This window comes from Papaver somniferum, chromosome 5 (genome assembly GCF_003573695.1).
Source record: "Papaver somniferum cultivar HN1 chromosome 5, ASM357369v1, whole genome shotgun sequence".
In the NCBI taxonomy this organism is placed as follows: domain Eukaryota; kingdom Viridiplantae; phylum Streptophyta; class Magnoliopsida; order Ranunculales; family Papaveraceae; genus Papaver; species Papaver somniferum.
In genome coordinates, this window is record NC_039362.1 from 148,360,804 (window position 1) to 148,432,892 (window position 72,089).

General features: G+C 37.1%; 1 protein-coding gene and 1 pseudogene across 2 annotated transcripts; both read right to left on the minus strand.

Annotated features, from left to right (window-relative positions):
- Window positions 1-24,989: 24,989 nt before the first annotated feature.
- On the minus strand, window positions 24,990-28,298 carry LOC113283145 (F-box/kelch-repeat protein OR23-like). 2 transcript variants are annotated; one of them, XM_026532310.1, is made up of 3 exons: window positions 27,235-28,298; window positions 25,741-25,815; window positions 25,364-25,504 (listed from the first exon to the last, which is right to left on the minus strand). In XM_026532310.1, exons 1-2 carry the CDS (start codon window positions 28,218-28,220, stop codon window positions 25,767-25,769), a joined length of 1,035 nt encoding a protein of 344 aa, XP_026388095.1. In that variant the 5' UTR covers window positions 28,221-28,298; the 3' UTR covers window positions 25,364-25,504; window positions 25,741-25,766. The 2 variants fall into 2 exon arrangements, with proteins under 2 accessions (XP_026388094.1, XP_026388095.1); XM_026532309.1 differs by lacking the exon at window positions 25,741-25,815 and having other exon boundaries at window positions 24,990-25,504; window positions 27,235-28,296.
- A 493-nt stretch (window positions 28,299-28,791) lies between these two features.
- LOC113279844 lies at window positions 28,792-37,836 on the minus strand (annotated as a pseudogene).
- Between the last annotated feature and the right edge of the window lie 34,253 nt (window positions 37,837-72,089).

Genomic DNA, 72,089 nt, shown 5'->3' on the forward strand with positions numbered 1-72,089 from the left:
CAAGCAACAGCAACAGCAGCAACTTGGCAGGGCTAACAACAGCAGCAGACTCTGAAAACTTCAAAAATATGACAGCCAGCTCCCCGGCAGCGGCGCCAAAAACTTGTTGTGATGATTAGATGCACACAAAACACTTGCAAGTATACAAGGTCAAGATTTGTAATAAAAGAGTGAGTAGGGGTTTGTCCACAGGGAGAGGAGCATATGAGAAGTTTTCCTAGCTAAGGTGTGTATGAGCTAAGGGCAGGCAAGGTTCAGGAAAAACAAGAACAAGGTAAAGCAATAGAGAAACAGGCTAAGAACCACAGCAGGGAAAGATAACAGACAAGGAACCAAGCTGGAAGGTAAAGCACAAAGAAACAGCCAAGAAAAGCAGCAAATAACCAAGGCTTGGCAGCCAAGGGCAAGGGCAGGATTGTGCACTGACTTCAGTGCACAAGCTACAAGGCAAGAAAATAAAAGCAAGAAAAGTAACTGAAATACAACACACAGGACTGAAAAATAAAAGTTAAGAGGGAATGGTGGGTAAGCCAAGGCATATGATCCACCTTGTGTCCTAATCAAGTGACATGGTCTAGGTTATGTTCATTCCTAAGCATACAACTAGAAATGAAAGAACACCAACTTGCTCACTAGTCTACCCCTAGCATTGGCTGTCTTTTGACAGTACAGCCAATCACAGGCTCTATGAGCATTGGCCTCTCTCAAATACACATTCACAACACAGCAACAGGAAGTAACCAACTAGCTCATTCACACTTGACAGTGCACAAGGCTTCACTGAGCCTTGGCCTGAAGATGATTAGCTCATGCTAACCATGAAGTGACAACATGCATACACTAACATAGATAATTCATACATAACTAGCACATATCAGATAATTCAACACATAAGCAACTTGCACTGTTAACTGAGAAGAACACTGAAAAATAAAATTTGAACCAATTCTCTACTGGCTAGTCCAGAGAGGTAAAATAGTGTCTCTCTAATGCTTCCCCCAACACCAATTTATACCCATTACACAAAATTAGGTTTTCCCCCAATTTTCCCCAAAGTCAGTAGAACTAGGGTTTGGTGAAATTGATTTACCTACTGTTGATGAGATACTCGCTCCATCTCGTCGACCCAATCTTCTCCTGCTTCTTCTCGTTCCTCTCGAGCTCCAATTGATGCTTTAATCATCATTTATATCACCAATTTCTCACCTAGGGTTTCAGGCAGAGAGATGAGAAATTGAGGTTGTAAATGATGATTAAAGAGATGGTACGTGATGGGTTTAGGTAGAATAGAGTTGGGGAGAAATTAGTGGAGTGATTTGGGGGCGTCAGGGAGAGGTGGTGATGATGGTGGTGCGGCAGGTGAAGAAGGTGGTTCTGCAGCAGGGTAATGGCGGAGAAGAAAGGGTTCGATGGTTTGGGAGAGAAGGGTGTTTGGTTAGGTGGATGGGTTCGGTCGCTAGGGTGTGAGGCGGCTTCATCCAATCTTGATGTTCTGTGACGCTGAGTCACTGGATGCGAAGCTGGTAGATAGATCGGACGGTGATGTGAAGTGAAGATTGTAGAGACCGTCAGATTTTTTGATACAACGAAGTTAACGGCTCTAGATGGGGTTAGGTGTTGTAGTGTAAGGCGGAGATATCAAACGTTGATGAACAGCAAGGGAGCGACCGTTGGATTCAACTACCATCTAATCTGAAGGCTTGGAATTTCAGTGCTGTGGTGCTTGGCAGAGACTTCAGATTTTGATGCTCTATGAAGGAGCGACCATCGGATGCTTCTGGGAACTGATCTGACGGCTGAGAACGGAGGCGCTTTTGTGTGTAGAAAATGAGGTTGTGCGCACCATTCTTCGCGGCTTCCTTGCGTAATTTCTCCTGGCTTTTCACTACTTTTCTGCTCTTTTCGCTCCGCGACTCATCCGAACTTTATTTATTACCTAAAAATGCAAAATTAATTAATAAAAATATTTATTCTCGAAAACAATGAAAATACAGAATATGGGATAAAATGTAGAATTAATGCATAAAAGATGAGTTAAAATGCCAACAAAAAGGGATAAATATATACAATATTTGGCACTCATCACCTAGTAATAGAAAATGCTATACTTATCTATCCAACATAGGATTTTGAACGCTACCCACTTTAACTTGTCCATTGAACAATTTGTAAGTAGTTTTGTGGTTTATTTTATGTAATCCATGTTGTTTTTTCTTCCTATTAAACACCACTAACAATGTAAGTTTTTGTGTTGTTTTGTAACATGAAGTCGCGAAAGTGCATTACTTGGGGGAAAAGGGGGAAGCATTCGCATTTGATGTAAGATATCACTTCATGGCATCCAAGATTCCGGAGTATTCCCTGGAGATGATGGTGGGTGAATCGGACTCGGATTCCTCCGACAAAGATTGATGGTTTTAGTAGTTTCTGTGTAGGTTTTGTGGATAGATCTCTGAAAAGACGAGGGTACCCAAATATACCTCAATCTATAACTTTTTCACCTATAAGTCCTTTCTCCGAAAGTGATTGTCTATGGACTGAGTCGAGACCATACAACTAATCGGTTCACACTTCGTGTGATCGTCTATGGATACGATATAGATACAATACGACAACAAGATAACTTGTGTGACTGACTATGGATACAAGATCGAGACAATACAACAACGAAGTATGTTTACTTGATAAAAGGTTTGTACATAACCAAACACAATAGGATTGATATCAAGTAAATAGGAATTAACGTTTGTGTATTTTACTTCTAATATTAATAAAACAATTATAATTGCGGAAATATAAAAGTAAAAGACACAACAAGATTTTGTTAACGAGGAAACCGCAAATGCAGAAAAACCCCGGAACCTTTTCCAGAATTGAATACTCTCAGGATTAAGCCGCTATACAAAATCTAAATCAACTTCGTATAGTTGAGACCAAGCAACTAAACCTATAATTTACCTACTTCTGTCTGTATCCCTGCGCCTCCAACTTGCAATAAGTCACGCACTTGGAATAATTCCTCTGGTTCGTATTCTAAACACTAAAGGAATAAAAAATATATTCGGTAACAACTCTTTTCAACCAAGTGATATGAGTTCGACAAAAGGCTCTTCCGTTTATCCCAAGAAACTCCTTTGTCAGGTCCTTAGATCTATCTAATAACAATAACCAAAATAATTGTCAAGATTTTGCAATCAGTACTTTGATTCACAAAGAATTGTATTGATGCCGATCTAATCAACTAATGAATCCAATCTATCACAGAGATAAAACGATTATAGTTGGATCCTTTTCCAGCCGAAACAAGTATTGTGCACACCAAAGATTATAAACCCAAATATCTTCTTTGTCTTCAAATCTTCTTAGATCTTCAATAAACACCTGCACACAATCAACTTGAATATCTTGTAATCAATCACACACAGAACGGAGTCTGTTAACAATAGATTATCACAAGACGTCTTTAGATCTACAAACAGTCTAAATATCCCCGTCGAAACTTCGATCTAGTTTTAGTGAATCTTATATCAGAAGAGAAGATTCTCAAGGATAAACAAACTAGGTGCAATCAAAGTTCAACAACCATTAGTCAATCAATCAATCGAAAACTAATAATAAAATGCAATTATCTAATTTTCCACCAACGGTACTAATAGAGCTTCTCAATCCCAAAGAATTATTTAAACCGAGCGGCCGTAAGAGATTTCGCCTAGTTAGGTTACTTTCCTCTCCGAATAGGCGGCTCCACCAGTAATAACACAACTAGGTAGTTTTGCTGGCTCTGAGGATTAGTTAGCTTGAAATGCAAACTTCAATATTTATATACCAAGGAAGTTTGGACACCAAGGAATTTCCAAAACCGAAAATATTCTCAAGATATGCAATATATTTCCAAATTCGGTTTCCATATTTCCTGGAAATGCTTTATCCAAATAATGATCGAAATCTCAGTAGAAAATCTCCAATTAGTAAATGCATATTACCAATTTTTATTTTCTAAAGATATGTATTTTAATTGATGGAAATTAAAAGCATATAAAACTAAAAACCTTAATTAAAAGATTCTCAATTTATTTCGATCAGGGATTCTCCTTTAGATATTAAGGAATATCTTTGATCAATAAAAGATAAGCGTTACTGCACATGTTCAAAGTATGTCGACATCTTTAATTAGTAAATCCTTTTTCATATTTACTATCTTGGAACCGATTTTCCACACTTCCAAAACGAGTTTATAATTGGTTCATCTGACTTCCAAGAACTATGTGATTGATTATCCTATCAAATCACCATACATGGGTTTCACGGTTCTACCAAAACAAGTTTCGGTTCTACCTTCATGTGGGTACTAGAATTAGTCACGCTAGTTACCAAAACTTGGTTGACTAGGTACTAGGATCGGTTCCCACATATATATGGTATCTAACTTGTATTTGGTGCACATGTCCATAGGATCGGTTCCCAATAACTAAAAACGTGTTGCACATGTTCATAGGATCGTTCCCAATAACTAGAAACTTGATGCACCTCTTACAAGGATCGATTCCCCTTTTGTGATTGGTTGCACCTCTTACTAGGATCGGTCCCCCAATGTCTAGAGTTGGTCATACCAATTACAGCAAATCGATCATACTATCTCAGATGATTACTTAATATCGGTTTCACTAATAAAAGTCATACCAATACATAAGTCAGACCTAGTGAATAGTTTTACCAAGAACATAAGAAAGTCATGAGCGGTTATACTAAACACACATATTGGTAATCCAAATATTTGCAATGAATAACAAATACCAATAAGCCTATCGATTTCCCTTTCGATTCACAAAACAAGTTTATGAATGTACTTCATTTAAACGAATGTAAAACATTGTTTCCTAGGACGAAATATTCACCTCATACCCATACATAAACACAATAGAATCCAAATGATTATGTCGATGTCTTATATACGAAGTTCAAAAGATAAACGTTATACTTCGTATTGTATTCCTTAATACTACGTCTAACTAGAGTATAATAATTCACAGCTTCGCAGTTATGTTTTCAATATGCATGACTTGAAAGATACGTTAGGGAATGAAACAGTTCAAGTCAAATATTACTAACCTCAAGTGGAAGGATGATGTCGTCGTTGTATCTCCTTACTTCTTCACATTCTTCAAGTCTTCACGTAATACTTGTAATGTATCATATCCTAATACTTTCAACCTATACGAAGTTGACTCTAGTAAATAACAAAGCAAATCCTTAAATGAGTTTTGGTTCACTAAAGTATGAAAACCAAACTTGACATACCAACGCTTGGTGGGTTAAACCAAGCTATGCTCTAACAATATCCCCCTTTGTCAATTTTAGTGACAAAAACTCTTACATCATATGGATAAACAAATTACAAGAATTTATTACACATACGCTTGATTCCCAAATTCAAAAACACAATAACCTGTATACATTCAATTCATAAATGTCATTGTTGACATTATAATAACAGATCTAATACTCCCCCTAAAGGTAAGATAGGTAGATTTTCAATCCGCACGTCTTTGTTATTCCATCATCATATTATATGTTACTCCCCCTTAGTCTATGCTTTACTATTTTCGTTAGATATAATGTTTAAGAACCAATGTCATTTCCCTTAGTGATACCAAATAAATATAAATTAATATCAATATGACTTGTTTACTCCATATATTTTCCCCCTTTTGTCACAAAATGACAAAGGTACGAGCAAATAAAAGAACAAACCGAAAGGATCTTATAAATCTTACAAAGAGACTTGCAACACCTATAAGAGTTAAGCACGAAGGTTCCACACACCATTTTTGATAACCAATGTCAAAACCGAAACTACAAAGTACTTTTTGGTATGTTACCAAGGAAACAATTTCCCGAAGCAATTTTCCCTAATAGTTTAGCAGCCCAAAAATTGACTAAGCACCTTAGTTCCTTTGTTAAACCGATTGCACAAATACAATCACTTGTTCGATAAGACCAAAATAAAGATCAGAATTACCTTTATTTTTCTCATCAGGCTCTAGTTATTCTCATCAATAACTTATACCTTTCACTTTTAAACAATCAAGTACTAGGTTAGTTAACTAACATTTCTTGTTAAGGCATTCGATTAGACTTGAATAACTGAAACCTCCACTTTGATAAGTCTAACTAAGATCAGAATTAACTTAGTTTCTCTTATCCGAAATTGAATTGGACTAAACAATTCATCCCGAAAACCTTTTCTTTTGTTAAGCCATAAACAATTCATACAAACCAAATAAATAAACTTGCATAATTATTTACCTCAACCGGAAGCAATTGAAACAACATAGACATTAAAGCACCGCAATTGCACCGTAAATTTTGTAAGCCTAAACAATTGATACCAAAAAATAAAGCAAGATAAAAATAGTTTTTCTTAACCGGAAACAATTGAATCACACACACATCCATACACAAACAATGGAATAATCATCAATTGTATCGAAATTTTGTTAAGAAAAAGCAATAAATATATGTAATAAAATCATGCTTTTCTTAAACAGGAAAATGATTAACTAACAAATTCGTTACCTCAAATTTCGCATCCTCTTCTCCAACAATGTTTGCATCTTCTCAGGGAGAATTGATCCCAAAATATCACTATGTTGTCATCCTCTTGCAATACAAAAGAACAAAAACAACCAACCTTTACCAGAGAAAGGTTGAAAACCGGTTTTAACTTATGCAATGCAAAAGTTGAAACTCTGAAACACGTATTCTTTTATGCTAAACCAAACGATTCAACATATTGTGACTTTTTCACATATTGTTTCATCAGAACCCCTCATGATCCTTTGATAAAGCCTACCAACATGGGCTAGAACTTAATCATGCTAAACCAAAAATTCACCCAAACCATAAGTGTTCACATCATATGAAATCAAATATTAAGGTCATGAAAACCGAAATAAAATATCCCATAAACATACATATTAATAAGAAAAACATTCAAGCACGGGCTATGTAATCGAAAACTATCACAAGAAAAATTATTAACTAATAATTTTATTCATAATAAGATAGTTTTATTCATAATATACCAAATACAATTATTTAAAGAAATCAAAAATTGATGTCTATTTTCTCTCTCAAAGACCAATTATTCTCATTTGTTTGCTCATCAGAATCTTCTTCAGAGTCTTGTTCTTGTTCACTTTTTAGAAACTCATTATTGATCGCTAGGATTCCTTCAAGAGTTTCCGTGTTATCTCTATAGGCAAAGGCCAACTGTTTTTGAATACAGTCTAATTGTCTCCCAAGACATAAAATGTGGAAAATTAGATCTACGTTGCTGTAGATTTGATCATATGAGATACCAGATCCATTTTGAGTTCTACTCATCCGCTTGATAATTCCTTGAGAGACAGTTTTAGTAACTTTCTCATCTCCAAAGTTGTTCCCCATTGTGTTTTCACACAACTTGGTGATCAGACATGGATATCCAAGATTTCTATGGAATGATGTGGTATTGATGGATTCAATGATTTTAATCATTTAACTGATAATTATTCCACAAATATCAATTCTTTTTTTGCCTTCTAGAAGATAGTATATAAATTCAGCAAATTCTTTACTCCATTGTGAAGAATCTTTTGTACAGGCAAAGAGGGTAGCCACAACAAGTTTACTGAAAATCCTCAAGTAAAAGGGTACATCTTTGGTTATCATCTTTCCCCTTTTCCATTCAACAATTTTACCAGTGATAAGTTTTGAAATGCTATCGTGCTCAATTTCCGAACCGGTAATCATATGATTCCCTTTCACTTTGTGATTTATGATTTGTGATATCATCTTTGTGTCGACATGATGAACAGTACTTCCAATCAAAGTATTAAAAGTAAGGTTTTCATGATTAACATTGTGAATATTAGAATAAAAAATTCTTACTATATCAGGTGAATATTTTTCAAACCCGAACATATTTCCCCAGATTCGGTCTTGAACAAACTTCACATAATTGGTTTCTGAAACATCTGGATCGAATCTCTTCTCAGCAGTGAACCTTACTCCCTTTAAAGCTTGATATCTTCCAAAGCATGTACTATCAACAAAGATTGTACGATCATGTTTGTCTTTGATCAAGTGAGGATACTTGATTTTCTCAATATCTCCAGAAGGAATAAATGGATTTAGAACCATTTTGTCTGTTCAGAGTTTTCTTCCCTTGATTTTCTTTTTCCCATATTTGCAAAAATATGTAAAACCCTAGTTACGGTTTCGATCAACCTTCCCAAATATGTTTGTATACATAGCAAGATATTATATTTTATAGGAAGAATACATATCAAAAACCGGAAATAATTAGCTTTAGGAAATTCTACCAAAATCGGAAACCAAGATTTGTGGGGAAGCAATTCTGATTTTATATCTATGTCTTTCTTTTGGAAAATCAGTTTTTCATGGTCTGGATCTTTATTACATATTGATTCAATGCTTCTATCCAAAAATTTGTTTACTCTATTATTACCAAGGTTTGATAACAACATTTGAAATTCACTCAAGAATTTTCTACTAGAGTACGCAGAGATAAATTTGAACAAAATATGATATTTTTTAAAAATACCATTAGAATCATAAACCCTGTAATATTTCAAAAGATCACTTGTTTCATTAAAACAGTTGTGAGGTGTATGAAGCAATTCATTGTTAATAGAATTATTAACCTAAAGCTCATTCCTCGTAGGATTACACATTTTCCAAAATCGCATTCTAGATAGCGATACATTGACAGTATTTGTTCTGAAAATTTACATATATATCTATATATATACTTTGGTAGTTCATCCAAAATATATTTAAGATTCCATATTTTTCAAGAACACAATACCCATGGTTCATATAGTAATGAAAACTTTTGAGAGGAATCTTATGCATTTTCAAGATACATCATGTCTCATATAGAATTGTATCATTGTCATATTCAGTAACAAACACAATGATATACAACTCTATCAGATCCAAAGAATTATGTAAGTCACCCAAGACATACTTAAACATAATTCCAATTCCTAATACATTTAGGAATAAGAGTATTACGTACTTCATTCGTGTTTTCCACCATGATTTTTTGAAGTAGTCAAATCCTGTCGTTACATTAACTGAATCAATGATTAGATTGATTTTCTTATAGGTTAGATCGCACCAAATACAGATTTTTAGATCTTTTCGTGTTTCCCTACTCGGATACCAATTGAAAAGACGAGGATACCCAAATATACCTCAATCTAAAACTTTTCCACCTATCAGTCATTTCTCTGAAAGTGATTGTCTACGGACTGAGTCGAGACAATACAACTAATCGGTTCACACTTCGTGTGATTGTCTATGGATACGAGATCGAGACAATACGATAACAAGATAACTTGTGTGATTGACTATGGATACAAGATCGAGACAATACAACAACGAAGTATGTTTACTTGATAAAAGGTTCAGACTTAACCAAACACAATAGAATTGCTATCAAGTAAATAGGAATTAACGTTTGTGTATTTTACTTCTAATTATAATAAAACAATTATAATTGCGGTAATAAAAAAGTAAAAGACACAGCAAGATTTTGTTAACGAGGAATCCGCAAATGCAGAAAAACCCCGGGACCTTGTCCAGAATTGAATACTCTCATGATTAAGCTGCTATACAAAATCTAAACCAACTTCGTATAGTTGAGACCAAGCAACTAAATCTATAGTTCACCTAGTTCCGTCTGTATCCCTGCGCCTCCAACTTGCAATAAGTCACGCACTTGTAACAATTCCTTTTGTTCGTATTCTAAATAGTAAAGGAACAACAAATCTGTTCGGTAATAACTATATGAGTTCAACAAAAGGATCTTCCGTTTATCCCAATAAACTTCTTTGTCAGGTCCTTAGATCTATCCAATAACAATTACCAAATTAATTGTCAAGATTTTGCAATCAATACTTTGAATCACAAAGAATTGTATTGATGTCGATCTACTCAACTAATCAATCTAATCTATCACAAAAATAAACTGATTATTGTTGGATCCTTTTCCAGCCGAAATAAGTATTGTTCACACCAAAGATTATGAACCAAAATATCTTCTTTGTCTTCAAATATTCTTAGATCTTCAATAAACACCTGCACACAATCAACTTGAATCTCTTGTGATCAATCACACACAGAATGGAGTCTGTTAACAACGGATTATCACAAGACGTCTTTATATCTACAAACAGTCTAAAGATCCCCATCGAAACTTCGATCTAGTTTGAGTGAATCTTATATCAGAAAGAAGATTCTCAAGCATAAACAAACTAGGTGCAATCAAAGTTCAACAATCTTTAGTCAATCAAATCAATCAAAAACTAATAATAAACTGCAATTATCTAGTTTCCCACCAACGGTACTAATAGAGCTTCTCAATCCCAAAGAAGTCTTTAAACCAAGCGGCCGTAAGAGATTTCACCTAGTTAAGTTACTTTCCTCTCCGAATAAGCGGCTCCACCAGTAACAACACAACTAGGTAGTTTTGCTGGCTCTTAGGATTAGTTATCCTTAATGTAAACCTAAATATTTATAGACCAAGGAAGTTTGGACACCAAGGAATTTCCAAAACTGAAAATATTCTCAAGATATGCAATATATTTCCAAATTCGGTTTCCATAATTCCTGGAAATGCTTTATCCAAATAATGACCGAAATCTCTGTAGAAAAATCTCCAATTAGTAAATGCATATTACCAATTTTTATTTTCTAAATATATGTATTTTAATTGCTGGAAATTAAAAGCATATAAAACTAAAAACTTTAATTAAAAGATTCTCAATTTATTTCGATCTGGGATTCTCCTTTAGCTATTAAGAAATATCTTTAAACAATAAAAGATAAGTGTTACTGCACATGTTCAAAGTATGTCGACATCTTTAATTAGTAAATCCTTTTTCATATTTACTATCTTGGAACCGATTTTCCACACTTCCAAAATGAGTTTAGAATTGGTTCATCTGACTTCCAAGAACTATGTGATTGATTATCCTATCAAATCACCATACGTGGGTTTCACGGTTCTACCTCCATGTGGGTACTAGAGTTTGGTGCACATGTCCATAGAATCGGTTCCCACATATATATGGTATCTAACTTGTATTTGGTGCACATGTCCATAGAATCGATTCCTAATAGTTAAAAACGTGTTGCACATGTTTATAGGATCAGTTCCCAATAACTAGAAACTTGTTGCATCTCTTACAAGGATCGATTCCCCTTTTGTGATCGGTTGCACCTCTTACTAAGATCGATCCCCCAATGTCTAGAGTTGGTCATACCAATTACAACAAATCGATCATACCATTTCAGGTGATTACTTAAGATCGGTTTCACTAATAAAAGTCATACCAATACATAAGTCAGGCCTTGTGAATAGTTTTACCAAGAATATAAGCAAGTCATGAGCGGTTATACTAAACACACATATTGGTAATCCAAGTATTTGAAATGAATAACAGATACCAATAAGCCTAGAGATTTCCTTTTCGATTCACAAAACAAGTTTATGAATGTACTTCCTTTAAACGAATGTAAAACATTGTTTCCTAGGACGAAATCTTCACCTCATACCCATACATAATCACAGTAGCATTCAAACGATTATGTTCGATGTCTTATATACAAAGTTCAAAAGATAAGCGTTATACTTCGTATTGTATTCCTTAATACTACGTCTAACTAGAGTATAATCATTCACAGCTTGGCAGTTATGTTTTCAATATGCACGACTTGAAAGATACGTTAGAAAATGTGAAAAAGCGAGGGTCTAACAACCACACCCAATATTTCTCTTAGCAATTTGTATGGAAAAACTCCAATATACTTTATAGAGAATCAACTAGACAGTCAGACTCAATCTAGATAAAAAGTATATCAAGGAGTTTATATCTCAATCTATCGATTTGATATATAATCAAGAAAATAGAAATATGCGAGTCTTTATCAAATACTAGAGAGATAACTTGGATGGTACCAAACACCAATATCCAAGTGTCAATCAATTTAAATCAACAACCAAAAGGTCGGATATTTTAATTGATTGAACAACGCACAACCTGTGATATTTCAATTATATAACAAAATATAATGCGGAAAAGAAATAACACAAATACCAGAATTTTGTTAACGAGGAAACCGCAAATGCAGAGAAACCCAGGGACCTAGTCCTGATTGAACACAAATTGTATTAAGACGCTACAGACACTAGCATACTCCAAACTAACTTCGGTCTCGACTGTAGTTGAACCCCAAGAAATCTCACACTGATCCAAGGTACAGTTATGCTCCTACGTCTCTGATCCCAGCAGGATACTACATACTTGATTCCCTTAGCTGATATCACTTACAACTAAGAGTTGCTACGACCCAAAGTCTAAGACTTTAATAAACAAATTTTTATCACACAGAAAAGTCTAGGGTAATAGATAAATCCGTCTCCCACGAATATACATACGAGTTTTGTTCCGTCTTTTGATAAATCAAGGTGAACATGAACCAATTGAATTGATAATCCGGACTTATATTCCCGAAGAACAGCCTAGTATTATCAATCACCTCACAATAGTCTTAATCGACGTAGCGAAAAAATATATTGTGGAATCACAAACGATGAGACGAAGATGTTTGTGATTACTTTTTATCTTGCCTATCGGATATAGAAATCTCAAACCAATTATTACAATTGTACTCGTACGATAGAAACAGCAAGATCAGATCACACAACTACGATAAAGTAGTATCGGTCTGGCTTCACAATCCCAATGAAGTCGTTAACCTGGTTTAGAAGAAGAAACCAAAGGTTAAAGGAGAATGAACTCTAGCTTAGAACAACTAGTATCACACAGAATGTGTGGGGATTAGGTTTCCCAGTTGCTAGAGTTCTCCCTTATATAGTCTTTCAAATCATGGTTTGCAATTAATGTTATCTTGGTAACAAAGCATTCAATATTCACCGTTAGATGAAAACCTGATTAGATTCAAGCTAATATTTATCAACTGTTAGATCGAAAACATAGCTTGTTATACATAAATGAAATGCACGTCTCTAGGCTTGTGTAACCGTACCCAAACTTGTACATTAGTTGGCTCAACAATAGTTAACCAAATGGTTAGCCATATGATCACTTTCATATCAGCCATATTCGTCTTCACCATAACTAGTTCAAATGACTCAACTGAACTAGTTAGAGAGTTGTTCAATTGTAAGGAAATCTTATGTACTACACAAGACACAATTGAAACAAAAACGATTTGATTCACTTGAATCGGTTCATGAACTATGTATCCACGGTTTGCAATTGCATTCCTTAGTTAATATGAATAAGTTCACAAACATCGTTTTTAGATATAACCTACTCAAGTTCGCGGACTGGGTTCGCGGACTTAAGTTCCCGGATGGAGTTCACAAACTCCAGCAGAAATTCTCGGGTTTCAGAACTTCGCCAGTTCGCGGACTGGGTTCGCGGACTTAGCTCACGCACTACTCTGGTTAACTTGATCAACAAAGTTCGCAAACTTCGGTTCAAGGAATAAGGACTTATACATATATGTGTTTCCACAACAATGCTTATATCCTCTAATGGTTATATAATATAAACTCTCATTTCAATCATTGAAACATTCTCAAAGGATGTTATATAATTATTATTCACAAACCATTTTTCGTCAGAGCAATTTTCAAAGTGATTGAAACATAACATGACTTTCGTCACTAGGTAAAGATGAACTTGGCTAAAGGGAAATCTTACCAACACATATTTCGATAAATAGATAGGCGAGATAAAATCGGCTCGAAATACCAAATGTGTATAATCTACGTCTATATAGAAAAATGACTTTTGTCTCAAGATAGGAGATAAATAGACTTTTGAGCGCTAGATAAGTTCAAGTCTCCACATACCTTTTAGTCGATGAAGATCCACCAGTTTTTTGAGTAGTCCTTCGTCTTGTATGATGATTTTCATGGAGTTCTTGAGTTCAACTATACTTTCTATCCCATCCCGAGACCTTAGCTATAGTAGACTAGAAATCAAGACTTATAGGTTTGATCACTAACATTGACAAACATGCTTGAGATAGCAACGCATGCGAGTTCGACCGAGCAATGCTCTAACAGAATGAAACAGTTCAAGTAAAATATTACTAACCTCAAGTGGAAGGATGATGTCGTCGTTGTATCTCCTTACTTCTTCGCATTATTCAAGTCTTCACGTAATACTTGTGATGTCTCATATCCTAATACTTTCAAGCTAACCTATACGAAGTCGACTCTAGTAAATAATCAAGCGACTCTTTAGATGAGTTTTGGTTCACTAAAATATGACAACTAAACTTGACATACCAACGCTTGGTGGGTTCAACCTATCTATGCTCTAACAATCTCTATGTAAACCCTCACGAGAATATAACTTGTCCACTAGGGTCGCCTAGGGGTTCAAAGGCTTGATGCACTTGCTAAGTGCATCCATTATTCCTACGACAAGGAGTTAGATTTTATGTTTCAACCAATGTAGTAACAAAAATTGCATGAATAAAGTAAATTACAACTTTCAAAATTTTGTTTTCTTTTGGGTATACCCCAAAGGTCGGCAAGGTATTAAGATAATTACAATGTCGACTATACATTAGCCGGCAAGGTGAGAAATTAAAACAGTGCCGACGAGGAGTTAGCCGGCATGGTAAGAAATGAACGACCCTGCCGACTAGTGAAGCATTTACAACAGTCTCATGTGTGTCAAAAACAATACAGTCGGCATTGTTAAGCATGTCGGCCAATGTTAGTCGGCATGGTTTTCATTCGTCGACCTTGCCGACTTTTCATACTTTCAGAACTGGGTCTAATTTTGAGTATGATTTTATACAACAGCTTTGCAATCCCCTTTTTAGAAGTGTTTGGGTAGTGTGCTTTCATTTCCGTTGCAAAAAATATTCTCAAAAAAAAAAAAATCATCAAAAATCTTCCCACATGAGTTCAATCAAAAACAAAATTTCATAACTTAAATTCATAATTTGAGAAGTTTTAAATTCATACTTTGAGAAATTTTAATCTACTCAATTAATCAATCTAAACTCAATTAATTAACCTCATCAGATTTTTTTAACGTTAATTAAACAAAGGTAGATTAGACATTTAGAAAATACATGGGTTAAGGGGTGTCTTGTTTTACTTCAAAATGACCCAGATTTTGTCTCATTAGATATACCCCAATTAATCTTGGTATACCCCAATCTCAGGAGGATAATAATCCGTTGTTGATAAAAGAAAAGAAAAAAAAAACAATTTTAGTTATTTTTATTTTATTTTGTTGGGTATAGGAAAAAACAACAGAAACAAATGAGAAAAACAACTAGCTTTCTCCTCCAACAGGAAAGGGAAATGCAGCAAGGTAACAAATTTTCAGTCCATTTCTCTTGGACGTTGTTAACAATTGCAAATGCAGCTAAAAAGTGAGCACTTGAGCTAGCTCTTTTGGGTATGAAGTTGAATTGTACCATATTGAAACTTTGGGTTGCTGCATTAATGTCGTGTACCAACTTTCAAATTCTCCATGGAGAGAAATGGGACTACCAATTAGAATTTTGACCATATCGTATGACAATCCCTTTCAATAATAGCTCCCAGCGAGTGTGCTAATTCTGTTGCTAATAAAAACCCGTCAGATTCGACAACTACTGGAACACCAGACATACGCAATCTAGTACTAGTTGCACAACACAATCCAAAGTTATTTCTAGCAACAACAGCACATGCATAATAGCCTCGACGAAGAGCTGCATCAACATTCATCTTCACTGTTTGAGGAGGAGTAGGCGACCATGAGATATCATGTGCATTTCTGGACCGTGATAGGAGAAATTCTGCGGACTCAACCTCCAACTCGTCGCAGTGATTATAGTAAAGATTAAACCAAAATAAATCTTGATTGAGTACCTCATGAACATTCACTGACTTTCTTCCGAAGATCCATGCATTTCTTGCATTAAAAATTTCCCAGCATCAGGGCACCCATGGCAAAAGTATAGTGATTGTCTTGCATGTTCAGCCATTGTTCAACAAGACTTCTGAAACTTATATAGGTTTGATCTTGAAGTCTTAAACCCATAGGAGAGGCGAACCAAATAGTTTGATTAAGATAGCAGTGTATAAAAAGGTGATCTACACTTTCAGCAGAACTGTTGCACAAGCTACATTCTATTGGGCACTCATTCGACATATCTGCCAATCCTGTGAAGAACAACAATCCCATTGTGAATAGCCTTATCAAGAACATTTTGATTTTAGGTGTCACTCTCTTGACAGCCCAAAACTTCTTTCAGGGGAAATTAATTTCAATTGAGCTTGAGGATTCTCTATGATAATCGGCAAGCAATTTCTGGAAGGATTGATGAGTGTAATTGTCGTGATTAGTGAACATCGGTATTAACTTGTCAGAAGCTTCATGGTTGATGTAAGTGTTAAGAATATGCTCAGTTGTGAAAGGATCAAACAAGTGTCGAGTTAAGTCGATCTTCCAAGTCCCAGTATTGAAGTCTATTAGCTGACTCATTTTTGTTATATGTGGTGAGCTCTCATTTTCATAGGTGGGTATGAAACCTGGTAGGGAACGGATCCAGGGATCACTCCAAATATTGATATTTACTTCATTTCCAACAAGCCACACACAACTCATATTCATCTGACTTCTACTTTCAAGCATAGCCGACTAGGTAGTTTAGAATTCTTTAGGTTTGTTTGCAAACAAAAACCACCCTTCTCTCAAATACTTAGCCCTCAAAAGTTTACACCACAAAGAATCATGATCATTTAGATATCTCCAGGTAAGTTTTGCTACTAGAGCAAGATTGAGATTTGTTAAAGACCTTAACCCAGACCTCCTTTTTCTTTAAGGGGGTTAAACCATTCCCATATGAGAAAGTGCATCTTTCTTTTGTCCCTTGAATGTCCCAACCAAAAGTCCCTTATTATTTGATTAAGCTTGTTCAATATTGCCTTTGGAATGATAGGTGTAGCCATGTAAAAGACCGGAATGAGAGCTAGAACAGATTGTATAAGTGTTGTTCTTCCTGTCGCACTGAGAGAGTATATTTTTCATCCTGTGAACTTATTAATAAACTTTTCAGTAAGAAAATTAAAGTTTAAAACCTTATTTCCTTGTTGTAATATCTTGAAGCCCGAATATTTTTGTTCATTGTTCATTCTGCTCAACCCTAGGATTTCAGTGATATCATTCCTTTCTTCCTCTGACATACTCTTACTGAAGTAAATGGGGAATTTGGCCTAATTTACCTGCTGACCAGACACCTTATAATATTGCTGCAGTATATTTGTGATCGGGGTGTTGGAATCTGTGTTTCCAAATCGTCTACGAAAAGAATATGAGTCACACTAGGGGATCTTCTATTCAACCTGTATCCACTCTATATACTGACTCGCTTCATTCTGTTAATGATATTAGAATGAGTGTGAGAACAAATGATGAACAGGTAGGGTGATAGAGGGAAAACTGGCCTAATTCTTCGTCCTCTCAAGAAGAATCCTTAAGCTTGCCCATTGAATATAATCGAAAAAGATGCAGTTTTCACACAGCTCATAATAAGTTCATGGGATCTATATGTTATACCAAAATATTGTAGAGCTTGGCTAAGAAAGCACCAATTGACTCTATCATATGCTTTGCTCATGCCCAATTTGAGGGGAAAAGAACCTTTGGAAGAGTCTGAGGTGGTCAAGGAATGTATCAGCTCCTTAGCAACAATAATATTATCTAGTATTCGTCTACGCGGTACAAACGCGGACTGGGTATTTCAATGAGGTTATCAAGAAATGGTATGAGCATGTTTGTGATAATTTTTGTCACAACCTTGTAAAGTACATTGCACAAGGAAATGGGTTTATAATCAGCAGCAGTAGAGAAACATTTTTTTCTTGGGAATTAAGGAAAGAAGAGTATGGTTTAGGCCTGAAGGAATTGAGGTGTATCTAAAGCAATCTTGAATGAGTTGAACCACATCAGGACCGACCACTTCCCAATATTTCTTGTAGACGAGTACCGGAAAACCATTGGGACTTGGGGATTTTGAGAACCCATCTTTTTTTATCATATCAAAAACTTTTTCCGCTGAAGGAATAACACAAATAGACATGCAATCATCTTGAGAAATTTTATTAGAAGAAACAATAGGCATTATGTTATGCTCAACATTATCATCTCTAGAGAACATGTTGTGGAAGTAGGAAATGCGATTTTCTTTTATTTGTTCATGGTCAGAAATCCAATCATTATTAGAGTTTCTCAGAGCGTATATTCTATTTTTATTTCTCCTATTAAGGACAGATACATGAAATACCTGGATATTTTTGTCAAATTTGGAACCCATTTATACTTATTTATTTGTTGCTCAAACATCTTATTTCTTTTCCCAAGACTAGCAATATTTTGACAAATTGCTTTGTCATCTTCCGTTGTATCAGTTAGATGTGTTGTGGATTGAAGATTATCACATAGTTTCTGTTTTTAATTACCAATTTCTCTCTTTGTGTCACAAAAAGACTCTTTGCTCCATTTTTGAAGACCTTTTCCCAAAGAATTTAGTCTATCAAGCATGTTACCTTCAGTATTCTCCAACTTACTCTGGATAATCCCTTTGAATTATGGATGGTCAGTCCAATAAAATCCAAATTTGTAGGTTGGTTTTCTTTTCGGCGGCTTTCTCATTGTGTTGAGGAGGATATGGGCATGATCACTGTCAATTCTGGGCAGATGAAGCACAACAACATCGGGAAATAAAATCCTCCATCCAGAGTTACATATTGTTTTGTCAAGCCTTTCAAAAATTAGAGTAGATTGAGTAGCATTGTTTGACCAAGTGAAGGCTGGCCCTGCAAAACCAATATCAATTACATCTCTTTCTCTTATGAAGTTCCTGAACTCGTCGCAGCTTACGTCTGTAGAAGAATAACCATCATGTTTTTCATAGGCATGCTTGAGAACATTTAGATCCTCAATCATACACCAGGGATTAGTGGTAGAGGCAATAATGTTACAGATTCTACTCCAAAATGCATCTTTAAGGGGCTGCACCGAGGGGTCATACACGGATAAAAGTTCCCTATAAGGTGTACAAATTTTAGCTTCAATGACACAGTGTATCAGGTTCTGGGATTTTGATATCACTCTTAAGTCCATATTGTCTTGCCAAAGCACCGCAATACCACCACCCCTGTCATGGGCAGCAACAAACTCAAAATACCTGAATTTGAGAGAATTACACACTCTTCGACTATTTTTTCATTCAATCTTGTTTCTGAAAGAAAAATAATCGACAGGTTGCAGCTGCGAAGGAATGAGTTTAATGTAAGAACTGTCGTCTTATTCCCTAATCCACGACAGTTCCATGATTGTACTAACATTGGGCTTGCGACTTTTCCGGGCAAGCTACAGCCTCGACATTAGAGTGATGTAAATGTTTTAGAGGAGGATCACAATCCATTGGATCAACATTTCTTTTGCTTCCAAAGTGCTGATTTTCTTCAAGCATCAGTAGGATGGGTGGTTCTAGACATTCTTTTCTAATGATGCAGTTTCTTCGAAATATCCTGATCATTTGGTGTGAGATGGAGAGGAGATTGAGATGTATCTTCTTTGGTTAGTTCTTGAATAGATTTTTTATCAGAGTTCTAGTGAACTGATTTTCTTTGGTAGATATGGTCATATTGCAGTATACATGGGATTCATCAAGAAACCTGACTATGAGAAGTGGTCTTTGGTTGTGGGATAACTTTATGGTTCAGGGTGTTGCCGGTCTGGTGAGTTGTTTTTTAAATGTGGGTGGAGGGTAGACCTTTCTGGGACTTGGGTTGAGATAGAGTAGTAATGGTTGAATTACTTTGAATATCTTTTTCAGAATTAAGGTTGGAGTTTTTCTCGGGTATAGCCAGAGAAGAAGTCTCCAAGGATTGGGAGTTACAGCCATTGATTATGGGAGATATGGCGGCTTGATTAGCGATGGTGGATTTTGTGATTAAGTTTGAGGTAGTGCTAGCCGTTACAGGGTTGAGAGGTGAATTTTGGGAGTGATTATAGGAGATAGTTAATGATTGAGATTGACTCACCGGAATTGCGGGCGAGATGATTGGGGACGTTTAAATTCTGATGATGCTGGGGTTATTGTTGGTTTCAACAACTTTTGTATTTTCTCTAGTGACTCCATGAGCTTTTCTGATGAAAATAGAAGATGAACCCGGTTTTGTTTTGAAGCTTGCATTCATCTATTCAGTGAATCGAGCAGTGTTCATGTCTTGCATCATCTCCATGAAGGATTACGGAGAATCAAACCCCTTTTCTTCACACTCTTTTGAAATAGTAGGGCATTATCTCATAATATGGCCAAATATGCCGCAAAAGAAACATACGCTGAGGTGATCTCTCATACCTGAATTGAGTGGTGCACTTCTTTTTAGATGGGAGAGTGATCACACACCTCCGTAAGAACGAAATGTTCGTTAATAGCCCATGGGGACCTAGTGATAATTGTGTTGAAAGAACATCCCAACTCAAACTTGATTTTGTACATTGCTGGTCCAAAAGCATTAATTTTCTGATGGCCTCCATGATCTTTGAAGAAGGTTGTTCAGGATGTTGAGCCCATATTCACGTCTGTTGATAGTTGTGATTATGAGGGAGTACTTGTGCTCATTATCAGAATCATTGAGGTCTCTAGGGATCTTAAAAGATTGATCAACATCTGTGAAGAGAGATGCCATTCTGATTGCCAAACTCTCGCACTCTGAATCAGGGTGAGTGGAAGAGGAATAAGCCATAAGGAAGAAGAGGGGAAGAAAAACAGCTGGGAGACGCAAATGAAAGAAAAGGAAAAAGGAGAGATAAAGGGAAGAAAATGATCGTCCTTCTGACGAGAAACAAATTATCCTAGAGATGAGAGAGAAAATCGTCATATTAATGAGAGAAACAAATAATCGGAATGACTTTTCCTAGTTTCATCACCCGTTATTTGAGATTGTGACGGACAAAAAAAATGACACACTAAAATGTCCAGAGAATTATTCTCCCAAAGAAAATCTAATGACCTTTGACGGTTGTTCTAGCATTTGGATGGTGATGTTAAATGGGTTCATTTCGTGATTTCTCCCGAAATAAATATGGCATTTTAGACCCTAATCTTATTAGAAAATTTTGAATTCTGATTTTCCCATCAGGTTAAAGACCTCTTGTGAGGACGACAATGTATAAATCATTTTTATGCACCACCACTTACAAATAGAACCACCGTCAAAACAATTACAATGAAGGTGATAGACGCATTTATGTGTCTATTTTGTTCTCAATATTCTGTATTGTTAGACTCGATAAAGTATTTATTGTGTTATTTTGTGTTTTTGTAGATGTTTTTAGAGAAATAAGCCTTTGCGGTGAAATTGGCTCAAAAAATGGTGTTTTACACCCCGGAGAAAATTACTAAAGGCACCCCAGAAATGCACCGGAAACGCCCCAGAAATGTGCTTGAGGAACCCAGGAAAATTATTATTTCCACCCCAATTGTTATTCACACCCCAGCTCTGGTTAAGGGGCACCCTCCTTCTCAAATTCAAAAATAAATTTTGGCGGGAAATTTTCTTTATACACTGGTAGATTTTCCAATCGATTTTCGAAGGTGTTATAAGGAGATCAAATCTCTGAAACTTAATGGGTATATGTGATATGGATATAAGAAGATATTGTGGTGGTTGGGATCGATCAAATTTGGCCAGATAATTGATTCTCGATTAAAGCAGGAAAGAAGAGATATTGGTTAAACTTGGAAAGAAAATTACGTAAAGATGTTGCATGGGTTGTGGAAGTTAAGTGAAGATATTCTCCTAGGTTGCATATCAACATATTGTGGAAATTATCAAGACAATTAACGCATGCAGAGAAAGAAAATAAGAAATTATTCCCAAGAATAATTTTCCTTTACTGTGAAGATTTTGAGGAATTAATTGCGAGATTTGATGCGCCTGGAATGTATAAATAGGAGATACATGAGTCCTAGAAGGGTGATCAAGAGTTTGGGGAAGGTTTGGGACGCAGAGGAGTGATGAAGAAGGATTAACAGCAATTCCCACCTGCTGCTGCTGCTGCCATTAGAGGACCTTGAAGAACACGAAGAACATACTGCACAGAGCAGTCTTATTTTCCGCAGCGTTAACAGCAGCAGCTAAGTATCGTTGTTTTACAACAGTCGTCTACTATCGTTGATTTCTGGACGCCTTTTGCGGGTCGTAGTTTCACTGTTTTATATTTATCACTCTTTTAATCATATTTTGAGCATCAAGTATGTATTTTGAGAACATGATTCTTATGAGTAGCTAAACCCCATATTTTGAGCATCAAGTATGTATTTTGAGAACATGATTCAGCCATGTGGTTATTTAAATAATTCTTAATTCACTTTTTGCACCGATTTTAATTGATTTATGATTTCAATTAATTACTTGTGATTTTGTTTGATGGAACATGCTTAGTCCTAGGGATTCTTGATGTGCCATGCTTACAAGTAATATTTTATGGAATCTAATTTGGCAAAGATAGAGTTAATATTTGTTTTATTTTGAGCTATAATCGCCTAGAATTAATTTCTGAGCCACTTGAATATGAAACACATTGGAATCCTGAGTCCTGATTCCTCTTGATCTTGTGACATATTTTCTGTATATATCTTTATTTTTAAATCTTTACAAGTCCGAGCAACGAATCCTTATTTACTACCACTTTCAAAACTATAACAGAAGGCAAAATTCAAAATTGTGTATGGAGAGATAAGTAAGGAGGACATGTAGGTAATTTGGTTAACATATTTAACTGTGAGTCATCACTTAACTCTCCTTTTAACGGAAGTGTGACCAGTTTGTTAATAATCACAGTAGGATGGTTTTGTGAATCGGGTCCTAATATCTCCCCCCCCTTTAATGAGAGCAAGAGCAATCAAAATTTCAAGAGTTAGGTAACAGCAGCCGTTGGATCTCCTTTAATTTAAAATCTAGACCGTAAGATGATCGAATATTCTCTAAAGATTCCCGTCATAGGTGTTTTTTTGGTTACTCGACAAAAATACCCCTACCAAAATAAGCTTCTTCCCAAGTTTATTTCGATTGTTTTTTCTTCTTCTTAATTGCGTATGTGAGTTCTCTCTGAAATTGTAAACCTTCGGTCTCAACAAAGTAAATGAATTCGAGTTCGCCAAAAACCCGATCTTCCCTATTCCACCTAAAATTTCGAATTACAAATCAAGAAAGGATTTGGGTTTTTCCCCAGATGTCTAATCTGAATTTCATTTGTAGGTTAGAAACTCAAATCTATAATTTTCATAATGTCTCATTTTCAGTTTTAGTTAATTTTACGTAGTTAGATGTAATTATGTTGAAACAACAATTTGATTTTACTATGAAACTTATCACTCCTACCTTCTCCAAATAATTGATCTTCAGTTTTCACTATGGAAGTAGTGCAGCTTATGTGTTTGAGAAATTCAGCCAGATACATTTCTCTTTAAAGTCTTTGTAGAAATGCCTATGAAGTTTTTGTGAAAATGCCCAGAAAAGCAATGAGACAGATGTCCACCCTCTTTTACTGATCAGTGACGTGAATTGATAGTTAGAAATGATTGTTAGACAAGTGATTTACTGATATTGTCGACCTAAGGAGTAAAGATTTAGTTTAATTATGTTGTTTTCATGGACTTATTAAATTTTCAGTTAACTTATATGACAGATTTTGATTTACTTTCTTTGTTTCATTTGTAGATGAGTTCAATGCAAGGTCAAGTTTCGGGTATTCATCCATGTTGGGGTCCAAGAATAATTGAGCTAGCTCAACTAGGACACCTAAAGAGATGCAGGTAACATTATTATGGGCTCAAGAGCGTGATGTAGTTGGGTTTATACTGTGTAAGCAATTTTTTTTGTTTTATTTTACTGGCTTGATAAGTTTAAATGTAGTAAATTACTACATTTTTAAGCATGTTTGAATTTAGACCTGCATATATGCCGAAGGATCAGATACTCCGCTTATCTACTAACATAGTAACTTATGAATACAAAGAATTGTGGTCAAGACTTGGATTTGGAGTGCTTTTCTCCTTTGATCTCATATCAGCTTATCTACTAGCATGGATATGTAAAAAACTCTCCTTTTCGTGGTGTCAAGTATTTGGGAACTAATGTTTCTGATTGTGAGATGCTCACAAGTGAAAGTGTAAAATGAATGAAATGCGTTACATCTGTATCTAACTAACCTACATCAACTTAAAGTGTCCACCTCATTCGAGTTGATTGAAAAAAGCCGATCAAAAATTAATTCGAGTTGATTGTTTTTCTATTCTTTTTTTTTATGACGTCTTGCTGAACAGCCCTTCTTCATTTTAGATCACTACTAATTTTTTGTAACATTACTAAACTGTGTTTCTCATGTATGAGAAACAATATTTTTGTGAGTATTATAGTTCTACCAAGAAGGAAGATAAATGTAAACAAGCCATGGTTTGCCGACGTGCAACGCATGTGCATTCTACTTGTTTCCTTCCCTGCACCTAAAACCTAGTTCCGCCACCGCCACTAGGACTCCACTGGGTAATTTTGAATCTCCCTGGGAGAGAGGCCATCTATATATACCTCTAGAAGGTCGCAGGTTCGACACTTGCATAGCCACTGAAACATAAATTTTAGCCGATATACTAGAAACTCTCTTGTCGTAACCTCTGACTACTAGTAAAGCCCTCTTTACTGCAAATTCCGTAACTTCAGTTTGGATTATAAAAAAACCCAAGTCTGAGAGATTCCTCATAGGTCTAAATAACTTAACGAAATGTGATTAGGCACTGCAGAATTAGATGTTAGAGATTTGATGATTCTAAATAGGGAAATGAAACGGTTAAACATAAATGAACAGGTATCATATAGAATATTTATGTATATACTAGTATTATACTGACAGGATCCATTTAACATATTTTGTACATTGATAACAATAGGAAGATGAACACACGGTTAATGGGAGCTACACAATAAACAAATCTAGATTAACTGCTGATTAAGACCAAAGGTTTATGACTGCTGTATATACTGGCAGCTAAATGAGTGAGGTGTGGTAGGTGCTAGAGTTGGATTTCACACATTACTGCTGTATTAAAGTCCAAGGGGGATTGGAAAGGTGTCTTCGTTGTCAGAGATCTCCAGGCTCTCCTCTTAGGGCTGTAAGTTTGAATGAAAAGCGTAGCACATTTCTTGTGGTAACGCTGCCTTCTGTTTACTGCGGGTACCATTGACTTCAATGAGGACATAACATGCAGTTCTCCATCTAATGCAACAAATCCAAATCCCAAAGATGAGTCAATCCGGGATTTCCTTGGTACGCTCGACTCTTTCACCCATCTATTTGCAGAACTATCATATCTGCAAGAAAATAATTCCCAAAATTATGATTTGCCAGATAATTCTGCAGCATGAAACTTAATATTGCAACAATAAACAATATTGTGGGATATAGCTAAGGTCCTTCCAGCATTTAACCAACATGCCGAATATTCATATGCCAAATGAAATCGCTTCATGTCTTAACTACGGTTTCATACAGGTTACAGAAAATGCAAAACTAAAATTTGAATACAAAAAGGAGCAAACAGATGCACCTTATGAACCATGGTAGAGATGGGAATCATGTTATATTGTAAAAGTACTCAGCAGAACTGGATGATGGCATGATGCTGGTGTTATGGGACAAAACAATGAAAATAATTGACCATCAGAAAACCTTCTTGCTTATTATGAAAAATAAGAATATGAATGAAGGCAATTGAAGTAATCTATGATACAGAAAAAACTACAAAGAGAATATTTCTTCTCCACCTCTTAAGGCGCACAACATCAGCGGCACCACATGCAAATTACAAAGAGAATCCTGGTATTTGAGTCCAGGTCGTTAAATCCAGAGAAACCGTGTCTTAGATACATGTAATTAACAAATTCGGAGGGGACACTAGAACAGAGCAGAAAGAAACACAACATGAACAGAAATGGATAAGAAAGAAACACAACATGAACAGGGGACAATATAAAAAGCTGGAAATGGATAAGAACAAAACATGAAAAGAAAGAAACAGGGACAAACTAATTTCCTGAAACAAATAGTGTTGTATCATGACCTGAATGAAAGTAAGGATAGATAGAGTTCGAAACATAAGCTGGGCACGCAAGCTAACGTTCGGCTAAACCACGAGAGGTATCGGGTATTTTAGAGCATCCCACTAGTCCTCAAGATCCGAGCATGGAGAAATAGATTATTATTGTGATTGGCCACAAGGAGACTCGATCCTCAACACAGTATCAAACCAGAAAATTCTTGTTTTTATTCACCTTTTTTCATATCTATAAACTTAAATGCAGAAATAGATTAAAATACAAGGAGAGTTTGACTCGTCCACTTCCACCAATCATAGATACAAGAAAACAGAAATACATTATAAGGCAGCACAATAAAATCAATTTACAGAGAATTAATGTTAGTACAATATCACAAGGTCCACAACCTACCTTAGCAGGAAACAAATAAATATATCTCGAAAGCATACAAGTTCTACACTAACTAAACTAACCCCTATATTCTAAATAATTTAGACCGTTCAAGATGCATAATCCAAATGTAGTTTACAGAGAACAAGAAATCCTACAACCTGATAGGTCCACTGATGCTTAATTTTGTGGCTGTCAGCATTACCGAGTCACGGCAGCCGAGTCTAGATCACAGGCTTAAGTTCAAAAGTAAGCGCCGATTGGCAACTAGAGAACAACAATGAGTGGTTCCCATACCTCTAACCAATACCTAGATATTACCTCTTGGAACTCGATTTTTCTGCAATAAGATGTGTTCCAATATACCTAGTTTCTATATATGATACTTCTATTTCTCAAAATATACATCCGCCACAAAATAATGATACATTTATTAGATAATCAAGACATCAATCATAGCAACAAAGTAAGCCAAACACACTTTTATCAAGAAAATAGAATCCATAACTGTAATAGCAACACACAAATTTAAATCTAGTAAAGTTCAATGTCAACAAGAGTATTAATCAAAATCATCCACACATGGTTTATAAGTTGCAACTTACAAGAATTACCTGAAAATGTCATATCCATCAAGCATATATACCACTGGCATATCCCTATTTCCACCATCATCCAGGACAACAACACTTCCAAGTTTCCTCCTCTCCCCTTCTCCCCACATATCCCCAATCTCCTTCCATTTCCCACCATTCTTCAATTCTAAGATTACTCCATCTCTATAATATTCATCCACATGAAAAACTCCAGATACAGTTCTAGATTCACCATATCCACCCGTAACCCAAAACTCCATTTCTTCCCCCTTTCCCACCAAAAAACCAACACATCCAGCACGAAATCTAGGTAATCCATCTAAAGCAATCCACTCATCTTTCTCAACACTATAACACTCGACTGAATTCAACCTACTCCCAGCAGCATTAAACATAGGATGTCTTGAACCACCACCAGCAACCAGAATTTGACCACACTTAGGGTTCCCAATACAAGCAAAACTACCTCTCGGAGAAATCATAGGTGCTAATTTCTCCCACGTATTAAAATTGTTGCAAACATCTAAACGAAACACAGAAGAAGACGGTGTTGGTGTATCCATCGGATACGATCTAGTATCAAATACTGATCCACCAAGTACATATATATGATGCCCTAACGAGATTGAAATGAAATTCGAAAGACCATATGCATGAGGATTACAAGGCATAGGAGGAAGAGGACACCAAGACCGATTCTGAAAATCAAAGAGATATGGAGGAGAAATTGAAGGATCTTGTGGGAAAATACAAAGAAGATTTGATGATTTGAAATGATTGTTGCGAAGTGTGATTATGGTTTTTTTTGACGAGAGGAAATGTTTCCATGATTTTGAAACTGGTTTTAAACGAGAATGATGAGAGTAAGGTACGAATGATATGATTAAGGTTGAAATATCATTTGGTAAACCTGGAATTAGGGTTTGCATTGAATAGTTTGAATTTACAGTCGATGATGATGAAGAAGAATTAGTGGATGACGATGATGATGATGAAGAAGACATACTCAGTTCCAGAGAGAGAGAGAGAGAGAGTAAACCCCAGATTTTCAACGCAACATTATTTTAGGACCAAATGTAAAAATGAACATTTCCATTTTATACGGGACCAATACTACCCCAGTTCACTTAAAAGTCCTATCCGAATTCTAGATGCCTTTTAGATACAGCAATGTGGTGCGCCATTTCAGGAACGGGGAGGATTTCTTGGCATGCTTGCCAAGATGGTTCTGCATTTTACATACATGGTTGTTATAATAAAGTGCGAAATGACTGTTTATTTTTTTCCCGAGTCTGGTACAAAATGATGCCTAACTCAAATAGCCCAGTCAGATATCGAGTCAGACATCAAAAGAAAATGAAAAAACAAACGATCACGAATCAGACACAAACAAACCTGGTGTTCCTTTCACTTCTCTCATGTAATTATTACTCAACCTACCTTAGCCACTTATTTCCTAAAACAAAGATTAGTTGGTTAAACTTGGATCCAAACGGATAGCCAAACATATAAGCAACGAAAAATATATATATATAACCAAGTAAATTATGTTCCAATTTACAACAGAAACCACCGTCGGCTAATTTGAGCCAACCGTCGATCTAACAGATTATATACGACGATTTTTTACAGAACAGGATCTTCTCTGCAATGAACTTCCTGATTCCCTTTTCGTTTATAAATACAACCACAAATTCTATTACTCACAGAAACTAGAAAAGCAATCTAATGGTCACAAGAATGAGGGCTTCTTCTGATAGCATACATGATTTCAACTGTTGAACTTGTTCTGGCATCCAAGTACAGAAGAAGCTGCCTCCGTATTGTACATCAACAGGTTAGTTGACATTCACCTAGTGAAATACCTTGGGGAATCTGGAAAAGATGAACAATGTCAATTATTCAGAATTTGTATGCAATGATATGAATTGACATGAAAGGTTCAAATCATAGCTACAACGTACTACAAACTGCAATTTGAACCATTGAGGGATGGTAGCAAGTCCAAACATTCCCTGTACTAAGAAAAAACCAAAGAACCAACATAAATAACTAGAGCCAGGCATCACTACGAAAGCTGAATTACGTTCAAACCACTTGACATCAACAGATACATATTAACAATTATTGGTTCATATCAGCCATAAAAGCATGCTAGGACTTTAAAACAATCAGTTTTGCAAAAAGAGGAGCAAAAGCAAATGCATTTTACGATCATTTAAATGCTGAGACAGCAATACAGATAAGCCACAATTACATAAGAATTAGCTTGGTATGAACAAAAGCACATGTCAACGAAAAGCAAATGAAAGATTTTGGTTATTGGGAAGTATAAGCATTTCTTCGCAGAAGGACTATTTTTTTGGATTTGTGTACATGGAAATAAACAAGTATCTACATCCACGCGCAACAAAATGCATTTGCCAACAGAAACAAAATCAGTTGCTGACATCAAACTTGGCAGGATATTCAGTTAGATTAGTTTACCTCATCGAGATAAGTCCAGATAAAAAGGCTCAAAGCAAAGCATGGTCCCTTCTTATACCCATCTCACGTATCCCTTGTAAGTGATGGGCTATCTTCTGAATGAATTGTACTCCGTCATCACGTGAATTAATCATATGCTCAAGAAAACTCCGATCTGCTTCAAGTGCTTTTAACCTCTCATTCAGTTCTGACACTTCATGTAAAACAGGAACTAGATCAGTTTCCTTATTCTTTGAAGAGTCTACTCCATCAAGCTTATGACCTTCTCCTGCACCACCGATCTGTTCTTGGTCACTTGTATCATGAGTCTTGTTTTCAGAGTATTCACTGTTAGGCACTTCCTCCTGAACGCCATTATCCACACACTCTGTAATGTATAACCGTTCACTTTCAGATTCTATCAAACACTCCTTGGAAATCTTTCTCCTCGTGCGTACTATCTGCCTTTTGCTTATTGATGTCTTCGTAATCCTTATCTGGTGGAAAGTTAGATTCACATTTTTCCCTATAAATTTCAAGCTCAGCTTCCAAATCTTGCATCTCTTTCTCTCTCCTGGCAAGAAGATCATGTGCCTTTTGGATTGCTTCAACGTCATATTCAGATTGTTCTTCCATCATTCTTAGATACTGCAACGCTTCCATATGCAAGGTAGCTTTCTCCTCTTGTAACCTAGTGATCATGGCCATTGCTTGATTTGCAGCAATTTCTGAAGCATTACTTTCTTCTTCCAACTCCTTGTATAAAGCATTCATCGATTTTCTATCATACTCAACTTGCCGTTTTAATCTATCAACAACAGACTCGCCTTCAATTTCGCTAACAATACTTCCATCTAAAGACAAGTTAGACTCATTTCTTTCCAGTGTGATCCTCTTCTGAAGGATCTGCATTCCAATTTCACTAGATGCTTCAGAATTTTTAAACTCTTCTGCATTCCCAAGAATCCTAGGGTTCGTCATATAATATTTGGTATATCAATCCCACGAGCTGCAGATAATTGCGATAGCAACAGTTTCAGCTCATCAGTAACTTTGACAGAGCCCTTTGGAGTAAGTTGTTCTGCAAAACTGCTGGATACTTGGCTTCCCTTATTACTGAGAGCTAGCTTGTATGCATCACTTAAATCAATCAATTTAGTCGTCTTTGTAGAAGTTTCACTCATAAGTTCACCCTGTTGGGTGCAATAAATAAAATAAAGAAAAAATCAAATAAGCAAAAATTATTGATACTTATCTCCTTTATAATGGAATTGATCGATTGACGAAATGAACGAGCTTCTCATATCTCCACAACAACAACAAGGCAAAACTTTGGAAAAACAGAGTGAGTCACGTGTTCAACACGTTGCCTTAAGACATTAGCGCCCGGCTACACTCAAGAGTGATGCTATAGCCCTCACAGGACGGATATCTTCAGGATAAAACACCCTACTACACCTACTACTAGCATATGTAGTAGATGCTCAACTTGAGCTTGACAACTCCGAAAAAACCATTAAGGAAAATCGCGAACTCTTAAGAAACGCTATAAAATATTTTCTCTTAGGGGTCCCTCTAAAATATAGAGCAACCCCTTTCCCTTCGATTTTACAAAAATAGTGAATTTGTTTATATAATTGACAAATACAACTTAAGAAGAAAAACTCCCGATGTGGGACTAAAAGGTTTATATAGTTTCTTAAAACTACTAAAAATTGGAAACTCCACGATGTGGGACTAAAAAGTTTCATTCACAAAATAAAACAATAAATTATAATTTTTTATTAAAACTTTAAAAAATTATTTTTTTATTAATCGTTTTCCAACAATCCCCCACATGAATGAAAACTCAATAAAACATGAAAACACAGATAGATCTTGGTAAATCAACATCCCAACCTCACGATCCAAACAGACTGATCGTGCAAGTGTTGAAATCATACTAGTCATTTCTACGTCCTCTCCCTCACACAAAAGTGTGTTGACCCCAGGGTCATACTATGGATTGCATAAATCATAATAGTATTGAGAGCTTTCATCTTTAGTTCTCACATGGTGAGACTATAGGTATCTTTCACCAAAGTGAAAAAGCATGAACTAGTGAACCCTTAGTGACCTTTAGGTCCTAAGTTCCAGTAATACCAAAACCATCAAAACGAAAATCACATAAAAAACGCAGGAAATACCATTTTAGGCAGAGGTGTCCATGAGGTCTTGAACCTTTGCTTAGTGAGATATTACCGGAATTAATTGCTAGAGACAGTGAACTATGTCTTGAACTGCTAGCATTTGATGTAATTCGTGATAACAACCACGGGTGATATCTCCAAGATTGCTGCCAAGCTCGTGCCGTTTTGTCCAATTTGGCCCTGGACATATCTTGTTTCTCAGAATGCTCTAGAGAATCAAAGCTCATATTCTCATAGGAAGCGGCCCACTTCCTCATTCAGATAGGTGAGTTTCCATAAAGAGTGTTACTGTTACACCCCACTTCAATCTTAAATTGAAACTATATAACTCATTAAGACTTCTTAAAAGTCATCCTTCACATGCAGTCACACTATCACGTCTACACCATAGGGAAGGGACAGAGAATAAGATTCTCTGATAGTGTTTACCTTTACCCACCACAAATTAGTTGTCTCATTCGAAACCTTGATCTTGGGATATCCAGTCATCAAGGTTGAGTATCCTTCATGGCAAGTTTAATTTATGAGCTTAAGCCCCTTCCCCCTCGATGCATTTCTAACTATCTCTTGGGATAAACCTTTCGTCAGAGATTGCGCGATATTCTCCTTGGACTTTATCCAATCAATGGAAATAACGCCGATTGAGATTAGTTATTTTCAGCTTTAGTTATCATATCTTGGCTAACACAATGTATAGATATAGCTGGCACAGGCCTATGCCAGAGAGGAATGTCTTCTAAAAAACATCTTAGGCACTCGGCCCCCTGTCATGCTTTATCTAACTCAATACTCTCAGATTCCATAATGAATTGAGCAATATATGTTTGTTTGTAAATCTTCCAAAAACAAACCCTGATGCTAGAGTGAAACATATCCACTCGTAGACTTAGACTCCTCTGAGTCAACTATCCAGTTTACATCACAAAGTCCCTCAAGGACAGCAAGATACCTTTGATAACTCAAATAAAAGGTAATAGAGTATTTTAGGTACCATAATACTCTACTCAGTGCATCTGAATGCTATTGCTCTGGACTATAATTATATCTACTTAACTTACTCACAATATAGGCAATGTCTGGACTCTTACAGTTCATTAAATTCATCGGACATCCTATAACTCTTGAGTATTCAAGTTAAGATACTCCATTACCCTTTTTTCTTGAGTCTACAAGAATAATCGTACGGAGAACAAGAAGGCTTACAATCGCACTGATTGTATCTCTTAAGCACAAATTCAAAATAATGAGAATGACTAAGACTACATATGTTGGATTATTTTCTAATCCTCATCCCTAAGATTACATCAAGAGGGCCTAAGTCTTTCAAGTCAACGTTCTCATTCAGCGCATGTTTTTAGTGGAATTAATCACATCTATGTTTGTATCAAGTATAAGCATATCATCAACATACAAGCATACAATCACACAGGCATCCTTAACCAGTTACTTGTAAATGTACTTGTCAGATTCATTAACTTAAATCCACTACACATTATCACATGATCAAATTTTCCATGTCACTGTTTACGTGCTTATTTTATAAACCATACAAAATTTTGTTCAACTTACAAAGTTTGTCATCATAACCTTTCACTACAAAGTCCTCAGGTTGGTCTATGTAAATTTCTTTATCTAATTCACGATTTTAGAAAAGTTGTCTTAACATCCATCTGATGTATCTCTAATTTGTTTATGACAGCAATAACAATTAGCATCTCAACGAAGTAAATCTCGTCACATGTGAATAAGAATCAAGGAAATATACACCTTCTTTTAGTTTATAGCCTTTAGCTACCAACTTAGCCTAATATTTTTCTACAGTTCCATATACCTAATGTTTCCTCTTAAAGACTCATTTACATCTCATGGTCTTACTCTCTGGAGGTAAACTATAAACCTCCCAAGTCAGGTTCCGACGGACTGAGTCCATTTCACTAAATGAAGCTTCTTACCAGAATGGGGTTTCAGTAGATATCAAGGCTTCTTTACAAGTCCAGGGCTTAGACTAAGCTAGGCATGTTATGAAGTCGGCTTCATAAGAAGTCTCAAGTCTAATTGTTTTACTTCTCTTAGGCTCAACCTTAACTTCATCTTCCTTTAAGATAAGTTCTGACTATTTGAAAATAAATCTAGGGGATCAACAACACATCTCTAATGAGGTACAGGTTTAAGAATAAACATGTTCAAAGAACTCAGCATCCCTAGATTATGTAATAGTATTCACAACAAAGTCAAAAATCACACCAAAGTATGAAAAATCAGAACACAACCAAAATCTATATGTAGAAGTACTCAGCATACCTTATATGAAGACACAATCACATTTTTGGTTTCTATCTAGTTCTTTAGGAAGAGGAATGACAATCTTAGTCAAACACCCCCACACTTTGACATATTCATAAGAAGGTCATCGACCTTTCCATAAATCATATGGAGTTTCATTTGATCCTTAAGGGTACTATATTCAGGATATACTAGTTAAGAGGACTTCCTCCTCCCACAAGACCGCAGGTAATCCTGAACTAATCAGCATGGTAATTATGATCTCCTTAAGGATACAATTAATATGTTCAAGGCTTCTAATTGGTTATCAACTTCAAGTTTATACATCTTAAGGCTTCTAAGGCATCATCCTTATCCCTAAGCAATTATACAAGATAGTACCTCGTACAATCATCTACGGAAGTTATAAACCATCTTTTACCATAGTGGTTTTGGATTGAACTCATATCAACTAGGCCTAACTGAATTAATTCTAAGGGATTAGAATTACTATGAACATTTATGCTAAAAGATTTTATAGCATATTCATTTCACTTTTGTGTTCAAGATCCAAACTAAATTTGGGTACGAAGCCTATGCTAGGCAGTTTATACATTGACTTATAATTTTACGGTTCCAAGTCTACCATGCAAAACATTCAAAGACACACAAAAGAAAGCACAAGAATCAACTATGTTCACTTCATCAGATTTTCCTTCAAACTTATATAGACCCTAAGTCCTATAACTGTTGCCTAAAAAATCAATACCCTTAGTTATAACAAGTTTTCCACATTTAATTAAGATCTTCAATCTTTTACCATCTTCAAGAGAACAAGATACAATATTATTTCATATGCTCGGAACATGAAAACTACATTCAGTGTGAGAATATTACAGATATGAACTTATGCTCGACCTTTCCCTTTTATGCAACCTCTGTCGCAGATGAGTTACTCATATAGAGTTTCTCGACATCCCTTATCCTCTGATAAGAGGTGAACAGGTCTTTGTTTCAACAAACATACTTAGTGGCTCCAGAGTCCACCCACCAGTCTCTCACATTGGTTATTAAAATAACTTCCGACATCATGGTTCATTTTTTTTCAACTAAATTAGTATTAACTTTCTACTTATTAAGGTTTTATGTTGTCTACACTTTACTGCCGTATGTCCAGGAATTTTACAAACATAACAATCACCCTTAGTTAAAGTAATGCCGGATTCAGTTTTACGAAACATACCTTTATTATGAAGACTATGCTTAGAGTTGTGTTTGATGTTCTCGCCTTTGTCAGCTTTGGAAGACTTGTGTTCATCCACATGCGCCTGGTAGCCATGTTCCTTTTCAATTTCATGTCACAAACTTCGTTTATACTCTGACCACGGACACGGTAATTTCCCAATCACCTAATACACCATATCTCACAAACCTTAGTTCAGATAAAATATGAGTTTTGAAGATAATATCTAGATTTATAAACTTCGTTTAAACCACCATATCAAAAAACTCATGGTTACCCCATAAAAACTACTTTAGTTAACACCAAAATTCTGCCCGTCAGAATTTTTCAGGAACGTTTCTCAGTTTTGTAAAATATCAAAAAAAAAATACTTTTACAACTCCAAAATTTCTGAAATTTTACGTGGGTAACTATCAGGATGTCTACTACTTTGTGTCAAAAGGGTTCATCGAAATTCCTTCTAGGTTAAGAGATAAACTCGAAACTCTACAACTGACCAAAACTTCGTTTTTGTTTTTCACTCCACAATTAACATCCATGATTCACAAACCAACTAATGTCTTAAGATTGTTGGGTGCAATAAATAAAATAAAGAAAAAATCAAATAAGCAAAAGTTATTGATACTTATCTCCTTTATAATGGAATTGATCGATTGACGAAACGAACGAGCTTCTCATATCTCCACAACAGCAACAAGGAAAAACTTTGGAAAAACAGAGTGAGTCACGTGTTCAACACGTTGCCCTTAAGACATTAGCGCCCGGCTACACTCAAGAGTGATGCTATAGCCCTCACAGGACGGATATCTCCAGGATAAAACACCCTACTACACCTAGCGAACTCTTAAGAAATGCTATAAAATATTTTTTCTTAGGGGTCTCTCTAAAATATAGAGCAACCCCTTTCCCTTCGATTTTACAAAAATAGTGAATTTGTTTATGTAATTGACAAATACAACTTAAGAAGAAAAACTCCCGATGTGGGACTAAAAGGTTTATATAGTTTCTTAAAACTACTAAAAATTGGAAATTCCACGATGTGGGACTAAAAAGTTTCATTCACAAAATAAAACAATAAATTATAATTTTTTATTAAAATTTTAAAAAATTATTTTTTTATTAATCGTTTTCAAACACACCCTGGTTCAACTCTGGTCCAACTTCTGTGATCAATGCGCGCTCTAATTGACAAGGTTCCTCACCTTCACTAGTTTCCTTAACAACTACTGCAAAATAACATGTCACAGAAAGTAAATATGAAAGAAAATTTAGACAGTGAAAGAAAAAAGAGTAATTGAACCTACAAGTTTTTTCCGAAACTTCAACAACAGCTTCACATGAATCAGGTGGTGAGGGAACATCATGTAATGGTTCAGATAGCACGGAAGGATTTGATTTCTGTTCTTGGTGCCAGTTAAGTTCTTCCAACCCATGTCCAATGTCGATTGCAGATGACTGGGGTTTAACATCATCGAGTTGAACGTCAGAAAATAAAATCAAATGCTCTGGCATGGAGTCTTGGTGAATCAGCTTTTCTGTAGAGTCTTGATGGATCAGCTTCTCCTTGACCAAATCATTAGGTACATTTCTTGGTGACTTTTCAGGATTACCTGTATACAAATCAGGTTCGACAAACTTCCCAACAAATTCTTTCTCAAGGCCATGTTTTTCAGAAACCAAGCCATTTCCATAATTATGATGTTGATCTTCGTCGGAAAATGGGACTTCGGACTCAGAATCAGATGTTAACTTAACCTCAGTATATCCCAAAGCATCAGAAAATGGAGCTTCAGTTTCAGAATCAGATGTTATCTTTACCTCAGTATATCCTACAGTAGTCAAAGGATCAAAACTTCGGTTTCTCCCTCCAGACCAATTCACTGACTTAGGTGTTGTTAACCTCTTCTTATTTTTCAATCCATTTATACTGAGTGAACGGTTTGTTCTTATCGAACGTGGGAAAGGATCACCGAGTTCACCAACATCAGGCTCTATAGATTTCATCTGGAGAAATCCTTGTGTATACAATCTAGAATTAAATAACTCAGTGCAACAAGTACATTGCCTTTCATTTGAGGAATGAATTACCTTAGTCTCATCGTCAGTAAGATCAGTTCCCAATTTACCAACCAAGAGCCGGAACGTCTCAGGATTAGATTTTCTCTCCGTAGCAAATGAAAACAGACAACTCTCACATAGCCCATGAACATCAGCGATTTTATTATGAATATGACAAAAGACCAATGAAGAAACCTCTAATTGATGTGTGCTGCAAATTAGATCTTTATAAAATCCAGGTTTCTCATCCCCAACGACATGATCCAACCTCGAACACAACAAACATGGGGTTTGTAACTTGAACGAACGAGCAAATTTGGTTATGATATATGAAAGTAGAGCATTAATGTATAGTAGACCAATCAAGAACCACTCAAGAACGGCAGATGTTAAACAAGCTTTAATTCCTGGAGGGTTCACCCGTAATTCGTGAGATTTGCTCATCTTTGTATCCATGGTATTAGAATCAATCCACGCGATTAAGCAAGTATGCTGATGCTAGAAATATATTCCAATTCTCCCAGTATGATATCAAAATTTGAATCCAGAAGTCAATGCTGCATAACAAGTAGTTCAAGAGGAGGAAAGGAAAATCTCATTAGCAACATAGACCATGTATGTACACCTTTCATCATCCACCACGTGTACAGAAAGAGACACGTGGAAGGCATGCAAAACAAGATATCAAAACATGATAACAAGCATCTCATCAGAAGAGGCCACCGGTCAGCAGATCTGACGGTCAGGGACAGAGGATCACAGAGGTATGATGGCTTAGAGGAGCACCAGATAATACCCCTTGGGTGTTAATACACTCAATCCCGAGGAAGATCCCAGATCAACGGCTGAGAGGAAGTTTGACTGACACAGATGTGACCAGACAAAGAGACACTTGTCTGACACGAGCAGACATCCATCTACCCGCGTTAAATATCAAAGAGATAAACACGTGTCAATCAGCTCGTGGAAGAGGCGAGGATAACCCCTCGTATTCAAGCTCAGGCCGCAGCATATGCCGAAGACCTCTGCGTAATGGGCACAAAGCACAAGAAGATAAGATTACAACGACACCTCAGAAGTAGGACCCACGTTCCAACCCTATAAATACCCCTCTCCACTAAGAGAGAAGGGGTCGACCAATCCAGAGCAATTATAGGAGAATATAGGAGAGAGAAATAGGAAGAGTAAGTAGTCCCCCTATTTCCGCAGACCTATGTATACTCTAAAGTCATTCAACTATCTTTGTAATCATTCAATACATAGTGAAACACCAGCCTCGTGGATGTAGGCCTTAGTGCCGAACCACGTAAATCTTTGTCTTATTTACATTTCAGCACCTTACATTCAGCGTTGAACTTCATGTGATTTACATTTATACTTGATTCTCTGTTTATTCCTTTATACGAACATTATTTATGATAATATTCGACTAGACAATGACAAGCTCGAAGGCTTCGAGTCGATGAATCGATATAATCATCCCATTTACACATGCGGCGTACAATTCTAGAATTAGAATGTATGTGAATATTGTTTGTGAACACGTGGATGGCATCGTGATTTATGTGTTCACAGACCACAAGTAAAGTTCTGAAACACAACTCAAATGAAGCAAAAAGGGAATCCATCTTCCTCAAAGAGCCAGCAAATACTTCAAAGGCCTAAATTAAATAGATTATTATGAGCCAAAAAATGATAAAAACAACCTAGGAACATACATACAGCTGATAAATAAATTTGTCCTGAGTCTCTTGAATTGAATACAACCCAATATAGGTTTACTACTGTATGAGGAAGAATATATCATTTCAGATATTGAAACAGAAGATGAATCTCAAAAACAAGTTTTAATAAAAGTGAACGAAGATAATTCCCAGAGACTTGTGATACGGAATGATTATGAGTGTTCGTGGAAGATCCTTCGCGACTAGCCAACACGTCATAATAAAAGGAGTCACCCGACTTATATAGGGGCAACATGAGAACCGCCTCGAAGGCTCCAACCGTAGTCAACAGATGAAACTCGTCAAACTGATACTTAGCAAGGAGCTCATAAGTTATATCATCGTCAGGGTCATAGAAGTGATCCTCAAAAGCTTGAAGCTCATGTTTTTCCTTGAACATCTCAAGATCAATATGCTTGAAAGTGACCTTCTTCTTACCAACTGAAATGTTGTGTATCACGGGGACAGTTTCTTCTTCGTCTGCGGAATCAGTGGTAGGACTCAATTCCGAAGCTTTCCTTTTAGAACGAAGATTTTTAGACGGATCAGCTCTTGACATAGTACCCTTGGAGTACTTCCCTTTGAAAGAAACCGTGGGAGGATGCGGCAAAGATTTCTGCGGAGGCACTGAAGGAGGAGCCATGGAACAAAGAGGAGGAACATCCAAGGCTTCATTACGATGAGGAGGAGCCCGCGTACTCCTAGAGTCATCACGAGGGGGAGCCTGCGCACTCCTAGAATCTTCACGAGGACGAGAAGGGGCACGATTAACAGCATACCTAGACCCAGAAGGACCCTTCGGCACATCCCCTTTCTTAGTAGGCGCAACCTTCTCACCAGAGGAAGATGAAACCCTAGGACCCCGAGGATCCGATTGCGAAGACTTGTAAGGACCTTCCCCAAGTGGAGATCTGTCAGAATCTCGACGCGGAGGGGATCTTTGCGGACTAGACAGCGGGGTTTGGTAAGGAGCATGCGTACGATCAGACATATCTACAAAGAAACACTAAAACAGTTTAGAGAAGAATACGAGGAGATCACTAAAGATCAAAAAACCCATAGTTGATGGTTCATCCGGATAAACATTAAAAACCCTAAGAACTAAAATAACCATAAATACTCCATCCAACTCCAGGGATAATACTTAGATACAGATTCACAGACTTTGTAACAAAGAACAGGGGCAAGCATATATGCTTCAACATGTGTGTTCTTCATCACAAATCCAAGAATACAGCAGCAGGAAACAAACGGGTAGATACATGGATAAATCAATGATGAGCAGCTAATGAAGAACCCTATACATGTATAAGAAGAGGACGACAAGCACCAACCACAGTCGAAGAAAGGAGGATCGCAGATATCAAAAAATTGAATGCTAGTTGTCTGCGATACAGGGGCAACAAAAATCGAGAGCGAAAGAGAGAGAAAATTGAATGCTGTTATTTTCCTCACAGGAATGACGATAATAAATGACTAAAGAACAATAATAGAAAACAAGAAGAGGATGAACACTGACAAGAAGAGGATAAAAGTTTTTTTTCACATTCTCTTTCCTATTTATGAAGCTAGAGAAGACAATAACTGTCCCTCGTACCAAGGAGCAGTTATGGGGAAAGTTAATGCAAGGTGGGAAACGTGTAGGACGACCTTTCTTCTTCTAAATTGCAAAATGCGCCCAAGTCAGAAGAAGAGGGAAAAATTGTATGTACACCTTTCATCATCCACCACGTGTACAGAAAGAGACACGTGGAAGGCATGCAAAACAAGATATCAAAACATGATAACAAGCATCTCATCAGAAGAGGCCACCGGTCAGCAGATCTGACGGTCAGGGACAGAGGATCACAGAGGTATGATGGCTTAGAGGAGCACCAGATAATACACCTTGGGTGTTAATACACCCAATCCCGAGGAAGATCCCAGATCAACGGCTGAGAGGAAGTTTGACTGACACATATGTGACCAGACAAAGAGACACTTGTCTGACACGAGCATACATCCATCTACCCGCATTAAATACCAAAGAGATAAACACGTGTCAATCATCTCGTGGAGGAGGCGAGGATAAACCCTCGTATTCAAGCTCAGGCCGCAGCATATGCCGAAGACCTCTGCGTAATGGGCACAAAGCACAAGAAGATAAGATTACAACGGCACCTCAGAAGTAGGACCCACGTTCCAACCCTATAAATACCCCTCTCCACTAAGAGAGAAGGGGTCGACCAATCCAGAGCAATTATAGGAGAATATAGGAGAGAGAAATAGGAAGAGTAAGTAGTCCCCCTATTTCCGCAGACCTATGTATACTCTAAAGTCATTCGACTATATTTGTAATCATTCAATACATAGTGAAACACCAGCCCCGTGGATGTAGGCCTTAGTGCCGAACCACGTAAATCTTTGTCTTATTTACATTTCATCACCTTACATTCAGCGTTGAATTTCATGTGCTTTACATTTATACTTGATTCTCTGTTTATTCCTTTATACGAACATTATTTATGATAATATTCGACTAAACAATGACAAGCTCGAAGGCTTCGAGTCGATGAATCGATATAATCATCCCCTTTACACATGCGGCGTACAATTCTAGAATTAGAATGTATGCGAATATTGTTTGTGAACACGTGGATGGCTTCGTGATTTATGTGTTCACAGACCACAAGTAAAGTTCTGAAACACAACTCAAATGAAGCAAAAAGGGAATCCATCTTCCTCAAAGAGCCAGCAAATACTTCAAAGGCCTAAATTAAATAGATTATTATGAGCCAAAAAATGATAAAAACAACCTAGGAACATACATACAGCTGATAAATAAATTTGTCCTGAGTCTCTTGAATTGAATACAACCCAATATAGGTTTACTACTGTATGAGGAAGAATATATCATTTCAGATATTGAAACAGAAGATGAATCTCAAAAACAAGTTTTATATTAGGAATTGAGGAATTCCAAATTAAATTCTAGAAGAGACCCAGAATTCAGCTCATAAAGATCAATTATTAACAAGAAACAATTTTGTTATGATGTTATTTAAATTCAATGATTGAGATTGAGAACGAGATCAATATAGATGAAAAATACAAAAATAAATAAATATAAGAACATAAAAATACTGACCTGATTATCTGAGAATCACAGCGAAAAGGAAAACTGAATTGAAGTTGATTTCTGAATTATATAGATGGATTTTGATTTCCACCAACAACTGAACTGAAAAACCACAAATATAGCAGATTTAGTAATAAAATGACAAAACAACACAAGAAAAAGCTCGAAAGCTGTTGACTATATCTGTCATCTTTGATCCTTAAAAAGGTAAAACCGGCCCAATTTAAAAAAGTCGGCGACAACTGCATTACCAACCAAAAATGACCGAAAGTTGAATTAAAGACAACACTAATTTTCAACTTGTAAGACGCTCCCATATGGTGGCTAAATACATCTAGACTTTCCAATCTTCGTTTACCAGAGTCAAAGTAGATATCGATAGGTTTAAAAGGGAGGATGCACTAACATGGTTATGTAATCTTGGCACTAATTTTTTGATCATTACCTTAATCTCAGCAACTTGATGTTTGAAGGAGACTGTATAAATGTTACCACTTCTATCAGCAATGCTAGCTCAGTAGTTCACTGGTTGAACCGGAGTTATGTAGATGAAATAAAGTAGATGTTGTCATGTTTTCCTTATGTAAGTATTATTCATGTAAAAAGATCGGCTAATAATGTGGCACATGTAATAGCCAACAAAGCTAGAACTACCAAGACTTCCTTTGATTTTGATAGTAATATCCCCGAAGAAATAGCAGATCTTGTAAGGGGTGAAAGGAAGTGAACTATGAAGTTATGTAATATTTTGGTTTAATAAAATGGTTTCTTGCATCAAAAGAAAAACTTGGCACTAATTTTTTTATAAAACCCCTTTTACCATGAAGTTGAAGATAATCTTTTGATGGTACGGTCTTTAGGAAATGAGCACAATCGATTGTACCGTTTTTACATCCTATAAAAAATGAGCACAATTAGAAATGTACAAACCCACCGTCTACTATATTTTAGATCGTTCGTTGAAAATCAGGTAAAAATTAAAATTGGTAGATGGTGAGGTTTGGCATCTCGAATGTACAATATTTATAGGAACGTAGATCTTTGTAAGAGAATATATCACTCTTGTAACTGGTATGAGCTACCCTTGTTAGCTCACTTTGTACCTGATTATCACTGCTTTAGTTTGTTTTAGTTTTAATTTAATTTTTCCCTTTGTCGTCAAAAAAACAACATATCCCTAAAATATTAGCTCCAAGTTCATTGTCATTTGGATTTATTAAATATTAGTGCCGAAATTATAAGATATAGTGTGAGAATAATCATGTCAACGGAAATAGGGTTTGACAGAATAGAAAAAGTGAGCAATCGAAAAAATGGTCAATCTGGATACGGTTTGGTTGCAATCCGACAATAGGATTAAATCATGAGGAGCAAAGACCCTAAACAATTGCAAGTTTTTTGTAGGGTTTGTTTCGGTTTACTTCTTCCTATTTTGATGTTTTAATTTATGATTATGTGTATGATGAATCAATTGATCGATAACGTATGGCAATGAAACAATTCATTTTAGTTTATAAAAAGAGACCCTAGACGATGAGATAACAACTCGTTCTATGTTCGTCTTTTTCATTACAAAATAATCCTCCGGACTTTTTGTTTTTAATGTATAATGTAGGCATGAACTAGCGGTTTTTGATATTATAGTTTATTTTAAACTTTGTATTTCAATATGGGTGTTTGTTTTTTCTGTTCATATTTGTGTATGATTTGGTTACATTGAAGAAATTGTATTGGTTCAGTATATTATTTTGAACAACTTGTTAATAGTGTTGAATTTATTATTTGTTTCTATAAGGTTTTGCAGTACTAATGTTGAACTTATTCATGTAATGTTACAGCGTTTGGCAAATTTTGATGACGAAATTTTTTATATTCAATATGACGAAGAACGATTCACGAATAACCGGTTGGTGGGTTAGTTATATTTCATTACGTCAATAAAAACGAATTGTTATGAACGGAGCACTTTGACTTTCGATAGCTTTTTGTTTTTTGGGTTATTTCACTTTACTACATTTCTTTTTTTTTAATGTTTTATTTGATGATTATACATATGATGATATTGTTTTTCTATCTCATTATGATGTTATGAATTTTTTTCGTTTTTATGTATAACAAAAGACATAAATTAGTTTTTTGTAATCAATGTTTATTTTAGGCTTTGTATTTCAAAAAAAAAAAATCACATTTGTGTATGATTTAGTTAGAGAATATGATTTATTTATTTTCGTTTTATTAATATTGTTATTTTAATTGGATAAAGAGTATTATTACATTAACTAGTTGGAAGTGTTGATACATGAAAAATAATTCTCATTAACTAGGTTGGGTACCCCAAAGAGGAGGTAAACCCTATAAAGAAACATGGGGACTTGGGGACTAAAGCCCAAGTCCACCAAGGAAGTATTTATGAGGTGAAAAAGACAATGAAGGGATTAGCAAGAAAGAAGGAGGTGTTAGGATACTAACAACTGGTAAGAACCCTAACAGGACTTAAGAGTGAATCTGAAAATAGTGGTGCCTCCTTCTCTCTTCTCTAATTTTTCATGACTAAAGAAGGTACAAAAGGGTCAGTTAAATACCCCTCACAAAAACCTAAAGTCAGATCTAGCCTCGGGGACACATCACAACACTGATATCCCACTTAATAATAACTAAAACGGCTACTTAAGATAATTAATTACTGGATTATCAACTAATCAACCGTACAGAACATGTATGTAACTCTTATGCTATTCGAACCCATTATTAACAATTGGGGCACTGATGAGTGCCAAATAATGTATATATTTATCCCTTTTTGTTGGCATTTAACTCATCTTTTGTGCAGTAATTCTACATTTTATCCCATATTCTGTATTTTCATTGTTTTCAAGAATAAATATTTTTCTTACTTAATTTTGCATTTTTAGGTAATAAATAAAGTCTGGATGACTTGCGGAGCAGAAAAGAGCTGAAGAGTAGTGAAAATCCGGAAGAAATTACGCAAGGAAGCCGCAAAGAATGGAGCGCACGTCCAAAAAGCTAGGAATGGGCTCAAGAAGGAAGAATTGTTCTTAAAGAAGATATGGGCTTGGCATACCCAAGGCCCAAAACCCTTACCCAAACCCATTTTCTATAACCAAAACCGCCTCCATCTTCAGCCGTCGGATTGGATCCATCTCATCATCCGATGGTCGCTCCTTCATCGCGCATCAAAATCTGAAGCTCCTATCAAACACCACAGCGCATAAATTCCAAGCCTTCAGATTAGGTTGTAGTTGAATCCGACGATCGCTTCTAGGCCTGCTCATCAAACCCAGATACTTCCGCTTAACACTACAACACCTAACTCCATCTGGCGCCGTTAGTTTCGTTGTATATCTGCATCCAACGGTCGCTGCCAGCATCTTCACTTTTATCCGTTAGATCAATCTTCATCTCCACACCCCACGGCTAAGCATCGCAAGACATCGAAATCTGATGAGCCCGCCTCACACTCGAACAACCTAACCCTATACCCATCAAACCAAACAGACCTTACCCAAATTCTCATCTTCCTCCTTCGAGCAGTCGAGCTCTGCTCCTGCCATGTCCGCCACCTTACCCTGCCCCGCTCAACCACCACCTCAACCACCACCATCTCCTCTCAAATCAACCAAACACCATAACCCATCTCCACTACCATCATTACAACCTATCTAGCCACCTAATTTCCCATTTTTATACACGTTTTTCTCAAAACCCTAACGTATGAAAAATTGGTAAATTAGGTGAGTTAGGAGAGCAATTGGAGGCGTGGGAAGCATCAGAAGACCGTAAGGAAGCATGGGTGAGAGTTATCAAGAGTTTGCAGTGATTAGGTAAACCTAATTTCTATTTCTTATAAACCCTAATTTCATAATTTGGGGATAATTGAGGGAACATGATTGTACGTCTAATTGAAGCATGGGTTGGTTGATTGGGTTGTTATCAGAAGGTTAGGTGAACCAATTTTGGGTTTAATTGTATTTTTTTTCACAAACCCTAGTCTACTGTCAATTTGGGGATTTTTTGGGTAGAACCCTAATTGTGCTTGTAACTATAAATATGGGTTGTGGGTGTTGTTGTAAAAGTTATGCCTGGAATAGCCGGCGTCCAGAACCTAGTTCTGTTAAATGTTCATTTTGCTGTTCACTGTTTATCCATTTTAATGTTTTGATTTTCTCCATTTTATGTCACTGTGATGTTGTTATGTGTTGTTCCTGTTATGAACTCCACTGTTGTGTTATGTTTGTTCTTTGCTGTCACTCCCATATTTCTGTTATGTTTATGTAATGTTTGTATGTTCTGTTTATGTTATGTTCTGTAATGTTCTTGTTATGTATGTTCTAAACCTCAAATGCTAGGACTAGATGAAACCATGAATCAATAAGATAGTCTTCATAATGTGCAGCTCTTGTCCAATGTTGTTAAGCCCTTAGACTAGTTGTACTTTAATCAGACAATTAGTACTTTGGTAACTATTTTAGCTGTGAGTAGAATATCCCCTAGGTTAATGGTAGATTCAACATCCTAGTGTTCTTTCATCACTCATGTTTTTATAACTGTTTTGTGTGAATGTTAGGCTAAAGCCTTTTGAAGCATTGGATTGATTGAGCAGTGGGGAGAAACTAGTGCTCACTAGTGACTGTGAGCAAACTGGTTCTCTTCCCACTCTAATAGTATGCCTAGGCTCACCCTCACCATCTCACCTTCACCATCACCCCTGCCCTTGGCTTAGGCCTTGGTATGTAACTGTTTCCAGTCACTGTCATCACCTAGTAGTTTCTTTGATGTTTTTTTTTTTTTTAGTTTACTTGTTCATTGTCTCACATTTTGTCACTTTCATTGTCACCTTATCTTTTACTTTGTTCCACTCTGTTTTGCTTTTGTTTTCTGTTTAGTCTCATTGTTTAGTTTCACTTCCATTCTGTTTAGTTTCATTGTTTTGCTTTTGTTTAGTTTCACTTTGTTCCATTCTGTTTAGTTTCATTGATCTGTTTACTTTTGTTCTGTTTAGTTCATTTTGTTCATAGTTACTGTTTACTTTTGATTCTGTTCACTGTCCAAATTCAATTCTATTTTCTGTCACAAAAGCCCACTGTAAATTCTTAAGGTTATAGCCAAAGGCTAAAAGCCCAAGTCACTTCAGGCCCAGTCCAGTTCATTGTTTAAGGCCTAAGGCCCAGTTCACTGTTACCAAGCCCAGTACACATCAAAAGAACTCAAGCCCAAATTCAAAACCAAAGCCTAGTTCACTACCAAGCCCAGTTCACAAGTGAACTGTTAAGCCCAGTCCACAGTTCTCTCCAAAAGCCTAGTGTACTGATAGGCTAAAGCTAAAGCCCAGTTCATCCCCAAAGAACTCAAAGGCCCAAAGCACAATCATAACCTATTGGTTACCAAAATCCATTGGTACCCAAAGCCCAACAATAACAACTAGAACCCAAAATAGCTAAACACTACAAAACACACCCAGTCTCTGTGGATCGACCCGTACTTGCACGAGCTACAACTGACGACCGTGCACTTGCGGTATTACTGTAGGCCCCCGTTTTATTACGCTTAATTTTATACCCATCTCCGGGCCCACCAAGTTTTTTTGGCGCCGCTGCCGGGGATTGGTGCTGTGTTTTTCTAGTAGTTTTATTAGCTATTTTTGCATTTCACTGCATAGCATTTGCATCTGCATCTGCTTCACTTCATTTGTTGTTGGACCTGCTGTTCTGAACCTGTTTTCCTCTGCTGGGACGCCACCAAGGAAAAGAACCAAAGCCCAACTGGGTTTTTGCAACAATATCAGAGCAGCTGGGCTCTGCTTAAAAGGTAACCCATTTAAGAGAACCCGAATTGTGGGCTTCCAATTTTTAATTGTGGGCTTGTAATATTAAAGCCAATTTTTGGGCTTCTCTTATTTTTTGTTGGGTTTGTAATTAATTTTTGTGGGCTTGTTTGTTTAATTTGTGGGCTTGTTTAAATTCTTTCATTGGACTTGTATTTTGGACTCTGGGTTTAAACCCAGCTGAGCTTGTAACCGATTGTGGGCTTGTTTCCACTCAAGAGTGGACCTCGAAACCAAAGTTTTAAAACAAACGTCGGGCCTTAACCAACTGGGCCAAATTAAACTTTCAAAATTAAAACTTAGTGTTTCGTGGGCCGCAGCCTTCCTCCCATTCCATTAGAGGACCAACAGTGGGCTTGCTCCCATTTCAAAAACCAAATTTTATTTTCTTCATTTTATTGTTCTTATAAAAAAAAAAAAAAAAAAATTAGAAAAAAAAAAAAAAAAAAAAAATTTACTTGCTTCCAAATTCTAAAACCAAATTTCTACTTTGCTCCCGTTTTTAAACCAAATTTTCTTTTTCAAATATATCCCATCAAAACCAAAATCTTCCCAACAAAACCAAATTTTTCCAAAAAGTCCAATCCCATTAAAAACCAAATTTTCTTGTAGATAATGTGTTAGTTAAAATTCCTTTTGTATATATTTTGTGCTCATCCATTGTGACTCCGAATATGTTGGAGTTTTGCCTTGGATAACGGAGTTTTAATTCTGCTTTCGCCGAAATCGGGTATTCTCTCTCCTTTTACTCTACTCAGCATGTCCCTTTCCATATGTTGCATTTTAATTCTTTCCATATTTTGAAACATTGAGGACAATGTTTAGTTTAGGTTTGGGGGTATAGAGTAGATACCATGATGATATGCCATAATTGAAAACAAAACTCCTCCATCTTTTTGAAAAAATTGAAAAATTCCAAAAAAATTGAAAAATCAAAATTAAAAATTAAAAAATTAAAAAATCATAAAAATGGAGCTCATTTACCTTGAAATGTTGACTCTTGTGCAAATATGTAATTATTAGGCGTCTTAGTCTAGATATTTAGGCACCCTGATTCTAGCACAATTCACATAGTGATAAGAAATTTGCACGCGCACGATCTACCAATACATGTATGGCCTCGATCTTCAAGGTGTTTGATAGGAAGTTACGATTGCCAATCACTTTAGAATACTGAACGAAACTTGACTAGCTTGTTCTTTGGTTGGTTGGGATAGAAGGTGGAGGTTACATTAAGAAAAACAACCATCGAATTTAACTGGGTGCATCAAAAAGGGCTACCTCTTGCAAAGTGTCATGTAATTTTTGTTTCCTTTTGTATATGTATCAAAAGCTGTTTCAATTTAAAAAAAAAAAAAAAAAAAGAGAAAAAAATATCAGAAAAATACAAAAAAATCAAGTATTTATCAATTCCATCATCTCTTGTTCCAAAAATAAAAAGAGAATAGTCAATGTAAATAAGAGTCATGTAAATAGTCATTTTGTTGTTTCTTTGTAATAAGCAAGGAGGGTGTATGCCATTGATGTACAACGCGAGTAATTGTGAAATACCTCCAACTCATTCACAATTCTCGTAAAGTCCGGACAGCTAGCTAGATTTCGACCTTGGTTCTTAGCCTGAGTAACTATCTCTTGGTGATTAGTAGTCATAACTTCAGATCTTTCTTTACACATGTGTAGATACACTTTACACTCTTATCACATGTCTTTTTTTGTTATCAGTGCTAGGATTGTGCCTTCGATAGCTAGATTGACATCTCCATTTTGCTGTGAGCTTAAACTGTTTTGCACATGTCACATTTGATGGAATCTGAGCTTATATTTTGACCTAGAACTTTGTAGGTACGTTCTAAGCAAACCTTCACGAGACTTCAACTCGTCCACTAGGGACACTTAGTGGTTTAAAAGGCTTAGTGCATATGCTAAATGCATTCGAGAGACCAGCGACAGTGGTATAGTTAGGATTTCCTTAGTTTTGTTTTACTTGAGGACAAGTAAAATTCAGGTTTGGGGGTATTTGATGAGTGCCAAATAATGTATATATTTATCCCTTTTTGTTGGCATTTAACTCATCTTTTGTGCAGTAATTCTATATTTTATCCCATATTCTGTATTTTCATTGTTTTCAAGAATAAATATTTTTCTTACTTAATTTTGCATTTTTAGGTAATAAATAAAGTCTGGATGACTTGCGGAGCAGAAAAGAGCTGAAGAGTAGTGAAAATCCGGAAGAAATTACGCAAGGAAGCCGCAAAGAATGGAGCGCACATCCAAAAAGCTAGGAATGGGCTCAAGAAGGAAGAATTGTTCTTAAAGAAGATATGGGCTTGGCATACCCAAGGCCCAAAACCCTTACCCAAACCCATTTTCTATAACCAAAACCGCCTCCATCTTCAGCCGTCGGATTGGATCCATCTCATCATCCGATGGTCGCTCCTTCATCGCGCATCAAAATCTGAAGCTCCTATCAAACACCACAGCGCATAAATTCCAAGCCTTCAGATTAGGTTGTAGTTGAATCCGACGATCGCTTCTAGGCCTGCTCATCAAACCCAGATACTTCCGCTTAACACTACAACACCTAACTCCATCTGGCGCCGTTAGTTTCGTTGTATATCTGCATCCAACGGTCGCTGCCAGCATCTTCACTTTTATCCGTTAGATCAATCTTCATCTCCACACCCCACGGCTAAGCATCGCAAGACATCGAAATCTGATGAGCCCGCCTCACACTCGAACAACCTAACCCTATACCCATCAAACCAAACAGACCTTACCCAAATTCTCATCTTCCTCCTTCGAGCAGTCGAGCTCTGCTCCTGCCATGTCCGCCACCTTACCCTGCCCCGCTCAACCACCACCTCAACCACCACCATCTCCTCTCAAATCAACCAAACACCATAACCCATCTCCACTACCATCATTACAACCTATCTAGCCACCTAATTTCCCATTTTTATACACGTTTTTCTCAAAACCCTAACGTGTGAAAAATTGGTAAATTAGGTGAGTTAGGAGAGCAATTGGAGGCGTGGGAAGCATCAGAAGACCGTAAGGAAGCATGGGTGAGAGTTATCAAGAGTTTGCAGTGATTAGGTAAACCTAATTTCTATTTCTTATAAACCCTAATTTCATAATTTGGGGATAATTGGGGGAACATGATTGTACGTCTAATTGAAGCATGGGTTGGTTGATTGGGTTGTTATCAGAAGGTTAGGTGAACCAATTTTGGGTTTAATTGTATTTTTTTTCACAAACCCTAGTCTACTGTCAATTTGGGGATTTTTTGGGTAGAACCCTAATTGTGCTTGTAACTATAAATATGGGTTGTGGGTGTTGTTGTAAAAGTTATGCCTGGAATAGCCGGCGTCCAGAACCTAGTTCTGTTAAATGTTCATTTTGCTGTTCACTGTTTATCCATTTTAATGTTTTGATTTTCTCCATTTTATGTCACTGTGATGTTGTTATGTGTTGTTCCTGTTATGAACTCCACTGTTGTGTTATGTTTGTTCTTTGCTGTCACTCCCATATTTCTGTTATGTTTATGTAATGTTTGTATGTTCTGTTTATGTTATGTTCTGTAATGTTCTTGTTATGTATGTTCTAAACCTCAAATGCTAGGACTAGATGAAACCATGAATCAATAAGATAGTCTTCATAATGTGCAGCTCTTGTCCAATGTTGTTAAGCCCTTAGACTAGTTGTACTTTAATCAGACAATTAGTACTTTGGTAACTATTTTAGCTGTGAGTAGAATATCCCCTAGGTTAATGGTAGATTCAACATCCTAGTGTTCTTTCATCACTCATGTTTTTATAACTGTTTTGTGTGAATGTTAGGCTAAAGCCTTTTGAAGCATTGGATTGATTGAGAAGTGGGGAGAAACTAGTGCTCACTAGTGACTGTGAGCAAACTGGTTCTCTTCCCACTCTAATAGTATGCCTAGGCTCACCCTCACCATCTCACCTTCACCATCACCCCTGCCCTTGGCTTAGGCCTTGGTATGTAACTGTTTCCAGTCACTGTCATCACCTAGTAGTTTCTTTGATGTTTTTTTTTTTAGTTTACTTGTTCATTGTCTCACATTTTGTCACTTTCATTGTCACCTTATCTTTTACTTTGTTCCACTCTGTTTTGCTTTTGTTTTCTGTTTAGTCTCATTGTTTAGTTTCACTTCCATTCTGTTTAGTTTCATTGTTTTGCTTTTGTTTAGTTTCACTTTGTTCCATTCTGTTTAGTTTCATTGATCTGTTTACTTTTGTTCTGTTTAGTTCATTTTGTTCATAGTTACTGTTTACTTTTGATTCTGTTAGCTGTCCAAATTCAATTCTATTTTCTGTCACAAATGCCCACTGTAAATTCTTAAGGTTATAGCCAAAGGCTAAAAGCCCAAGTCACTTCAGGCCCAGTCCAGTTCATTGTTTAAGGCCTAAGGCCCAGTTCACTGTTACCAAGCCCAGTACACATCAAAAGAACTCAAGCCCAAATTCAAAATCAAAGCCTAGTTCACTACCAAGCCCAGTTCACAAGTGAACTGTTAAGCCCAGTCCACAGTTCTCTCCAAAAGCCTAGTGTACTGATAGGCTAAAGCTAAAGCCCGGTTCATCCCCAAAGAACTCAAAGGCCCAAAGCACAATCATAACCCATTGGTTACCAAAATCCATTGGTACCCAAAGCCCAACAATAGCAACTAGAACCCAAAATAGCTAAACACTACAAAACACACCCAGTCTCTGTGGATCGACCCGTACTTGCACGAGCTACAACTGACGACCGTGCACTTGCGGTATTACTGTAGGCCCCCGTTTTATTACGCTTAATTTTATACCCATCTCCGGGCCCACCAGGCACCCCCTTCTATCAGCCGTGCTATGGCAATACCTTCCCCTGCAGAGAATCCTTGTCCTCAAGGATTAAAGTCCGGGAAATGCGACTTGATGTTGCTAGCATCCTCCCAAGTATTGTCTTCTGGTAGGGAGTTATATCATTGAATGAGGTACCGTGGAACTGAGAAATTATTGTGAACTATAACCCTTTCCCCTGAGAGAGAAATGGTTTTCATGATGATTTCCCCCTGCTGATCAGTCAATGGGAGCTGAGGGGAGGGAGTAATGGTGGAGCCAATCTTCTTTTTGAGATGAGAGACATGAAACACTGGATGAATCCTTGATTCAGAGGGAAGTTTCAGCTTGTAATCCACGGATCCGACCTTCTCAATGACTTTAAAGGGCCCATAATATTTGGCAGAAAATTTCTGGTTCTTCCTTAGCGCCACTGATATTTGCCTATAGGGTTGAAGTCTGAGGTAGACCATATCATCCATTCTGAAACTCCTATCAGTCCTCTTCATATCAGCAAAATAATTCATCCTCTCCTGTGACTTTTATAATGATTCCTTGAGCATACTGATTATTCTGTCTCTTTCCTTTATGTAGTCCTCTACATCAGCAACTGAAGAGGTGACTTTCATAGGAAAAGCCAGGTGTGGAGGATCATACCCATATAATGCCTTGAAGGGAGTAGTGTGTAGGCCGGTATGGTAGTTGGAGTTATACCACCACTCTGCCAATGGTAACCATCTACTCCAATCCTTGGGCTTGTGGCTTGTCATGCACATGAGATAATTTTCAAGGAAAGTATTCACTCTCTCCGTTTCCCCATCGGTCTGTGGATGGTTTGCAGTGCTGAGCTGTAGGGAAGTCCCAATATCCTTGAACAAATCTTGCCAAAAGTTGTTGGTGAATATCTTGTCCCTATCTGAAGTAATGATGGCTGGTAAACCATGGAGCTTGAATACTTGACCAAGAAACTCTTGAGATAATTTTGATGCAGAGTAGGGTGACTCAGAGCAATAAAGTGGTTGTATTTAGTAAGCCTGTCCACAATGACCAAAATCACTTCCTTCATGTTGGACTTTGGCAACCCTTCTATGAAATCCATGGATATGTGTTTCCAGGAAAGCTCTGGAATAGGTAATGGTTATAGCAAACCTGCTGGGTGTGTATTCTCTACCTTGTTTATTTAGCATACATCACAAGAAGCAACCAGTTCAATGATCTCAGACCTTATACCTGGCCAACTGAAGTATGTCTTGGCCCTTTGTTAACTACCCTGAATTCTTGAATGGCCTCCAACTGAAGAAGAATGAATTGAAGTGAGAACCATCCTCCTAACTCCATTGTTGTTGCCCACATAGATCCTATTTTTGTACCTCAAGACCCCTTCATTGTAAGTGTACCCCTTCAAGGAAGTGGGAGATAACAAGCATTTGGGGATAATGTCTTGTGCTACCCCATCATGTTCATAACTCTTAATGACTTCCAATGACCATGCTGGCCTTGTAGTGGAGATGGCATGACAAGAAGAAATTGGCATCCTGGAGAGTGCATCTGCAGCTTTATTCTACATCCCCTTATTGTACTTGATATTATAATCAAATCCTAGCAGCTTCATCATCCACTTTTTTTGTAGAGCTGTAGTCATCCTCTGCTCCAAAAAGTACTTAATACTTTGTTGGTCTGTGTGTATTGTGAAGTGGTTACACATCAAGTAGTTCCTCCATTTAGTGATAGCCATTAAAATGGCTAACAACTCCTTTTCATATGTGGATAGCCCTAATAATCTGGGGCTGAGTGGCTTACTGAAATAAACTATAGGTCTGTCCTCCTGCATGAGCACTTCCCCTACACCCTTGGCACAAGCATCAGTTTCCAAAATGAATGGCTTAGAGAAGTCAGGAAAAGCTAGGACAGGTGTGTTGCTCATTGCATGTTTCAACTCTGCAAAAGCCTTGTCAGCTGAGTTGGACCACACAAAGGCATTTTTCTTGAGTAAGTCTGTTAATGGTTTGCAAATATCCCCGTAACTCTTAACAAACATTCTGTAATACCCAGTTAAACCTAGGAATCCCCTTAATTCTTTCAATGTCTTTGGAGTATGCCAAGATATCATGCTAGCAATTTTGGATGGGTCTGCTGACACACCCTCAGAAGTAATGAGACGACCCAAATATTCCAACAACATTTTGATCTGTTTGCATACATATCATGCTTTCTTAACAGATCCAATACTATCTTCAAGTTTTCTTCATGCTCTTTAGGAGACTTGCTGTAGATCAGGATATCATCAAAGAATACCAGAACAAATTTCCTCAAGTATGGCTTAAAGATTTCATTCATCAAAGCTTAGAAGGTGGCTGGAGTATTTGTGAGCCCAAAGGGCATCACTTTGAATTCATAATGACCTTCATGAGTTCTGAATATTGTTTTATGAATGTCAGGACCAAACATTCTTATCTGATGGTACCCTGACCTCAGATCCAACTTTCTGAACATTATGGAGCCAAAAAGCTCATCCAGAAGTTCATCTATCACTAGAATGGGGAATTTATCCTTGATTGTTATCTCATTGAGCTTTTTGTAATCAACACAAAATCTCCAAGAATTGTCTTTCTTCTTCACTAGAAGGATAGGGGATGCAAAAGGGTTGTGGCTTGTCTATATAATTCCATCCTTCTTCATCTCTTTCACCAGGGATTCAACAACTGATTTTCGCACATAAGGACATCTGTATGGTCTCTGGTTTGGGGGTATTTAGTTAGGAAGTAATGGAATAGTATGGTCAAGGGACCTTGGTGGTGGTAGAGTTTTTGGTTCTTGAAATACATCTGAAAATTCTTCCAGGATATTTTGTATAGGAGAAGGAGGTGGAGTGGGAGTAAGATTTATTGATGAATAATTTACCCACAACTTCATGAGTATTCTTTTTAAAGAACCTCTTCATTTCTCTAGTACTAATCATCTTCAGGGTAGGCTCTTCTCTAGCACCAGATAATATGATTTTATTACCTTGATGCATAAAGCTGATACATAATTTTTCAAAATTAAAAACCACATCACCAAGTGTTCTGAGCCAATCATCTCCCAACACCATGTCACAACCCCCAAGTGGTAACAATCTGAGATTACTGGAAATTTATGGCCCTGCATTGACCATTGTATGTTATTGCATACCCTTGAGCTGATAGTTCTATCCCCATTGGCCACTATCACTAGCATCTGAGCAGTGGGTTCTATATTGCAGATTACCTGTTGATCCAGGTTAGTATCACTGAAGCTGTGTGTACTTCCTATATCTACCAATATTATGTTGAATTTCTTCTTGATTTACCCAGGGATTCTAATAGTCTCACTACTAGTACTACCAGTAAGATCTTGGAGTGAGATACCCATATCTGTCTCAACTGGTGTATCTTCATTTCCCTCAGTTTCAACTCCTTGTTCACCTTCTGAATCTTCCCCTGAGCTCTTAACTTCTTCTACCTCTTCAGCTAATAACATGAACAGTTGTTTACATTTGTGACTAGGAGCAAACTACTCATCACAGTTGAAACAAAGCCCTCTCCTCCTCCTATCTTGAATATGTTCATAGGTTAATGTTTTGATGGAGGGGGGGTAGGAAGGTTTTGGGGTGTTGTTTTTAGGCTGAAGTGGTGGTTTGGTGAAGGGGCTTTTTAGGGTTGTGTTATTTCTGGAAGTGGAAGGAAAGTAGGTGGTGGTGGGGTATTGAGGCAGTCTTATTCTTTTCTTTTTTTGTCGCTTTAATGAGAGTTCTTGAAATCTGGCTAATTAGAAGGCTTCTGAAAGAGTGTTAGGTTTGAATAGGTGGACGGTGTTCTTTATTTCTTCCTTCAACCCACTCAAAAAGCTAAGGAAAAAGTAGGACTCTGTGAGGTGAGGGTTCTTGCTAAGCATGATAGCTTTTAATGCTTCAAATTTTTCAAAATATTCTTCTACTGAAGCTAGCTGAATTAACTTATTAAACATGCCTACATAATTATCGTTAGCTAGATCCTCAAAACGAGTACATATGGCTAAAGAGAAATGGGACCAAGAAATGTAGTCTTTACTTAACTGATAATCCCAGAACCAAGCATCAGATTTACCTTCAAGATAAAGAGAAGCAGTATCCACCTTCTCTCAATTTTCTATATCCTTTATTGCAAAGAACCTCTCACACTTCCTTATCCACCCTCTTGGGTTGTCTCCGTCAAACTTTGGGAAGTCTAGCTTTGGGGGTCTGTGAAATTCGTTGTTGTACTGTATTCTGTGACGTCTTTGTGACTCGTTATCATGTGATACAAGATCATGTGCTTCATCTTCCACTTCTCTCTCCTTATCTTTGTTCAATAATTGCAGAAGCGCAGTTTGTATGGTGGTGTTTTGATGAGAGATGTCTTTAATACTACTCATCAGCTCTTCTGTTCTCTTAATGGATGTTGTACGTTCTTCAGTCTCCTTGGAAGCAATAAGTGATAGTGACGAGACCTCCTCTGCCATTTTAGTGAATAAAGCTTTCATTTATTCAAAGTGATTATCAAAACTCTTTTCTACATCTCGAAAATTGTGTCATGTCATGGTGGATCAAACCAGCTCTGATACCAATTGTTAGGATACTAACAACTGGTAAGAACCCTAACAGGACTTAAGAGTGAATCTGAAAACAGTGGTGCCTCCTTCTCTTTTCTCTAATTTTTCATGACTGAAGAAGGTACAAAAGGGTCAGTTAAATACCCCTCACAAAACCCTAAAGTGAGATCTAGCCTCAGGGACACATCACAACCATCCACCGATATCCCACTTAATAACAACTAAAACGGATACTTAAGATAATTAATTACTGGATTATCAACTAATCAACCGTACAGAACATGTATGTAACTCTTATGCTATTCGAACCCATTATTAACAATTGGGGCACTGATGAGTGCCAAATAATGTATATATTTATCCCTTTTTGTTGGCATTTAACTCATCTTTTGTGCAGTAATTCTACATTTTATCCCATATTCTGTATTTTCATTGTTTTCAAGAATAAATATTTTTCTTACTTAATTTTGCATTTTTAGGTAATAAATAAAGTCTGGATGACTTGCGGAGCAGAAAAGAGCTGAAGAGTAGTGAAAATCCGGAAGAAATTACGCAAGGAAGCCGCAAAGAATGGAGCGCACGTCCAAAAAGCTAGGAATGGGCTCAAGAAGGAAGAATTGTTCTTAAAGAAGATATGGAACTCTTATGCGATTCGCACCCATTATTAACAACTGGGGCACCCCCTTCTATCAACCGTGCTATAACAGGAGGTTGTATTAGAGAAGGAATGGCATTAGTAGTAATTAATGAAGTTTAGGACATGTGGCAAGATGTCATAAAAGGAAAGGGCTTTTGGAAAGTCTATATAAGAAAGGACAAAGTACAATGGAATGACAACTCTCTTTCATACCATTCTAAGAAAAGTGAGGTCATTTTGGTGTATTAGGACGGGTAGGACTTAACGAGATTTCCGATATTAACATTTGGCAACCACACCCGGAGGCTCGTGCCTAGTCCACCACGATGCAGCCAAGTAATATCAGCACAGGCGCGGCAGGAAATCAACCAACCAACCGTCCTATCAACTTGGACGAGGTCACAATAGAAGATGGAGATAGTGAAGAGGATACACCGCGGCAAGAAGTCGTCAGACAACTGGGAAGCGCCCCCCAAAACAAGGAAACATACATGCACGGGGGAAGTGTACAAATAACTCGGAAATTCAAACCCCCAACCCCGGGTCTGCAAGATATGCAGAAAGAAGTAGAGGAGCAATCGCAAAAGAGGCAAGCGTTGGAAGAGTGGATAGCTCAAGCTGTGATAGCAGGAAAAAACATCTCCGGAAAAACAACGGATAAAGAAGGATATCGGGGAGCCAAGACGACAGTGACTACACAGGAGGAGATGGATAAATATTTGGAGCAAAAATATCACATCACGAAGCAAGACAACTGATAGACGCATTTATGTGTCTATTTTGATCTCAATTATATGTATTTTTATCGATTTTATACTTATTTGATTATTTTATGTTTTTGTAGGTGTTTTTGGAGAAATAAGCTTTTGCGGGAAAATTGGCTCGAAAAGTGGTATTTGCGTTCGTGGGAGAAAATTACTATTCGTATCCTCAGTTTGGATAAGGGGCACTGCAATTACTGAGGGGCACCTCACTGCTATATGCACCCCAATGGATAAATGCACCCCAGTCTGGATAGGGGGAGGTCATCTTCTCCGTTTGAAAAATTAAATTTGGCGGGAAAATGGTTACAACTCTCTGCGTATTTGTTGGTTTGGATTTGGACGAGATTTAACAGGATATTTTTACAGGAATGGATTTCTTTTGGACTGTTAGTGATGAATATGGATAACATAGGAGTTTTGTTCGAGTAAACATGCCCGATTATTGATTTGACACAAAACAGGCAGTGGTAAGCCTCGGGATTTTTATGTGTCTAAATATGGGAATTACGTGCAACAAAAAGAAGATATATTCCTTCAGGATTCGTATCTTTCGAATAAGAAAAGGTTTAGAAGGGCCCAGACTCTGTTTAACGCGTGCAAAAGAGAAATATAAGGAAATATCTTCGAGTTGGGTAAAACAGGGAAGTTAGCATATTTATGGGAATTCATGTTCATTAAAAGGAAGGTACATGTGAAGTTAAGAGAGGATATATTCTCGAGAGATTTTACTCTCTGTTTAGAAGAGTTTTAACCAAATCAGAGAGGCGTGAAAGTAAAGAAAACAGCAGGAAGTTATGGAACTTGGGAGAGGAGAAAAAGGAAGATATTCTCGGGATTCATATGACCTGTGGTATATAAATAGAGGGGGTTCGACTCAAAGAGAAGAATAGAGAATTGGGGGGTCATTTGGGAGGCTGCAGAGGTGAAGGAAAGCATTGCAGAGAATTATTGCTGCTGCTGCAGTTAATAAGAACACGAAGAATATTGGACGAACAGAAACAGTCGCAGTTCTGCTGCAGCATAAAACTATCATTCTTCTACAGTCTTAGAACGATGTAACAGTGACGTCTGTAACACCCTTACAGCGTTGCAAATCTATGTGTTAAACAATTTCTTCAATAAAACACCTTTTTGAGCTATGGATTATTATTTTGTGCGTATTTTGATATGAGAAGCTAAACCCCAACACTGGGACGACGGAGGAAGCTATATTTCATGCATGTGGTAATTATATTTAATTCTTTTATGACTACTTGCACTATTATCATCGTTTTATGATTTTTGTTAATTGATTGTGATGTCGTATGATGATGTATGCTTGGTATAAGTGCTTTTGATGCGTCATGCAAGTGATTTACAGTCAATCTTTTAAAAATCTACCTTGGCAAAGAATTAGAGTCAATATTTTTTGAGCTATAATTGTTTGGAATAAATATATGAATCGCATGAATGAGTTTATGGTGGAATCCCGAGTCTCAGTACCTCTCGTTATTGTGATAAACTTTTGTATATATTTTCTTTATTATTAAGTATGAAATCAAATCTCTACAAGTCTTTGAACGAACTTTACTTATCACTTAAAAAACTACATCAATTTTTGGCGCCGCCGACGCGGAATTGTATTTAGATTTGTTTAGGTTTATTTTTATTATTTTTTGTTCTCTTTTACGCCTTTGGTATTTTTTGATTCTTTTCAGATTTGGAGTGAAGCTACAAGGAAAGAAAAAGTGCTATAAAAGGAAAGCATTACCAAAGAAGGAAAGAAAAGAGGAGTCCAAGGAGTGAAGAAGATTTTGTATATATTTGGACTTTATTTCTTTTTATTTTTAGAAACTGTAAATAGGGTTTCATTGTTGTAATTTTTATTTTTATTTTTGGACACTTTTTGGACTTGGACTTTATTATTTTAAACCCTAAGGAAGGGTTAAAAATTAAATAAAATTGTTTGCAAGGAAGGATGACAGTTACGATACTGTCTCGGCCCCTCGAGTCGGTGGCCTGGGTCGACTTCAACGGTTCATCGCCCGTCTGGTATGGGAGGTAAGACTCTATCCACCCACGAATCCCCCGTCAGTGGGTTTTATTTTGTGTGACAACTCACACCCCTGCAGTAGAATGTCGAACTGGTATTACAATAACCAATACAACGAATATCCGTCTGAGTTTCAAAATGGACGTTACTACTTTGACCATAGTGTGAATAGTGGTTGGGAACATCAAACTTTTGAAGGTTTTGGTCCATATCATGGTGAGCCCAATTACTATCCACACGTCAACCGGTCATACGAGCAAAATTCCTCTCTACTAAAGTCAACACGTAAGTTAGCTGAGTCGACACGTAAGTTAGCAGAAATGAATAACTTATTTATGGACGAAAGCAATGCAACGAGTGAAATTTCTTTCCTAGATTCAATCAGGAACTCATGTGAGTCGACTCGGAATCTTTTGCTAGAGGCCCAGAAAAGAACTGCTCAAAATAGTCTTAATTTCCAATATAGTGTTTCCAATAGTACCCTTGAAAATGAGGATAGTTATTTACATAATCAAGATGACGAGGTTAGAATTGGTAACATTACTACTTTAGATGAGGTTCAACCATTTTCATGCTATTATAATGATGATTATGATGAGGATAGTGTTGATGAAGAATTTGAAATATGTAGGCATAATGATCAGGAATTTGTTACTCCAACTGAGCTTTATAACGATAATATTATTTCTAGTTCAAATTCAAATAATTTTAATAATTATTCACCTATTCAAAAGGACGAGGATTTGACTAGATATACTCATGTTTTAGACGATGTAGTATTTCCTTTTGATTATGAAGCTAATAATGGTTTAGAGGAACGAGTTTCTTCTGAGAATATTGTTTCAGAGTCTAGAGATTTAGAAACACTAGTCTTAGACAAAGAAAATGAACTCGTAGAGATGAGTGAGGATGAACCTGACTTAGAAGAATCAATTGACTATTTTCAGGAATCAGATGACCTTGAAATTAGGGAAGTTGTGACTAGTCTTTCTAGAGACACTGAAAACTCTAAGTTTGAGGGTGATTATCATTCTCTGTGTGCTTTAACTCTTAGAAAGATCCCTCACTTGGGACTTGACATATGTGCCTCAACCATTTTACAAGATTATCTTCATACACGTTTTATTGAACCTAGTGATGTCCATAAGGAAGTTCAGTTGTTAGAAACCCATCCTCTGGTTGATGTGGTTCACCCAAGCTATGATACAGAGATTGATTTTGTTTTCCCACCAAATATTTTCTGCCCTATGTGGGAACGTTTGAATTTCAAATGTGTCTGTTATTAAGTTCTGAGACTAAACCTAAATACTTTAGGAGAATAGAAAAGACACATTTGCTTAAGAATGACCATCACTCGCATTTCATTTGTGTGAGTCAAAACTGATTGACTTTAAGGATCCGCAGTTATTTAGGTTATTATTATGTGCTTCTAAGTTTTTATTTGAGTTTTTCCAGACTCTACAACCTGATAATTTGGATCTTACTTATGAAGAACACAAGCCCAAAGAGATTTATTTAGACCCTTTCATAGAGCCTGAACCTGAACCACAACTAGATGTAGTTGTCTTACATTGGAAACTAAACAAGGGTGTGCTTTATTTGTTAATTTTCTTGGCATATTGCAGATTCCTTTTATTGGTGGTAGCTTTATTTGGTTTTGATGACCCACAGATATTTCGGCTATTACTTTATGATTCTATGAGGTGACTAATCCTTTCTTAGTCTGGTTGAAGACGTTAAACTTAGCCTTCTTGGGAGGTAACCCAATCTCATGCAACATGGTAATATCTTTCCTTAACTCTTTTGCTTCAAATGGTAATGGTTTCTCCTTGTTCATGCTTTTAATTTGATCTTTAGAACATTGATGACAATGTTAGATTTAAGTTTGGGGGTATGTGAGAAACATTTTAGTTGCAATAGATAAACTCCAGAGCCTAGAAATTTATGCTTATTAAGGATTGCACTAACCAATCTAAGTGGATGGAAACATCTTGGTTGTAGGAGTTGAGGAACCAATCTGAGTAGATGGAAACATCTATAAGAGTCTATTCATAAAAGCACAGAGCACAGGTGTTAGAAATAACATGGTAGTTTCGCCATATCTCGTTGAGTCCTTTTCACTTCTGTTTTTATTTTGTTTTCTTTTTAAAATATGTTTCTCTAAGTGATTAGGTGAGGCTCACGAATCAAGTTGTTACCATTGCTAGGGTGAGATAGAGTGATTGAGCTAAAAAAAATAAAAAAGATGAAAAAGAAAAAAAAATATTATTATGAAAAAAAAAAAAGAAAAAAAAATTGAGACTAGACCACCAGACCAACCGGAATAAATTCAATAAAGTCGATACCACTGGTACCCTTGTATATGACAGCTGACTTGACCTAGAGTTAGGATTATCGACCACTTGTTCTCTTGTATATGCCAGTCGTGTTGATATTAGTCAGACAAGTATCTCAGTCCATTAGGATAGGTTCATTTTGGCAGTGGCCTTCAGACAGATATGTGAAACACCGTTCACCTTAGTCAACATCAAAATCATCTACGTTTTTCTCTACATCCATCTTCTTAATCATCCATGTGATTGGTTGACTCCGGTTATGATGTCCAGAAACTATCTGAGTAGAGCTGTGTCACTTATATATGAATTTTAGTATGCTTGAGTGCAAACTCGTGTACAACAATTGGAATTTCGCATCAGGGTACTTCCTCCTGTAGTCAATAAGTATGACAATCATGGAGAATCTTTAGTGCCTTCCAAGGTTCTGCGTAGATAGATAGGGTCTGGAGTAAAGGTTTTGCGGGTATATCTCTAGTAATCCCTCCAGAGACTATAACTCGACCACTAGGGCCACCTAGGGGTTTAAAGGCTTGTTGCATACGCTAAATGCAACCGATGATGCCTGCAACAGTGAGTTAGGATTTTATTTTTTAGATTAGATTTGCACGAGGACTAGCAAATAATAAGTTTGGGGGTATTTGATAGACGCATTTATGTGTCTATTTTGATCTCAATTATATGTATTGTTAGTGCTCGATTTTATACTTATTTGATTATTTTATGTTTTGTAGGTGTTTATGGAGAAATAAGCTTTTGCGGGAAAATTGGCTCGAAAAGTGGTATTTGCGTTCGTGGGAGAAAATTACTATTCGGATCCTCAGTTGGATAAGGGGCACTTCAATTACTAAGGGGCACATCACTGCTATATGCACCCAAATGGCTAAATGCACCCCAGTCTGGATAGGGGGAGGTCATCTTCTCCGTTTGAAAAAATGAATTTGGCGGGAAAATGGTTACAGCTCTCTTCGTATTTGCTGGTTTGGATTTGGACGAGATTTAACAGGATATTTTTACCGAAAATGGATTTCTTTTGGCCTGTTAGTGATGAACATGGATAACATAGGAGTTTTGTTCGATTAAACAGGCCCGATTATTGATTTGACGCAAAACAGGCAGTAGTAAGTCTCGGGATTTTTATGTGTCTAAATATGGGAATCACGTGCGACAAGAAGAAGATATATTCCTCCGGATTCGTATCTTTCGAATAAGAAAGGGTTTAGAAGGGCCCATACTCTGTTTGACGCGTGCAAAAGAGAAATAGAAGGAAATATCTTCGAGTTGGGTAAAACAGGGAAGTTAGCATATTTCTGGGAATTCCTGTTCATTAAAGGGAAGGTACATGTGAAGTTAAGAGAGGATATATTCTCGAGAGACTTTATTGTCTGTTTAGAAGAGTTTTAACCAAATCAGAGAGGCGTAAAAGTAAAGAAAACATCAGGAAGTTATGGAACTTGGGAGAGAAGAAAAAGGAAGATGTTCTCGGGATTCATATGACTTGTGGTATATAAATAGAGGGGGTTCGACTCAGAGAGAAGAATAGAGAGTTGGGAGGTGATAAGCACGAAAATGCGACGTTCTATTCCCATATTTACACTAGCTAGGTCTCGATATTTAGCTAATAATATTGTTTTAAGCCTTTTACAGGAATTACAAGTGAAATTCTTTCACCCGGAGAATAAATAGCTAAATGAGGTGTTAAATGGCGTTTGCGACAAAATAGCCGAAGGCACCAAAAGAGACAGGGCACACCCTAGCTATCATCGCCCATGTTGGTCGCCACTAAAGCCATCTCACGCATACGATGGAGGACAAGAATCGTCTGTGCTTGTTCAAACAAGCCCGGCCCACTAATGGCTGAAGAGAAATTGAGACGTGTCATTTCTCCCACCACAACAATTCTGTGTTTGGTTTTCTTATCTAAAGAGAAGACTCCCGAACAACATCTTCTCCTTCTTATCAAAATGAATCTGAGCAACTAGGTTAGGCAGAAATGTTGTGCTCCGTTCAGTTCATCTGAGATGTGAATGAAGATGAAATCATGAGGATTTGGTGGAGCTAATCAATTGCTGAAAGTAGGGTTCTAATCATTGAAGATATGGGTTATATTTGACCTGAATTTGTAGCTGAGAGAACAGTATGGAAGAACGGAAACAAGTCGGTGGGGTTTCTTGTCATGGATCGAGACTGAGTTTAATTGAGAAGATGGAGACAGGGATAGAAGCTGGTGCTGATTGGTATCCTTCGAATTGATAAGAAAGGTGGATTACACAAGCAATTCTCAGAAACTTTCATGAGACAGAAATGGAGATGGGTTCCAGTGGTGTTAGTGGTTGACGTTAAACGAAATCAGATCTTAAAGGTGCTGTGAGAAGAAATGGGTGGTTGCTGCCAGATTTGGTGAGATGGGTTATAAAGAGTTAGGGCATGTTCTTGAATACCGAATTAGTGGAAGTATCGTCGATTCATGGCTGCAAATGATGGGTGTTGGTCGTGGTGGTTGTATGCGGCTGTGTAATCAACTGAAACTGAGTTCGATTAAGGGTTAAATGATTTGATTGCAGCCAATTTTAGCAGGTCCATTGCAGGCAGCAGAAACGGTGAATTTTGGCTGGTGATTACATTGAACGGTTAATGGGCCAACGGTGGTTGTTTGGAGATGTTCACACCATCAACATATTTGGGGCTTATCAGTTCGTTGGCTGTTGCATTACTGCCATCGATTCGTGGCTGTATGCAGCTCGGTTCTGAGATGGTTGAACTGATTGAACTGGGAGCGGTGCTGTAGCCGAGTTTGGAGGAAAGTGAACTAAGATTTTGAGAAGAATTAGAGGGCTTGAACTGGAATTGATTTGCAGCAGCGAAGCTAGGTCTGAAAATGGGTTTAAATTGAATTGCTCAATTGTGACATTCGCAGAACCGCAACAGGTGAAGGGCCTGAATTAGAAATGGGGTTTGCATTTGGACTGGGCTCTGGAGGCGCTTGTACCAGTCACGAGGAGAGAATGCAGATGCAGATAAATAGCCAGCGAGGTGGACTTCAGGGGGAGGCAGTCCACAGGGGAGAAACTAGGGTTCGAGTTTTCAATATGCTTAGTTTACTTTCTTTATCATTTTCTATGGATTTTAAGAAAGCTATGTCTAGCTAAATCTCTTGCTAGGGTGAAGGATGAACTTGTAGATTAAATTTGCTTGTGTTCTAAAACAAGGGTTTCCACCATTTTGAGCTTAATGATAATTGTTTGATTTTCTCCATAATGATTTGTTTTCTATTTGATTTCTCATGTTCTATGCCATGTATAGTCCATTGTTAGATTGATAGAAAACTCTCATCGAACCTTGATTATAATTGATTCATGAACATTCTTAAGACTATTTATGCCATGTATAATTAGTGCTTAGAGTTCTACTTTAGGTCAAGAACAAACATAGCTTTTGATAATTCTTGTCGACAAATCGTAACCGTCATATCTTCCATGTACTAGCTAGAGTTGCTATTTTACATGAGTTATTTTAGAACTTTAGGATAGAACATAAGTGAAGCTTTAGCCTGCAACGGATTCCGTAGCCCTAATTCTTCTACATCATAACACTTTATAAATTTACTTTATTTCTCTCGTTAGCTTATTTTCTTCGTCCAACAATCTCTGAATTATTGAATTTTGGTTGGTTAGTTCTTGATATTGATTACTAGTAGTTTTCGCACTCCTTGAGGGAACGAGCTGTGCTTGCTATTGTGTGCATTCTTGACACCGTGCACTTGCGGTAAAACAAAGTCGGTCTACCGACTCATCAGGGGGTCAATTGGGAGGCCGTAGAGGTGAAGGAAAGCAGTGCAGAGAATTATTGTTGTTGTTGCAGTTAATAAGAACACGAAGAACATTGGACGAACAGAAACAGTCGCAGTTCTGCTGCAGCGTAAAACTATCGTTCTTTTACAGTCTTAGAACGTTGTAACAGTGACGTCTGTAACACCCATTCAGCATTGCAAATCTATGTGTTAAGCAATTTCTTCAATAAAACACCTTTTTGAGCCATGGATTATTATTTTGTATGTGTTTTTGATATGAGAAGCTAAACCCCAACACTGGGACGACGGAGGAAGCTATATTTCATGCATGTGGTAATTATATTTAATTCGTTTATGACTACTTGCGTCATGCTAGTGATTTACAGTCAATCTTTTAAAAATCTACCTTGGCAAAAAATAGAGTCAATATTGTTTGAGATATAATTGTTTGGAATAAATATATGAATCACATGAATGAGTTTATGGTGGAATCCCGAGTCTCAGTACCTCTCGTTATTGTGACAAACTTTTGTATATATTTTTTTTTATTATTAAGTATGAAATCAAATCTCTACAAGTCTTTGAACGAACTTTACTTATCACTACATCAACGACCACCACCAAGCAAGCAGCCAGTACCCTATAGACATTCGAGAATACCAGTACCCCGAGGATTATGTTTCTCCTAAATTCAAAAAGTACAATATATACGGAAATGCGCGGGAACATGTCAGCGGATTTCTCTCAGCTATGAACGACAGGTCCTCGATGGAAGATTATGCCTAAGAGAATTCCCCAAGTCATTAATAGGAACAACATTCACTTGGTACGATATCCTGAAGGCAGGAAGCATAAACTCTTAGTCGACCATGTCCTCTTTGTTTCTTAGTAAATTGTATTCATCCAAGCGGAAGGTTACGTCAATAGACCTAAGCAGAAATGGGTAGAGGACAGGTGAAGAAGTAGGAAAATACATCATGAGGTTTCGACGGATGGCGTTGGATTGTCACGAGGATATAAGCGAGGAGGCGCTTGTAGAGATATGTGTGCGGGGAATGATCCAATATTTCAAAGGAAGCCTGATCAACTTTAGATTCCATACCTTTGTTTAATTAGAAGAAGCGTCCAAAAGGATTGATGATTGTATGGAAGCGTCGCCCGCGGACCTTAATTGGCGCTATACTGTAAGTACCACGTCTGAAGTTTCTCACAACCCGAGATCTGGCGTCAACGAGGAAAATGAAAACCGACAGCAAGTGAGAGACCATGCTTATAGGAGGAACAGATGGATCAGGAAAGATTCGAGACCTTCAACCCCTCCGCTACCATATGGGAGGGAACAAACAATTAGACTTCTCGTCCTGTGGGTCGCCAGGGGTGAGATCCAATTACCTCCGACGATAATAGATATTAGTAAAATGAATAAAGATTCTCCAAGGTACTGTCGTTATCACAGGAGGATGGGACACTCAACAGTGGAATGCCTCGCAATAAGAAGTATATTCGAACGGAAACGAGAATATGGAGAGCTCGAAGTGGCAAAAAAAATGATTGAGTATGACCCTTTTTCCGCGCCATTAGGGAAGAAGAAAATTAGTAAACCTAATATAATAGCATGACGATGAACGACTGTTGAAGGAGGTGAACATCTAATTTATAAACGTTTCTTTAGAACTCATTGTTTTTCTGCAAAAAGTCGCGGGAACGCCAATGGCGCCCGATCGACTGACAAAAGGTTGCGGGAACGCCAATGGCGCCCGATCGACTGATAAAAGGTTGCGGGAAAGCTAATGGCGCCCGATCGACTGACAAAAGGTTGCGGAAACGCCAATGGCGCCCGATCGGCTGACAAATTCACTAAAGGTTGCGGGAACGCCAATGACACCCGATCGACTGACAAAAGGTTGCGGGAATGCCAATGGCACCCGATCTACTGACAAAAGGCTGCGGGAACGCCAATGGCACCCGGTCGGCTGAAAAATTCACTAAAGGTTGCGGGAATGCCAATGGCACCCGATCGACTGACAAAAGGTTGCGGGAACGCCAATGCCACCCAATCGACTGACAAAAGTGATAGACACATTTTTGTGTTTAATTTAATCTCAATACTATATATTGTTGGCACTCGAGTTTGTACTAATTTTGGTGTTTTATGTGTTTGTAGGCACCTTTGGAAAATAAACATTTTTTGGAAAATTCGGCTCGAAAAGTTGGTAAAAGCCCCGGAGGACACGTGTTATTCGGACTCTCGCCGTTGGATAAGGGGCACCTCAATTACCAAGGGGCACCCAGGTCACCCCAAAGACAGCTGCTATTCGCACCCAGTTCTGGTTAGGGGGGAGGACATCTTCTTCCCAAATTCAAAAACCAAAAATTGGCGGGAAAAAAATACTATCAACTGGCAGATGTTTTGTTGGAATTTTTGAACGTGTTCTAGGGCGATTCAATGGCTGATTTTTGGTAGGAAGTTGTGATATGTCCTAGCAAACACGTTTTGGGCTTTTGGTTCGATCAAATTTGGCCAGAATTAGCTGGATAATTCACGGAATGCAAAACAGGGAAACACGGGATTGGAGAAGATTTGAGCGAGTTCTGCTCATGCATGAGGGCTCTAGCAACATTGTGGGTCGTGTGTAAACATTTCTAGAGTGACCAGGATGGAAATCTACGCGTGAGAAGCTAAATCAGGGAAGAAAATATTCCCAGAATATATTTTCATCAAACCGAGTTAAGAGAGAATTATCTCGAGTTATAGCGAGACTTCTTGATCCTGTGAAGTATATATAGAGTGTTGGGGACTCATAGAAGAGGTGTCGAGAGTTTGGGGTCGAGAGGAGGTCCAGAGAAGCAGAAATCAAGAGTTGATGAAACTCTGTTTCTGCTGCTGCTGATGATGAAGAACACCAAGAACAGACTCGCAAGGACAGTGGTTTATCAACAGAGTCTAAGACGCACATCCGTGGGTCGCAGTGCAGTTTAAACATAAGCAGCACTTGTATTTTATCGTTCATTCTGTGACGCTTTTTGTGCGTCGCAGATGACAGTTTTACACCATTTTCTCCTTTTCTCTCCATTGTAAACACCATTTGAGCTATAAAAATATATTTTGAGCGTGTTTTCATCATGAGGAGCTAAAACCCAACACTGGGACGACGGAGGAGGTTGAATTTCATACATGGGTAAATTTATTTTATTCTTTTTTATGACTTTTGCATTAATTTAAAATTGAAATATGATTTGAATTAATTGGTTGTTATTTAATTTGATGATGTATGCTTAGCTTAGTTGTTTTGATACATCATGCTTAGGACTTACAATCAATATTTTAAGAATCTATCTTGGCAAAATCAGAGTCTATGTTAATTTTATTGAGTTTTATTTGTCAAAGAATATATGAATGAACCTTCTGTAGTGAATTCAGCCAAATCCTTAGTCCCAGTACCTCTCGCCCATTGTTAATATTTTTGTATATATAATTTTATCAAATCTATAAATTTAATCTTCACAAGTCCGAGAGTTTGAACCTCATTACTACAACTTCATCAAAAAAACCATATCATTTTGGCGCCGCCGACGCGGATTTGCGCTTAGGTAGAATTTTTAGATTTTTATTATTTTTTATTATTCCATTTGTTCTTTTTACGTTTCTTTGGTTGTGTCTTTGTATTACAGGTTTGAAATTGGATACTAAAGACCTTGGAATCAAAGCTTAAAGCTAAAAGAGAAGGAAAAAAGACAAAGCAAAAAAATAAAGAAAAAAAAGAGAGAAAAAAAAAGAGAGAGATTTATTTTATTTATTCTTTTTTTTAAGAGATTTTCCATTTTTTTTGTTGTAATTATTATTATTATTTTTTGTATTTCTTTTCATTGGACTGGACTTTGGACAATTTATTTTAATTTTAAACCTTACATAAGGGTTATATATAAAAAAAATTATATATAAACTGTGTGCAGGGAAGGACGACGATTACTATATCGTCTCGGCCCCTCGGGTTCATACATGACATAGGAGTCGTGGCCCGAGTCGACTTCAACGGTTCATCCCCCGTCTGGTACGGGAGGTAAGTCCATCGAAACACCCGCGAATCTCCTGCAAGCGGGTTTACTGTATTCCTTAAGGTGATTCATTGATTGAGGACGAATTTGGACTGTTTTTAAATTCCTAGTAAAGGGAAAGGCCTGGCCAATACAAGATAAGGGTTCGGATTTCATCACCGCTCCCTTCTTTCCCGCCTTAGGTAAACGAAACCTAACGCGAACCCAAGCTTAAAATCTGATTATAACGAGATCGATAGGGTAACGAGCTTGGTATGAAAATCTTTCGAAAAATATTGGTTACTCTTTTAAGCATACTTCAAAGTTCTTGATGGTTTCTGTAAGTTGAATGCGTGACTGCGCCGCCTTGTAACACCGGTGAGGCTTTGGGTATCATAGCTCCACTGAGCTTCCCTCGCCTCGATTCAACTTACATTAGCTCGGATTGATTCCAGAGGGGTGTGCTCAAATTGTAACGAATTCTTTTTCGAAGGAATAGAAGCTGGTCTAGAAAACAATCTAAGTGGAGCCATCATGCTTTTTGTTTGCTAGATTCTATAGGTTTGATTTGGTCGAGTCAACCTTTTTTGTGATTGTGTAGAATTCCCTTGCAATTAAGAATGTCGAACTGGTATGATAGAAGCCAATACAATGATTATCGACCTGAATTTGAATATGGACATCATCCTTTTTATGACCATGTTGGGAATAGTGGTTGGGAACGCCATCCTTTGGAAGGATATGGGTCATACCCTGGTGAGCCCAATTACTATCCACACATGCATCAGTCTTACGAGCAAGAAGATTATAGTACTAGTTCTTCGTCTCTAGAGGATACAATCAAACTATTGAAAAGTAGTCCTTTTTATGATCCCTATGTTCCTATTCCTCCTTTAGAAGAGACCCTCAGGAAGTTAGCTGAGTCAACGCGTAAGTTAGCTGAGATGAATAG

Excerpts from the sequence above, each read along its gene's own strand:
- LOC113283145 (XM_026532309.1), bottom strand. The coding sequence starts at position 28,220 with ATGTCTTCTTCATCATCATCATCGTCATCCACTAATTCTTCTTCATCA. Across the intron at positions 25,505-27,234 it reads GATGGATATGACATTTTCAG|ATATGATAGTTCTGCAAATA; the intron begins GTAATTCTTGTA and ends ATTTTCTTGCAG.